Genomic DNA, 72,089 nt, shown 5'->3' with positions numbered 1-72,089 from the left:
ATTAACAAACGGAACAATTTTATTTATTTTTTGTATTCTTTTGGGTATTATGCATGAAATACTTTAACTGGCATTTATAATCAGATGTCCTGGGTTATTGTAACATGTAGGCTTTCAGAGACAATAAAGCTTTATTTCTACAATTTATTTGTTTAAGCTTCAGACTGTTTAGTGACCTTATTGAGCCACTGCTAGTTATATAGCTTTGGCCCTGTATTCATGAAGCAGTTTGATTCACTAACTAATATTTGACTTCATGTTTTCCTTTGTAAACATCAACATTTACTGTTATTGTTGTAATGTGGGGGCTGTGGGGGTTTCTGTTGGATGTTTCTTGAGAAGGGACTTTAATACAAGGTTGAGTTTACTGTTATTCTCCAACAGGACAGTATATAGATTGACTTATCCTTCTGATCATTTATTGTCCTTGGACTGAGGTTTTAACATATTTTTATTTACATCTAACATGGGAATGCAATCATAACAATGTCAGTCATCCGTGTCAAAACACGTACTTATAAACTTCAATAATCAATAGAAAGTAATCTCATACATTGTCCAAGCCAATCATAACACAGATAAAATGGCAACAACATTTCTATTTACTATTCATGTGCAGCTAACTGAGCATGTCTGTTTTGAAAATGAAAGCACTTTAGTTGGTAAGTTTTGAACAGGATGTATTGTTGACAGTAAAGTCTGTTCTCAATAGACTTTTAGAAGAACCCATTAGCAGCAGGTGTTGCACTGTGTGAACCTCCTCATTAAGAATTTGTACTCTCTCTCTCTCTCTCTCTCTCTCTCTCTCTCTTAAACAAATAGAATTGTTAAGATTTGAGTTAGACAACTAAAACAATAAAGACTGATAGGTAACTACAGATAGTTGTTTTTGCATTGAATAATCTACAATGTCAATGAGCATAATATGAACGTTGTTGCGTTTCGACTAACAGAATTCTCCCAAACATAGAAATGTTTTTAATTGGACTTTAATGTAATTTTCATCATTATTTAAAATGTATTTTCCATTGTTTAAGGCATATTATTGACGAGAAACACAGTTTTGGGGTGATTCAAACTTCCCTTTGTTGTAAATGTCTAAAACATTTGAAAGACTATGTTAAGTGGCATGCAGTGAGGTTGACAGAGGCCTCTCATTACGAATGTAAATCCCCTCTAGCGCACATTTTACATTCTATGACAAGGCCCACTTTGTAAGGCTGTGATACTCAACATAGTAAATCATTCATATCAGTGACATGTCACTGAAGCAGAAACATCTCGTTAGACAGGTCAGGGCCTGACTAATGGCTTTTTGTTTTCAGACTATGTCCTACCTGGGAAGCAGCTTTCAGGCTGCAGAAGCTGATGGCGTCAATTTCCCCGTGTGCTTCCCTGTGAGTGTCAGAAGATGGTTAGGGTATTTGATTTTATGGCAAGTAAAAAAGTGAGTCTGGATGTTTCTCAACAACCATACTGTGATAACAACACGCAATAAGGAAATTCAGCCACATTAAAAAAAATGTGTTTCTTCTCAAGATTAATACAACTGAGGATAATGTTTCACCTTACTTAGTAAACTGATTTAGACGGCCTTTAGTTCATTAGTTGAAACATTAGCTAATTGGCATGAAAGAAAAAGCAGCAAGTCCTTGTTGGATCAAATAATCTGTACGTCCAAGCCCTCTAGAAAGATGAAACATAGAAACAGTAGACATTTTTCCAGTGGTTGACATAGCTCCAGCTTCTTACAACAAAGTTACAAATTGCTATTGGTAATTTATTTTAGGATGTTGTATAGCTTGCATTGATTGTGATCAAATCTTTTATGTGGACTTGCTCTTGGAAACTCTGGGTTTACACACACACACACACGCACACACACACACACACACACACGCACACGCACACACAAACACAAATTAACATTAATTATCTGTCCTCCTCCTCACGCCTCACCTGGGGCCCTTTTCAGAAGGAAGTTTCAACAAACTCTCAAACCCTGAGCTCTGAGTTGATTTACCCTCAGGTGGGAAACTCTGAGTTTTGGGTTCCAGATCAGCAGATTTGAGTTTGTTAAATCAACTCTGAGTATAGGCTCACTCTATTGAGGGTGTGCACCACAACGATAAAAAGCCAACGTCAATGGAGCTCAGATACTACAATTCACCACGGCAACAGGTGACAAAAAACTGGGCCTCGAACTTTAACCCTATTGAAATATATCCACGTCTTCATGCGGACATAGCGTGGATATGAACAGGTTTTAAGAAGGAAGATAAGTAACACTGCTGCAACAGCGGAGGAGAGAGAAGTGGTGTGGGATAAGACGGCTGCTCACGTATAGTAGTCTATTCAATTAATAGGCTATTTAATCAGAATTATAAAGCTTAATACAAATGGGTGAAGTATCCCTTTAAGTATGGCATCTTTTGTTTTGTTGATGCACTTGTGAATGGCAAACAATAAGACAATTTAAAAAATAATCCAGATTGTGATTCATTTTCTGTGACACAGTGATCTTTTTATTATAGTATTTTTTTCTTGGTTAGTGTTTTTGATATTGTGTTTGTTGGGCCCCGGTGGTGGAACGAACTAACTCCATTTGATCTGCAGAGTCCCTTTGTACCTTTAGAGAAAGTTAAAAACCAAACTCTTTCATGAACATCTAAGCACTCAATGATGCTGATGATGATCATCATAATTTTTTTAGGATTGTTTTGATGTCGATAAGATCTCTCAAGAGCAGATGTGGATGTTGTGGTTGATGATGATATATTAACTTTGCTTTTTTAACCTCTGCTTGCCTCAGTGCACTGCCCATCAGCACCTGTCGATCGGACTTAAGGCTTTCCTTACTAATGTTGTTTTCTCCTAGATCCTTGCTTGTGCTGTAATTACTCTCTGATGCATGCTGCTTCGGGCAAAAGCGTTTGCTAAATTAATTGTAGAATTGTAGCCTTAAGAGGGTTTGGGGCAGTTTCATTGACTCTCAAACTTGCCTGAGAGAGAGAGAGTGTGTAAGAGCGAGAGAGCTGATATGCTGCACGGAAATAATTGATAATGTCTGACCAATGACCTCACAGAACTCATGGATTTGTAAACATCTCTGGATTTGCACCGCGCAGAGTTTAAGAAACCATGTCCACAGATTGGAAATCCATGCACAACATGACATGTTTATCATGGGATTTGCAAATGGCTGTTTATTTTTGCGTCAACTGAGCCTTCAGTTGCTATATGCAACACGACAGAACTCTCGTTTTAAAAGTTTAACTTCATCTCCATTATCACAACAAGTGAGCCTTGTGTGGGAAGACTTGTTATCAAAATGCAACAAAACCAAAGAGAGCAGAATCACATTGTCAGCAAGCAGCTGCACAAAAAGAAGAAAGAAAACCGCATTTGAAATTTAGAATAACGGACACGGAAATCTCTTTCTTTCCCTCTAGCCAACTGCAGACTTTTTTTTCACAACTAGGTTGAGGATGCATGTTATTTAGACAGCTGCCTTAACCATGAAGCCCAGCGAGAAACACGGCAATCAGAGGCAGCGTGACTGTGTAGCATTTCTGTATGAGTATTTTGAAATTAAAAGCCATCTAGCACTTGACACATTGATTGGTGACAATTTTCTCTGTCTGGTGTTTGAAAAACTGAGCGAGGACCAGACCTTGGTGACCTCATAGCTGGTTAGGGCCATGGTACTCAATCTCACCCACATCCTGCTCTCTATACATCTGACAAGGTAGGGTTATGATCTGGAGGTTTGGGTTTTCCTGTCTGAAAAGAGTAATCTCCTATCGTGTTGTATCACAAGGATTTGGTATCCCAAGTTCCACAATGCATGATATCATCAACAGGGTTGCTTTTAACCGACTCACTTGATCTGCACTATCCCCAGTTAAAGGCAGCAATAATGGCTGTCATAGAAGAATCAACCCCCCCAAGTGCAGATGCTCTGTGTTCTCCTGACTGCTCAAAGCGCTTTTACACCACAGGTCACAGCTAAATAAACTGATGGCAGAGGCTGTTACGTAAAGTGCCCATTGGAATTAATTATTCACACAGGCAGAATTAACGAAGCAGCGGGAGCAACTTGGGGTTAGAACTGAGGATGAGGTCAGTGTTAAAAAGGAAGAGGAGCTGGGAAAGAATGTGAAAATGACTGGGGATGAGTTGGATTTAATCCCTAAGGATGTACTGGAGCAAAGCCAGACGTTTGTCCGAGTTAAACAATGGAAATAATACGGAAAGGGATACTTTGCCCTGTTAAACTAATATAATCCAGAAGGTGGCAGTAATTCAACAACTGTGGATAACATGTACCATTAAGATCCAGAGAAGAAGAAAAAGGTAGGTTAGTCCGTCTAGGGTTTGCTGCTGTATAAGTGTCCGGGTGGAATAATAATAGATGAGTAATTAAATGCCCACATTCTATAGGCTTTGCCTATCTCCTGCCTCTGTCTTCTCATGCGGTCTATAGAGCGCCTAGGGTCAGACTTACAATGCAGCAACTGAAAAAAATGTATACGCTTTACATGTATTGATTTACTTAGAAGATAGTGGTTTCACCAAAATTACATTTAAAATCACCCCTTTGTCATTGCAGTATAAGTATCATTTCCATCATGACAGCAGGCTACCGTCTCTATCCATTCCTCCCACTTAAGAGAGCAGAGCTTTGAAAAGTGGAATGTGATGTATTATTATTACAACTACATTATCTACTACCCAAGTGGAATGCAAGGTTAAATGTCAGGAGAAAAAACACACAAGGAAGCCTCAGATGTGACTTTCATACTCTATGAGAACACAGCATGAGCAGAAAATGCTCTCCACGGAGCAAAGATCCTATTTCCTCATAATCTAAGCCTGTTAGTGGGGATCCTACAACTCTAGAGCTGACTTCCAGAGAGCTTTACTGACCCCTCCGTCAGTACTGTTTACATTCCATCTTTTAAACTCTGGAGAAACTCTGTTTCAAACTGCCCAACTCTTCTTTGAATTCCTTGTGATGATGGCACCCAACCCCCAACCCCAACCAAGCTCTTTGTTTATGTATTCCATAGTTGTTCCAGATGTTGGAAATCATTTGGAGTCAGTGTTCTGAGAAATAGCTTGCAGCTAAGTTTTGTGGGAAGCGTTCACCAATGACACAGATCATTTGCGTTTGCTTCTGTGTCTGATACAATGACCTGGAAGCTGATTTCTCTCTGCTGTCATCAAATTGTATCGTCTTAATGGTATTTATCACTGTGAGAAGCTGAATTTGACTTTGTTGGAAAGTTTTTGAAAGGGTTAGAGGTTCATATTGACCTAATCAGAACTGCCAAGAGATATGCTAAAAGGTGTTCAGGTTATGTCCATGTTCATGTGTCCTTTATAAACTTAATATAGAATAAAGAAATGCAAACATGGGGTAAACTCATGAGGGTGAACGTTATCTTTGATATGATAAGAACACAGTAATCAATCTTTTTTTCCCCATAGCTTTATCATTTTCTCTTTGAGTGTCAAAATAATTTCCTTTTTAGTGTTCCTGCTTTCAGCTCGTCATTTAAAGACAACAGACCCATATCTGTTTATGACACACATAGTCGATCTGACCATCAAGGATTTGAAAGGCTTTGAATGTTGCAATAGTTCATGCCAGGGAATCAGGATCAAAAGCCATTTTTAAATAAAAACAGACACACTCACAGGCATAGGGTTTTTTACCTTTTTCTCTAAAATCATCAGTAAATTTACAGAGAACTGAATTTACCAATATTGTAAGCTCGATGGATTTACTGTTATTTTTTTAGGGAACATATTAAGGTAACCAATATTTGTTCAAGCACTGTAAAGCATCCTATTTATTTAATTTGACTTTGTCTTTAATTAAAAGGTTAGCCACAGAGGGTGGCTGCGTGAATGGGTGAAGTGTCCCACTTTTTATGCCTCAAAGTCTAGCCTTTAACTAAGACATTCTGAGATAAATGGCCTTTCAAAGAAATCTCCCCTTTTTGTGGTACATGTAGCAGCTCATTTCCCCCCTCCTCTTTATGACAACTTTGATGGCCAGTTATATTTAATAAACAGTTAGGGCATAGAAATAAATCAATTTCATAAGGGTCTAATCCTCCTTCTCAGGCAGACTGAAAACCCACAAGTATTGAAGAATTGTTTGGAAAAAAAAAACCTGTAATGGAAGACATATGTAATGCAGCTGAGGTCCTGAAGAGCCTGTATCAAACTGCTCACTGCATGCTCTCTTCAGAAAGGAGCTTACACATGGCAGATGCAAAGCAAAAATGTTGTTCTACGTCTATTTGTTCTGTTTTTCTTGTGGATTTGTGGACAAATATTTTTGAACCAATGCCAGGTGCTCATCAAGGCCCTTTTAATTATGCGTTCACCGAGGGGATTAGATCACGACTTAATTTCAGATGCAGTTGCCTAGCTGCACACGTGTGGTTGAGCTAGTTTACAAACTCTTGGGCCATGAGGTTTTCAGCTTTCACCAGTCTGGTTAAGCTTGGGTACAACAGAGACAGAATAAACATCAGCTGGTGGAGCAACACTTACACAAATAAAATATATGCCATTTACAAATCAGTTTTAAAGCCTTTAATCGAATGTGTTGTGTGCCTGTCCTGTGCATTGCAGGGCATAATCATCAGCAGCTCTAAAGTTTTTGCCCTTAAGATTTTTTACAAGCTCCTTCACTAGCTTTCTTATAAGCCTTCTTTGTAACATAGCATTTTGGCAAAAGTAGACTTGGTCCGTGTTATACATGGTACATGGTAAGTTGATTTGTGTGTCTGTTTTGTGTGGTTGGTTGTCCATCACTAAGCAACACTGGACAGTAGAAGTGGAACTCAGTTGTTGCTGGTGCCGATCCAGAAGGTTAATGATGAGCTTTGAACTTAGGGACTCCACAAATTTACTGTATGTACTCTGTGGTTTAATGCAGCTGCCAAATCTCAAACACTAATTGCAGGGCAGCATCTATGTTGAAACCCAGAACAAACTCTCACTCTTCTTCTCTTTATTGCATGCTTCGAGAGTTGATGCTCAACTGAAGAACAGCAAAAAGTTGACTTTAAGTTATATTGAGATAAATGAACAACTATGAAATTTATTTTGATATTTTAACCATTTGGAAATGTTAAACCAACTTACTTAAAGGGAGACAACCACTTTCTTTTAAGCAAACCATTTTATGATCTATAAAACATATAGATTGTTTTCCATGTTGTATTCAAAGGCAGAGTCAACATACAGTAAATCAATGAGAAAAGAAGGATTTGGATCTAGCATACAAATTTGCACAGGCATCTCAAACTGCCTAACAATATCTAAAAACACATACTTATAGCCTTTAATAGATCTTGTGAACATTATCCTCATGAAAGTATTATGCTATAGCCGAACTTTCTAAAGCCTAAATTCTGAAATCATGTGAAATATTATCATCTTTAGTTCACACATGAATAACTCAGACAAAGAGGCAATAATGTTCATTGGAATATCAAGCATACCGGATAAGCTATAGTTTCAAATATTCTCATGTAATGTGACAGTGATGGTAAATATTGTACGTCATTGTACGAGTTTACAGGTATTGACTTTGTCAGATAATCTTCTGTGTTATGTAGAATTCTCAATTTCTCAATTTGTTAAGCCCATGCCAATTTTCAAAAACCAGTAACACAAAAAAGCATGGTCTACAAATATTTGACTTAGTTTTACAACATAAAAGAAGGTGTATTTGATATTTATTCAACTTTCCTTTGATAAAAAAAAGACTTGTTTTTAGGGATCACTTTGTAAGTAGTAATCTAGTTGTTCAATTTGGTACCTTCAAAAAGTTAAAGGCACTGGATGGTTTTAACAAGACTAAAGACATGTTCTAACTAACATGTTCAGAGGAGTAGTTACTCTTTGGTCTCTTCTTTAGCTAAAGCTTACTGGCTTTGTTGCATTATGTAATGTGCACTGACTGGACTGTTGTGTATGTTATCTTCGCTCCTGCTTATCACTGTGCATGCTTTTAGTCTTTGTTTGTAAGTGCCCACAGAAACATGCTTGAAGCAACAAATAACTGTCCTGCCATAAAATAGTACTTTTAAAGTTAATCTAGTAATAAATAACTTGCAACAGGTAGAATGGCCTCACTCCAGTGCTAACTGTTCATTCTTTTGAACCCTGTATGTGAAGAAACTTTGTCTCCCTGAGGCTTACTGTATTTGTGCAACGTTAACTTAAGTTTCTTGAAAATAGACATTGTATTTCAATTAAGATTCTACATCTTATTTTAGGAAAATTATCAAGTAAACTTTTCTAATATCTTCAGTAAAAAGGATGCTAATCTGGACTTGTCTGGCGTCTCTGTGGCTGACATGAAGTGTAACGAGATTCTTTTTAAAAGATGAAAGATAAAAGATAAAGATAAACTTTATTGATCCCCCATGGGGGAAATTTTTTCGTCACAACAACTCAAGAAACAGGAAACAGGAATATAATTATCAAAAATAACAAGAAAATCAAACATATGTACATCAGTTACACAAAGGGAGAAAAAATACAATAATAGAATAATACAAGGTATGTACACTTCAACTTTACTTTGAAAATAAGACACGTACTTTCTAATATTCTAAATTTTACAATGTGCCATCCAAAAAAATCTCATTTAATTGTTAAGATATTGCAGCAGCTAAAAGGTTTGCAAAAAGTGTTCAGACACACACTTCTAAAGCTGCCTCAAGCTAAACACTCTCGAATCCTTATACCAAATACACACGTTATAAAGCCTTATTCATTTTTGTTTTACAAGTAGGTCAGAAACTGGAATGCTGAAGAGGAAACTGTTTTTTTTTTATTCAGAATTAACATATTTTTGCATTTGATATTTTTAAATCAAAGCTACTGCATGTTATTTTGAGCAGAGCCCACCCATTGTTCCCGTTGTGAGATTTATCTCGAACTGTGATCACAGTTATACAACATGCACCATAGAAAGGCCAATAGTGTGTCATAGCGTAAGAAGAGAACACTTATTCAGATTTATGTAGGCCAGGTGGGCAGCAGTAGACTGACTTCAGCCAGAGAAAAAATAAAACCAGACAAGGAAAAACATAGCTACAAAAGTAAACATGAAATCCAACTTGAAAAGCACTTCTGTTATTCACATGAAAGGAAAAGGAACAACATCATAGAACAATTTTGCTCATGAGGCCATCTGTTTAGATAAAAGCCTGCATCTCAAATTCAGTGCTGAAAAGTACTTTATTTCTGCATAACGTTAAATTAAGTAAAACCAAAGCCAGATTTAGTTATAACCTTCCGCTGTGAGGGAAGGTAATAACTATGACCTCAGTCTGTTATTTTGGTAATGGCTAATTGGAAGGGGCTTGTTTCCAATCAGCTCCTAATTTGACTCACACAGAACATGGCCTTATTTCCTTGTATATTGAGTTATCTTTCAGTCAACTGTTCTCGCCATGTTGTGCTGGAATTACTGGTTTGTGTGCTCCAATCAGGCAGCTTTTTTGTATGCTTGTTTGTTCTCATTTTTAACCCATTCCTTTTCTCTAAGGATTCCAAAAAGATCTGCTGTGATGGAACAATCCACACAAAGCTGTGTGGGTTTTCTATGGGATTCCTATAACTGTATGTTGTTGGTTCACCTTTGTGGTTGCTGCTAAAATATAAAAACGAAAAGAGGGGTTAATTTGAGACTCCACAAGATGAATCGTGCTCCTCTGGCTCAACCAGGCAGGTGTGCTTTATATAGGATTGTTCAAGTGTGAACTACACAGCTATACGACCTGTCAAAATAAGAAACAGGAGTTTTCTAATAACTGAATAAACTTGTAATAATTAAATTGTTTTTTTTTGTTATGTCTAAAGGGCAGTGCATTAAAAAGGCATTCAAAGACACATGATTGCAAATTTTGTTTTGTTTTTCAGAAGTGACTTAGTGTTTTGCAGTTTTGTTTCGGGGTAAATCTGGCTTCCATTGACCCACATCCTGTTTCTTACCTCCCCAAGTGAAATCCTTCCCATGTTTAGTAAAAAACAACAGCAATAATTTTTTACAGGTGTTTTCCACATTGCCCTCATGCCTTTGACATATCTAAAGAAACATGGCGATAATGACGTCATGATGCTATGCTGAGGCCATGTAAATGGCTCATGAATTAAAGTAATAGGATGTAACAAGGACACCTCGGAACCAACCTTTTAATGTCACAAAAAGCGTGGATTACTTTGCAAACAATCTCCAACCAAGACATTTGTACATCATTTGTTCAAGAAAATAAGGAAAATAAGGCTTTGCTGATATTTTAAGATATAAAAATAGCTATTTTGGGATATGACTATGTGCTTTCTTGTTAAGAGTTTGAAACCACTCATATTGGTTCTCTAAACATAAAGTTATGAGCAGGCTTTTAGTTTATCTTAGCATAAATACTATAAAGGTTAAAAAGCTTGCCTTGTTCTGGCTGGAGTACACAGTAAAAGGATATCTACAGCTCAGTTATTAAGCCTTTACGTCTTGTTTGTTTCGCCACATTATTTGTGTGCCATTCAGCCAATGCAGCCCAGAATAATTGAAACTCAAGAAGGATCTTGCATGGACATTATCTTCAAATGGTTCTTTGGCCTGCAGGGCTGATGTGTCCTGGTCCTTCACTCACAGTTTAGGTTGGAGGACTAGGATTAACTCTTATCTCCACTGGAATGATGCCTGTATTTGGGGCTGGCCCAAAATGGACTGGTATAAGCCCTGTTGCCACTTCTCCCAACTTCATGGAAAACATTCCTTAACCGACCAGAACAGAAGATAGCATATCGTTGCTGTAAAATACAAAAACTTCGGTTTCTCAACTTTTTGCTTGCTATGACTCCAACACAGTCTGTAAAAACCATTGTTTTATATTCTAACTCCATTTTAAGAGTAAGCGTCTCTCATATGTGAGGCGGACCAAACTGACTGACATTTACGTATTTAAAAGTTGTGTAGAGGAATTGAGGTTGGAAACACTACTACACCACAACACTACAGCTACTGGGTCAATATGGAAACAAACATTTCCTCCTATAAGGCCATTTCATGTCTGACATTACTCTTAAAAGATTTTGAACCATGTATGCTGTAGGCCACTTAGAGGTTACAAGTAGATGATTAAAACCTTCTCATGGAACCACTTGTAATGTTTATAGAACTTTTATATTTAAACAGCAAAATTGCTTTTATTTGTCAGGCTCAATTTAAATGCGCAGCTCTCAGAGTAGTTACGGTAGGGATTAACTCCAAACTTTCGCCCCCAGAAATGATGCCTTCAGTGACCGACAGAGACTTTGTATAGTTGGGTTGTCACATCAACAGCGTGTCAGAGTTCAAATCAGGCCAATATTATTACGACAAAAACGAATTATTTCCATTAGGCCCTAATCATTGGAGAAGACACGTTTTTTGTGTCTTCATGGAGTGTATGCTACTCCATGATAAGCATTTAAAATCCAATCAACTTTATCCGGATTTTATCTTTATATTTTAAACGTCCTCAGAAAAAGAATAAAGTCGCCGCAAGTCGAAGCTAAAAGATTTCCGTTTGGTTAATAGAGTAGCTTAATTATAGGCTATTTGGGGTTAAGCATCACTGACCACCGAAAGTTAAGGCGAACGAGGTGCCTGTGAAGGCACCATGAGTCTTGGTCAATTAGTTCGACTTTGGAGAACAGCTCACAGTCGTTCTGAGAGCGCCCCACCAATGAGCTGCTGAAAAGCCCCCACGACTCCGATCTCAGATCTGCTGGGGTGGGGAGTCAGCAAGTTTTGGATTGTGGATTTGGAAACCATGGGATTCGAGTTGGACCGCTTCAAGGGGACCGTGGACCCGGATTTCAAATGCAATTTGTGTGACAAAGTCCTGGAGGACCCGCTGACGACGCCGTGCGGTCACGTCTTCTGCTCCGGCTGCGTGTTGCCCTGGGTCGTCCAGCAGAGCAGCTGCCCAGTCAGATGTCAGCGTATCTCCGCCAAGGAGCTCAATCACGTACTGCCTCTTAAAAACCTCATTCTGAAGCTGGAGATCAAATGTGACAACCACGCGAGGGGCTGCGACGCGGTGGTGAAGCTCCAGCATCTGGCCGAGCATGCCGAGATCTGCGACTACTCCCCGGCGAAGTGCAGGAATAAAGGATGTAGAGAGGTGCTCAACCTGAGGGATATGGATGATCATCTGCGGGAGACGTGTGACTACAGGCCGGTGGGGATCTGCGAGAGCGGCTGCGGTTTGACGCTCACCCATCGGGAGCAGAATCTAAACAGTCACTGCTGCGTAAGAGCTCTGAGGGCACACAACAGTGCGCTGCAGAGCAAAATTATCAGCCTGGATCGAGAGTTCAAGAAACAGACTATCAAAGCCAACAAGAGAGAGAAGACACTCCTGGCACAACTTTCAGCGGTGCACAGCGAACTTCAGGTGACAGCTCTGCAGTACCAGAAGAAATTCACAGAGTACAGTGAGAGGATCGAATCCCTCACTAAGACCGTGGCTTTTTCTTGCAAGGTAAACAACACTGTTTTCCATTTTCAGGGAACCTTTTTCTTTCAAATCTTTAATACATCTCCCCGTCTAACAGTGTTGAACGAATCATTACATCTAGGACTAACTATTTCAGATACCCACGTCGCTTGACAGTTTTTTTTGTTTTTTTCCACCTTAGATGGGAATTCATTAAAAGAAAAAGTCAGCAGGATTTATCTGAAGGTTTCTCCTTCATTCAGTCAAATGTTCAGGAGTCTATCAGCGCTAAGTAGTTTGTTTCTTCAGTCTACTTTGAGTCATTGAGGGCAGCTGTGCCTCTGGCCAGCTGGCAGTCAATGGGGGAGGGCCAAATATTTACTGCAGTTCTGTACACAAGAGAAGGTATGTTGCCTTCTAGCAGCATGCTTGTTTTAAGCGTCCTTTCATCAGATGTTTGTCCTCATTGTGATCCCAATAAGTTGGAATCAATGATGTCAAGAAATGTAAGGCCACCAGGACATCCGAAGTCTGAAAGGCTTGTAAGTTCCAATGTATTGTGGTGTAGTGGACAATGTGATGATAAGTCGGATTTTAGAGTTATTTCCTCAGCCTACAGTGACATCAGAGTAGGGGGATTGCTACTTGTTGAATGTATCAAAAAATATGTGGACAGATAGCCTATAGGTTCCTGTTGAGTTAAAGCCGAGGAAACCCTGCACAAGTGTTTTATTGTTGCCATTGTGCCTCTCCACATCAGCGAAAGTTCATAAGTCAGTTAATAAATTGAATTAGTGTAGAGTGTTGGCACTGCTGCTGGGATCAGCAGGGGAGTGGTCTTGTTGTGTGTTATCAGGCTTAGCTATAAAATATGTCCAAGAACAGAGGGAGGAGCTTTCCTTCACTACAATAACTTGAGATCGGGTCACACTGATGAAATTGTTTTATAAAGTTTTGTTATTTCTGAAATATTATATTTACTAATTTGCTCATGCTGGGGTACTAAAGCTTGATGGGCCTGTAGCACAGCTGGATATTCATTCCTTCATGAGGTATAGATTAATTGAATCCCATGATACCTCAGTGTTAACTAAAAGAGTCAATTATTCGGTTCACAGTAGTTACTTTGTAAGTTTGTTTTTAAGAGACGCTCTTACTCTGGGTACAGAGTCTTGTACTGAAGCAGGATTTGTTGTTACCAAGTTAACTTCATAGTTAATTAAGGGTTTTGGTGGTTCACTTCTTTCGGGGGTAAATCACCATAGTGACCTTTGCTGATAACCTTACCTGCTCTGGAGCAGGTAATGTCTGAGATAAGAGATCAGTTTGTAGAAAACACGCCCATTGTCCAATCAGACTCTTGATCAAGACGGTCTGTGAGCTAGATGAGGAGGGAGAGAGAGAGAGAGAGAGAGACCGGTAAAACACAGTGTTTCCCCAATATTTATTTTGCTTGATTATGTATTATGTGAAAGTGCTCAGTAACTGTGGGTTTGCTTATTAAGTTGACAACCATTTTTGTGTGACTTCTTCGTGCTAAAGCACCTTTTGTTAAGGTCAGTGTAGCCCGATAACCATAAGGTGTTAAACTCAATCTGCAGTATAGGCGACAAGGATGCAGTGAACAGAATTGTTTGGTCAGAGACACAATACATTCATGAATACAAACAGAACATTATAAGAGGGATTACTTGCTGAAAGTGGAAATGGTAGTGAGAGAGGCAGCATTCACAATACTGTGCACTAGGAACTAAGTGCATTGATCTTTAGATGTGTTTAACGTATCAACATTTATATGATAACAATAGGCAGACTTGTTTTGCCATTTTTGTTACCTTAATCACTACTTAGTCTGTTTATGTGTCTGCAACACTCCTCAGCATAGGATCCCTGAGCCAGATGGAGGATTTTATTATCTTCTTTAAATATCCAGTCATTGGCTGTTAGGGAAATATGTGTGACCTGGATATGTGGAATAACTGACATGGAGTTTCCAATAAAAGGCCTAACACTATTTGGACTTCTGCACTGAGACCAGCAGGCGCTATAAAACAAAGTCAAAACAAAAAGCCCAGTCCTTGCTCTGGTTTCCTTCAGAGCTGCAAGAATTGCTGTCACAATTTCCATTAGGTCTTAGATCTCCATTTTGAACCATGCAGCTCTTAAGCTAGTTTCAGATTAGTTTTTATTAGTTTGACTGTTGTTGTTTTTTGTGATTCTGGAATACTTGTCAGGGGCGAGATCCAAGAGGGCCAGACAAAGTAAACATACAGTAATACAAAATATATGAAAATACAAAGGATAAACTACCACAACCACTGTTCTACTGCGACGGCTGTGGCTCAGTTGGTAGAGTCGACACCTCTCAACCAGAAGGTCCCATGTGTAGACATACAGACACAGTCAGAAATGCACACATCGCTGCGCTCCCCCCACCGGCTCAGCTGGTCCTGTCTTGCCCCTGTCATGCCTCTGTCACTAGCTCTGAAGACAGTACAGAGGTAGGAATCACTTCATCCCCCTGTTACGCCTCCACGACATTCATATTGTATGTAAAACATCACAGGGATGTAAATATCACTCCTCAGGACGGAAATCTGAATAGGGCTAGTGTTTCTTTTGAGACAAGCTGATGAACAGACCAAAGTGTGTCAAGTTGTGAAAGCCAACCCAAGGTTCACCCTCCTTTTGGAACAAGCTTTATCTTCTTGGTGTTTCGCCTCACTATGATTAGCCTGTTCAATTGGCTGAATTTCTCATCTGCCTTTAGCACTGTGCAAGTAGAACTATTGGCTGTGAAGCTGTGCAGTGTGGGAGTTAACCACACCCTCATTAGGTTGATTCATAACTTCCTTTCTGAAAGGCAACAATTTGTTCCAATCCGTGAGAAAAACTCTTCGATAATTAGCACTCACACTGGAGTACCCCAAGGGTGTGTCCTCTCACCTTTGTTGTTCACTTTGTACACCAATGACTGCACAAGTCATCACGATAACTGTAAATTAATTACATTTGCAGATGATGCTGCTCTGATAGGTCTTTTAAATGACAATGAGACCAATTACAGAGCTGAGATAGACAACTTTTACAACTGGTGCTCTGATAACTCTTTGATTTTAAATACAAAGAAAACTAAAAGAATTATTGATTTTAGAAGACAGTCATCTCTCTCCCCTGTAAATATGAAGGACACAGAAATTGACTCAACAGCAAAGGGCTCAACAGCGCCTCTATTTTTTGAGGAGACTTAGAAATTTTAATGTTGACAGCACTATGCTGAAACTATTTTACAAGACTTTTATTGAAAGTTTGCTGACCTTTTGTATCCAAAGTCGGGGAGGGGCACTGTCCTTACGAAATAAGAACAAACTGGACAAAGTTGTTAAACTAGGCAGCAACATAACTGAGAAGCAAATGTACAGCATTTCTTTCCTGACAGACCGGTACACGCTGAATTTAGCCATCAAGATCTCAGCTGACCCTCTGCACCCCCAACAAGACAAAACTTTAAAATCCAGGCAGAGTACAGGATCTCTACAGTCACAACCACACTTGTATGGAAATCCCTCAAAAGATGATTGAGCAGCAATACTTTTGTGTAAGTCTATATTAGATTGTTTTAGGAAAAAGCTTCAGACTATCTCTAATACATTTACTTTTCTACGTTTTTTATAACCTTGGATTTGATACTTCATACAATAAGGTCTGTCTATCAGAATCCCCTTAATATTAAACAGGCCTTCAGTCAATTAAATATGAGTTATCGAAGTCCTAATCTTATGAGACTAATTTAGTTCAAAGCATGATTGTGTGTGTGATGATTTAATAGAATAATGTTGCATCTTGCATATCTCTATCACATAGAGTGCAGTGAAATATAGCAGACCCCAATAATGAAAACTATCAGGGGTAACAGCTATTACTAATTCTCATGTCAACGGACTGATAAAGCAGTTTATTATGCTGCTACCTATCTTGGGGACACACCTTAGTTTTGAGTAATTGGAGAGGGGTTAAAACACAGAAAGGTTTTAAGGCCGATGCAACACTGATGCTCCAGAGTCTGCGAAGCAGTTACATGGCACACAGACTCGGAAAGTGTGACTGTACCAAGTGACCAGTGAGCAGCAGACAAGTGTTTCACCATTCGCCATGTTTGCCCTCTTCCTGCTTTAAGAAATTGCTCTGATCATATTTTTCCAAGGACTTGCTAAGAACGAACTTACTCAACATAGCATACATGTGTTTCACTGAAAAATGATTTCATTGTCATCTTGTTTTGCAATTCCGGTGCTAACAACATTTAGCTTTTTATGAGGCGTACCTTTCAAATAACTAATGGAAACCTGAAGAGATTTACCACATTTCTTAGCGGTTAGACCTTTGCTTAAGTATTTGCAGATGTGGATGAATGCTCTGTCATTACTGGTGCATGTTTTAATAGCCCTTGCAGACATGGTGTAAAATACCTTTCGAAAATCAATTACATTTTCTTCCTGACCTTTGGATGATTAAGTATAAATTAAATTAATTGGGAAAATCTGTTATTATCTTCCCCTTTGTTAAATTCTTAGTCGAATTCAACTTGATTTTCACCTCATGTACAGCTGTCTTCTTGAGGACAGTCTCTATAATGCAGAAACATGTGTCATGAATGCTGCAGTGACATAGTGCAGGGGCACGCATTCCTGAATGGCCTGACATGCTAGATGGTCTTTTAGCCTATGGCAGTCAGGACACTGTACATGCCAATAATATCAGCTTTATATTTAGTTGCTCTGTGTCACAGTGCACTACAGTGGCAGCTGAAATTATGTTACCTAATAACCTCATAAGTCCTGCTTAAAGAAACAGATTAAGAGCTGACTCTCAAAGTTTCACAGAGGTTTTCATGTCTTGTTGCCTGAGAGTAAGAGGTCATCTGGTGAATGTATTTATATTGCTGTCGATGAGAGGAAAGAGTTGTTAATGCTTTGAAGTGGTCACTTTAGGTCTTTGGACTGGCAAAGAAACAGGATAACAGCAAAGGTTTGAGCTAAACCATTTTAGGAACATTCCTAATAAGCTTTTTTATCAGAAGAATTTTGGGGTTGCTGCTCCTCATCTTTGGTGAATTCAAGATAACGCTGATTCCTATTGTGTTTCGGTTTTTGACAAGACAATTTTTACCAAGCATAATTGAAAAGTTATTTCTTCATCAGTTAAATTTAAGGAAATAATAGTTTGTCGATGCCATGCCAGATATCACTGTTAAAAACCAGTGAGCTGGAGAATAATTTGGTTTTAAGGAAACATGGCTGAGATTTATTGATGGAGAAAAAAATCCTTTAAATCACCTCATCTTCCCCTAAATGTGAAGAGTATCATCTCTGTAATCTGCTAAAATGGTAGATAGTTTTGGATAGTTGGAAAGAATGATTTATAAAGAATGTTTTTCTGCCATCTATTTTTTTTATGTGTTTGTCTGTCTCTAGGAAGGAGACACTAAAAGCTTGACTGTTGTCCTTCTCCGTGAGGGCGGATCTCTTGGTTTTAACATCATTGGAGGAAGGCCAAGCACGGTAGGTTAAACGATGAGTGTCTCAAAGAGTTCCATATCCCCCAGTTATCAGCAAACTGTCGTATGGCCACCCAGGAATGAATAGCTCATGCTTGAAGCACCACAATCTGTCCCTGTACTTACTGACAGAGCTTAGACAGTCATGCATGTGTTTGCAAGTCTGTGGATAGATGGACCGCATCTATCAAGATTTATTGTGTTAGTATATTGGTCTGGTTGAGTGGATTTGGCATTACAGATAAAAAAAAAAATAAAAAAAAAGCTATACTTACTTTTATGAGAGTTAAATATGGGATTAAAGCTTCAAATGCAGTTGTTTCGTATTTAATTGAGGGGATTTTAGTGGTGAGGTAAACATGGAGGAGAGGAATGGTTCATTTATCCCTTACTTAACCGTGAAAGGTTTTCTGACCTAGGGCTTTGAATTGAAAGTAACTAATGAAGGCAGGTTAGAAATGGGCCACAACTCTGCCTTCCTTACATGGTGTTTTGCAGATTCATTTGAAATGGTGTCCGTATCTCCATATCTGTTTCATTGGGACTGTGCTAAAGTGTTTTTCCACAGTCAAAGTGCAGTACTTCTCTCGGGCAACATAGATTATCACAGTGGAACTTTTTATGACAGTAATCTATAAAAAGATCTACACATAAGAAGCTATGTTTTTACCCCAGTCCACAGTCTTGTAGATTTGCAACCTTTCCTAACCCTGTGACAGAACCATGTATCACACTCCACCATTGGAGAGCATAGATAATACTTTGCCGTTGCCTTCTCTGAAAGCCTTAAATCAGCACCCTCTGTAAAAAAATGAAAATAGCTAATGTCCCCGTTGCCTGCTTTGACACGTGTTCCATGTGGCAATCATTTTGGCATTGTTTATTTAGAGATATCAGCTGCCAAGTTTTGTGTTACCTAGAAGAACTACGTTGTCTGTAATTCTTAAGAAAGGGTTAATTGTAAGGCAGGATGGTTGTGGGTCAAATAAATAGCTTTTTGAATAACATTTACCTTTGCTCCCCAGTGTCCTGTGTAGCTGTGTTGCAGAGCTCAGCAGCCATTTAAATGTGTCCAAATGATTTGGGAGAAGTTTAAAGCTTTATTCAAGCCAGTCTATGTTCCGACTCTGGGTTCATGACCAACATGTTGAATGTAGAGTACCTCAGGTCCATCTCACATGTGAACATGTCAACAATAGGCGTTTTTGGGGCCACAGGAACTTTTTCATAGTTCTAAACTTTTGGAACCCTCCCCTCTTCTATTTATTCCGCACCACAGTAACTATGAACTATTTTAGTTCTGCTTCAGAGGGGGTTACTCTTTCAGGACAAGGGGGACCTTGATTGACATACATGCATGGTGATTGGTTCAATATTAGTGTATGTTGACTGGTCGACCACAAGAGACAACCCTCTACCACCAACGGCCACTTAACTCTCACTGTAAATGTTAGTTTCAAACTCTTTGCTTCTACTCTCTCAAATGCCTCATCTAGGCCTCTTTTCAAACTCAGTTATTTTCATTAACCCAATCACAGAAAAGAAACAAACTCCCAGCATGGCGTCCTCCATGTTTTCAGTTGTCATGTAAGTGACGTTGCTTTAAGGTTCATATCAGCCATCACCATGGTGGCCAGTTTTCAGGGAAATCCCTATGGATAGTTCCTCTTAAAAAGTCCCCATAATTGTTAGGTATTTAAATTGAAAGTTTATCCTTGAATCTAGGGTTTAAGGATAGGTTTGATAAAGTATAATAGACTTAGAGATTTCACCATTTCCCTTGATATGTATAGCTTTAAGAAGCACAAACTTAATTCAGTTGCTTGCCTTTTAATGGACACTTTGGGCCTTTCTTAAACCACTCCTACAGCCTCTCCATAACACTGTGCCCTTGCATTGAGGCTCCTGTAGACAATGTGGACATAGCCCCAGTGATGTCACCCATTGCTTTCTGGAGTGGTGTTTTGAAGCCCAACAATGGTGGTTGCCATATTGGAAATGCTATCTAAAACTAACTTTTGGTCAACCTACTAAATAGGTGGAGCTGAGACAAGTCTTTAGCCTCCTGGAACAAAGCTACATCACACCTGCATGTCAGTCAGATCAGTTACATCCCTTATTATGCATAACGCTTAGCCTTAATATGATCAAAACCATCATACCAATAAAGCCATGATCTATTTAGATTAAATGCATTTTTTTTATTCTTACCTTTATTTAACCAGGAAAAAATCTCATTGAGTTTACTCCATGATGGAGGTCCAGTGGGTAGGGTCCAGTTTGAGAAAGGACCTCTAATTTAGGAGACTGGAGACGTGAATGTATTTGTTTGGTATGGGCTAACTATGTGAATTTCTTCATTATGTTTCCTTTGACCTTTTAAAGTAGCTAACCAATTTAATTGAGATATGAATATAAATCTTCCTTACACTCATTTTGTTTATAGGTCAGTAAGAAATTCAATAAGGTCTCTATTATTTGACAGATCTTTAAAAGTACTATTCTGCCAAATAATCTGAACACGTCTTGTATAATGTGGCAAACAATAACTGCCATTTATTTCATAGGATGACAATGACAGCACTTCAAATGAAGGGATTTTCGTATCCAAGATCGTTGCAGAAGGTCCAGCAGACAAGGAAGGAGGTCTTCAGATACACGACAGAATCATTGAGGTATGTGGCAGACACTCTGTTTCATTTAAAAAAGAGGAAGAAAGAGTTCTTTTTTTACTATTTTGTACCGCTGGATTATCTAACAGACACTGTCTTCATTATGAAACTGAAAGTGAGGTTACACACAACCATCCCTGAAAATTAAATAAGTTTGACTTCGAAAATTCAACTACAGCTGAATGAAAGCAAACAATTGAGAATTTAGATTATTGCTTTTTATTTGAGTGATATTTACCAATCACTAATTTGACAAAAAATAAGTAGGGCATAATGAAATCGCACTGTGTTTGCTTACTCCCAACTCTTATATTATGATAGAGCTGTAGTACAGCATCCTCTCCTGGCATTTAAACTGAGTCATAGAAAGGCCATCTCACCTGAGGTCAACAAGAGGGATGTGTCACAAAGCTCAACATTCTGCAACAGGCATCGCTGTGATTAGAAATATGGTTTGTCTCAGGCTTTATTATCAAACCTCAGTAAAATTGCACTGTAGCTTTTGGATAAGTAGCTACATGTCTTACAGAGATGTTAACAGAATTTGCCTACATGACAGGAACTCACACATCTGGACTGTAGTCACTGTATCCTATCCTGAAGCCAGTACAAATGTGCAACAAGCAATCTACCACAAGCCTCCCATACGCCTCCCATTGTTTTTCAGAACGTTGTGGTTCTAAGTACTGCAACACCATAACTAAGATGTGACATGCTAGTCCTCAGTTAAATATATATCTTAAAGTAACGCACTTAACTTGTCCCCTTTTCAAAAGCAGAATGAATTAGTCAGGCCGTATGATGAGCAAGACGGATTTGCTCATATGTTGTGTGAATATGTATAGTACTGTATATGTGAGGCTGCAGTGTTTGCCATAGACTGTATAAATTATGGACATAGCCACACTGACATCACACATTGGTTTTCATGCTGCCTATTTGGCATACCAACTGCTACCATGTTGGTTTTCATGAGCCACAAGAGACCATATTTTGTTAAACAGTCTGTGCCCTTGACTCATTTGCTGGTGAATGTGTAAGGTTGTGATCATTTTTTTCAACAGTACGATTCCTTTTTGTGGTGATAGTTGACCGTAGTTCTGTTTATCTTTTAAACTAAATTAACTTCAAGAGCTTATTGAAAGATTCAAGAGTTTTTTGGTGAGCGACATGTTTTTATCTACACAGGGAAAAGTCAACAACAATCCTGACACCCATGCATGGGCAGCCACAAGTAAATAAATCTATGTATTTAAACATCTTAAACCTCAGGTATAGGAGCGATGTATACCTGCTAATTTTCTCTTGAAGTCATTAGAATAATACTAGAATTGAATTTAAGTGAATACTGGCGCAAAGTCTTCTTGTACGGCTGCTCATTTCAATAAACTGTACAATAAGCCATAGTATTTGTATGGTTTAAAAAAAAAAAAGTTCAGTGACTAAATTAGCTGTGTTAATGTCTCATGTATAAACTCAAAGTAGCAAGCATAAATGTAACTTAAAGGCATGATTTGTATGAACCCCTACAGTTAATTAGAGACATGAGCCATAGAGAACAAACCTGTTTTTTGTCGCTGTAATCTCTTGGTATTTCTGTTGTAAAGTTTGGCATTTTATTTGGAGCCTAATAGGGTGAGTATAGCTGTTGGAGGCAGCCTTAAGTGGCTACTCGAGGGACAGTCTTTGGCACTTCCATATATGCTTAATCCATGGGGGTTGTTGCTTGGTCTTTGCATGCCACTGCATTGCTCAGTTTTTTGTATATATATATATAATTGTGTGTATATGTTGATTTGGGCATGTATGAGGACTAGGAAATAATCTGGATTGGCTTTAACGGGCAAGTTTCTGTATTGTGTTACCAAAGAACATCTCTTGCATCGGATCTGGTTTTGAGGTAGCAAGGCACTATTTATTATCTAAGGCCTGGCACACACTAAAAGATTTTTAAAATGTGAGAGACCCAAATCATGATGACAAATCATGCCAGATGAACAATTCAGTTCTTGTGGTGTGCAACTCAGCAAACCACACACTAACCGATTCATTAACCAACAGTCTCGACTATCAAAACGCGTCATCTCACGCAGTCAAATGCGACTTAAGAGTAAACAAACATGATGGTCAAGCTAAATGTGTGTTGTTGTTTTTGTTGATGCACCAGCGTTACTCCTGTCCTGGTCAGTTGGATTGTAGTTTGTTTACGGACTTGTTGTAAAAAAACACTCATGTTGTTGCCGCAAATCAACAAGTCGGTCCTGAATTTATGACATCTATCTAACTTCATGCTTCCCGTTTGCTGTTGTTGCCATGGTAATGTTTGTTGAGCTTCGTGCTTCAGCCAGTTTGCTTACCTATTGGCTATTTTTCCGTCCCACAAGGCAAATCACAGAGTCCGTGCTCGGCCGTCCTCAGTGTTCTTCCCACACAACAGGATTTCTGATTGTAAATATATTGTAAAAATTGGCCCGATTATCTTGCAGTGTGTTCCCCGCTTTATTAGAGTTGAGTTCAGATTTGCTTTTGGACAGTGGCCTACTTGGGTTTGTCTTGTTTTTAGCTAGTGTGGCTAAAGTTATAATACATCTCCAATGAGGACAGCACATGAGCTGAAACACAAACGGCCTACGGATGTAGCAAAGCACCATATTAAGTGATGTTTTTTTTTTTCAAACGCTGAGAGTTTATTAGACAATAAATCATTCAGCCATTGAAATAAGAATATACATTAGCGCTTCAGATATGAAACCTGATAGAAGAGGAGGTAGTTCATATTTCCAAGTCCTTTTTTTTTTTTAGGGTGTTACAGCAAGAAGTTGATGTCAAGTTTGTCAGACCTAAAAAAGAAAGAATGGGATGGAATGACATCTCAGTTTTCAACTTTTGAAAACAACAGCTTGTTGCTCTGTCCTTTTTAGGAACCTTTGTGATAGGGCTGAACAATATGAGTTTACCATCCTAATGGTGATGTGCACTTGTGTAATAGTCACATTGCAGGACGTGCTATCTGAGGCGTTTTGTCATTACAGTTTTCTTGTTTTTCATGCCTAATCTTTGATAAAAAAAAAAAAAAAAAAAAAAAAGTGCTCTCACTGTTTGCCTATGAACACAGACATAGAGTCCGTTTGCTGCCAGGAATTTCCAAGATGCCAATTCCTTCTGGAAGAAATCTCGGAATCAGTTGCGGAAACGGCCGTATGTGTTGTAGTAAATGTCTGTAAGTAGAGCACCCTAGCTTCGGTGGGAGTGGCCTGCGGTGGTGTGCATTCTGGGAGTTGTTGTCTTTTATCCACACGAGCCAAAAATACATTTTCTGCCTTTTCTCGGTCAAGAAGGCACCAACTTCAAAATGTATTTCACATTTCTACATATATGACCCAATGTCAATACAGATTCATGTTTCAACGGGTGAAGTATCCCTTTAAAGATGTTAGCACCAGCATTTCTTAACATTTTAACAGGCATCTTCTAGTCAGACTTTTGTAATAGGTTGTTTTAAAGCTGTATTCACTTTACTGCACTAGACAACAGTATATCATTATATACTGTTCACTCTCCTGTGCTACTATGTTCACCAGTTTTTGGCTTCTTCTGGGCTAAGTTAATCACAGGGTGAGATTCTCTGAGGGGGGGTTCCCACTAAAGGCTACCACATTTAGCTGAGACCCCGTCATTTGATTCACTACTGACTTGTGCAAATTCAGAAACGTATTGTTCCATCACCACCATCATTTAGTTTCTTTTTGTCCAACACAGGAGACAAGTATACAGAGGTGGTCATTTTGACAGCCATTCTCAAAGTATATCATAGCCATGTTATTGTGGATGCACTGTAAAGGGACAATCATGTTACATTGTGCAATAAAAAGCTAGTTCATCTGTAGAGGCAGACTACTACAGGTGCTGAGCTGTTTTCCCTTCCTGTTATAGAGGTGCTAGTTCCAGTAAGTCTATATGGATGTAACATGAACATGATGATCTACGGCTTGTTCCTCTATAACAGGCTCTTAGAGGGGGGTGTGATAGCACATTGCTGTCCTCTGACTGAGCTACAGCCTGGTATGAAAGAGTACATGAATGATTCATTCTTCAGACATTGTCTCATAAAAACCTCAATCTGTTTTTGCTGATCTCTTGGCGAGCTGAAATAGTTTTTTTTTTTTCTTATGTGTGACTCCACATTGAGCAATGCTGGAACACTGGTATAAGTTAGTTGTTGTTTACCAAGAAGACTTCTCGCTTTCATCAATCGTTTTTTGCATTCCAACTAAACAGAATGAAGGGCCTCTGTGGGCCTCTTAGGGTGAAAATAGGAAGACAATAGAGATGCCTCAGCTGCTGTTGTTAATGTTGCCTTATAAATCCTCAAACATTCTTAGGTTACAGAGGGTGAACAGCAACAAGAACTTTGAAGTAAACAGATGTGGAAAGTTCAGTTGTATGTGTTTTTGGATGGAGAAGTGGCTAGCTGACATAAATGTGTCCCCACTAAGACAGTCTTGGCATAATATATCCATTTGATGTCATTGTAATAGAATAGATACAGACATGGGGATATAAATTATATGATTAAGCTAAATAACCTTTCATTTATCGCCACTTTCTATAAAACAAGGTACTTTGGAGTGGACCAAAATTTGCTGGCATGTCTGTGTTGGCACAGTTTTGTAAAAGACGCTGCAAGAAAGCAGGTACTCTTTGCATGTTGGCCATATTTTGCAGAAGGCCTCTATAGATGCATATTATATTTTTGCATGATGTGCTTTAGTAAAAGAAGGACAGATGTGGTAAGAGAAAGCCTGATGTCTGGAAAACAATTTAAGATTTTGTAACCTAACTACAGCAGCATAAGCTTTATTGTGTGGCAACCTGTTCCAGTGACCATGTTGCCACATTTTGTATTATAATAAATGAAAAAGTAAATGTGCTTTTGATCTTTGCTTAGAGTTTTACCTCTGTAGAATAATGCAACTTCATCCTAAATTGCAGCATGTTAAGGAGATTTAAAAAAAATATGGCACTCAGTTAAACAAAATATCTGCAGTGTCTCAACCATTAATTCCAACAGATGCTTGTTCTATCCATCTCTCTCCGTTACGCCAGCAGAGCTGATAGGTTTTGACTTTATTCAATGTGTGCTCCGTTGCGCTGTCTCAGCTCAGTCCCAGCAGTCTGCAGCTGAGATGTAAGGCTTCAGTTTTTTTACTTATGCTGGAGCATGGCTCATCAATTTACCACATAGCAGATCGAGCAGGACAAGAAGTCAGACATCGAAAACGACATGAACACATCCGGTTTATTTTTCAGAATAAAACATTTTGTTTTGACGGTTCAGAACAATGACCTTATGTGTTTTGTTGATGCGTTTATTATGGTTTTTATACGGTTTTATACCGCATACTTTGTATTATCTCATCTATAATTACCGCGGGAACTCCTTGGTCTTGGCACTCCAGCTGTCTGTTGAACGCAGCCTTTGGGTGTTGATGGACAAGGGTGCACAGAGCTGTAGCGGAGCAGAGCGGACACCCAATGCTCATGTATCTGGTGGAAGTCCTCTGTTAAGTGTAACTTGCTGAATTAGTTGCGAGGTGTTCCACAGTGAGTTACTAAACATCTCAAAACTCTCACAGTCTTCAATCCTGCTGGATTGTATTTGTCAGCTCCAACTGAACTGTCTTATTGGCTAGAAACTTTTGTTAATTAGTTTTGCCGCAAATGGATCCTCGTTAGGACACTTGCTCAATGTTTCTTAGTTGTTATTTCTGACCCAAAGGGCTCTTAAGAACAGGCATGGAGGCTAGTTTCCTAAGGGATATCACGTGTTGTTTAGCATTCTGAGGCAAGAAATAGGCCTTTGTGAGGACCTTCTATTTAATTTTGTCCCGTGTGCAGGCAGTGTTTTCATTCCCCAGATAGGCAAGCTAATTTTGGCCCCACTGTATTTCCCCGTCTGGCCCTTGACAGTATGAATCCACCCTAGGCTAAGCAAACCAATCCTAGCAGCAAGCCACATTCCTGTGCCGCGTGTTCTTGCTGAGGCAGAAGCAGGACATTAAATCAAATCTAACTTTAAAGAGTCCATAATCAGCTTCTGGTGGTAGCCACTGCCCTATACAAAGCGGGTTTTAGGGAGTGAGGACAAGCACACCTTTGTTTTCCACTGCTCCATATGGGGGCTGGGGGATTTTCAAGAAGTAGATTCTTTAAAGTCTTGAAATCGGGCTTGTGCCTTGCTCAAGCCAGAAAAGCTCTTTTCTACTTCTTCAACATACATCAAATATTGTCTTCTCCCTAAAGTTTAAACAGTGGAGACATAGAGCCTGGGTCTACTGTAAATGTGTTTGCTCTGCTCCAACAAAGTCTCCAGCAACTACTTGTTCATTAGAGCTAATGGGCTAATTTATGGCTCATGAAAGGTTAAAAAAAGGGGCAGAAATAGACCGTCGGAATTCAGTCTAATTTTCCTGCCTATCAGTCCTTGGCCTTTTGTTAATGGAACAGCATAAGTTGCAGTGCCAGCTGATTTTCTTGTCAGCCCCAGACCCCCAAAAACAGAATGTCCACCAACTCCTACATAACTACCCTCAATTGAATCCTAATAGGCTCATTAACAGTTCCTTATTTGACCTATAATGGCCCGCCATTTCCTTTTAGTGGCACCCTGAAATGCATCCAAACTACAGCATGTAAATCACTAATCCCCTATTTGAGGCACATCTTCACACACTTGAGACAACTATCACAATTCTGCTGTCATAACACCAGCAAGACTTCACATACATAGTTAGGCACACTTACATGCACACTTGCTGTTTTACAAAACAGGGCTATGAGAGGAACGTGTTCAGTAGCTTTTCCTATCCTTAAAATGGTACATCTCCCCGGGGTTGAAAAGGTTGTGTGCACCGAATTACTGTGGATTTTGACATATTCTGCCTAGGCAAAGAAAGTAAATAAATGGCATGCATGCTCAGGATAAGTTCAGGACCACCCGCATAGAGCACAGCCTCTGCCAACGTCAACATCAAGTTGTCACGAAAGATACCTCTTCTTCCTACAAACTGAGCAGTATTTTGCTTAAAACCTTTGCAATAATATTTAGCATTTAATAAGAGAGTTATGCTCGTGAATGCACAGTGGCAGCCACTGTGTCTGCACCTTGGAGTAAGATCCAGGTATGTTTCTCCCTTCTTTTCTTTGCATTTTTGTAAAGCCCAAGGCCATAATGGTGGTATAGGATATCCTCTTGAATAAGATGTTTTAGTACCCATTGAAAAGAGAAAAGAGAAGGGGTTGTAATTTAACTTCTGATGTCTTTAACTTTATGTCTATCCTGTCTTGACATAACAATATTTTAAAAAATATATTTGAAAGTTTGTTTAACACCAGAAGATCAACTGCCTTCGGCTTTCTTTCAAATTCAAGGAAATTAAGCCTTTTGTTTCCACACAGTCTGTTATCTGGTGAATAATAATAATAAATGAAAAGGAGGCCATGACTTTGAAAAATGAAGGTTGAAAATAATTAGGATGCTCATAGTTTATTTGTACATCCAAAGTCTGTGGAGAGTCTTCCTAGGCTAAAAGATTAGGTCCAAAAGGACACTGATTTGTTCGTGTTTTTGCTCAGAATAACTGAAATACTTCGTCCTGCCTTCTCTTTTTGCATCTGCTTCATGACTATGCTCAGCACACTGTCAAAACTGTCTCTCAGCTATGACCTAGATTAACCTTTGATATCATTTTTCTTTTGTTTTCATATCTTATGGCATCTTTTTGCCTCATTCTGCCAGGACATGTACCCTTAGTGATAGCAGAACAAAAACAAGACATGGAAAATATGAGAACTCAGGAATCCAGCCAGCTGAAGCAGGTCTGATGTAGAAAAAGCTGAATTTGACCAGAGTCAGGGATTTGCGTAGTTCTGTTTTTATTTGAAACACTTTAAAGCTAAATTTGTATTTCTGTCACCAAATCTTTCTTATTTTCACATCAATTGTCAGGAGGATTGTAGGATTTACCTGATTTTCCAGTTCAAAATGAAGAAAAGCCTACCTGTGGTCTTTGCTGGCCTACTTTTCTGTCTGTACTCTGAATTACATAGATTTTAATTGGGGCCCTTCTGCTCTATAGCCATGCTATATTAGGCCAACAGCTGCTGCATGTCTCTCAGCAAAGCATACTGACTGCTTAGCTTTTACACAAAGCGGATCTTACACCAAGACGTTTTTTAGGATCTTAAGCAACCCATGCTCTAATTAAAATAGTTTTAGAAGAAATAAAAACGTATGTTTTCTCTAGTGTTTGCTGTGCTGAATGACTGTTACCCTACAACATGTATCACAGGGAAAGGGTGTGAGTCAAGGACTCAAATTCCTTGAATCAGAGCCAAAACAATGTAAGACCTCTCCTAGTTGTCCCTTGGAACTTGGAGACAAGGCCTTTATCTGATTTTGGAAAGTCTGAGTTGGTGTTCTTTGAACAGTCCTGCTGCTACTCAGAGTGTTCAAAGACAATATTGCACCAACATGGGGCAAATAATACTAACTTTATAATAATAACTTTATTTATATAGCACCTTTTTTAAAAACACAGGTTTACAAAATGCTACCATCCAAAATGAAAATGAACTCTCATTTACTTGTAGCACATTTGCAACCAGAGTAACTTTTTTTCTGTTCCTTTTGTGCAGAAAAAAACTCACCTTCACTTTTTTAGCTACAAGAAACTTGCTGCAAAAATAAGTTTCACGTCCGGCCCTTACTGTACATAAGGCTCAGTTTGAACCCTGTGTGGGTCACAACCTGTTAGTTGAATTACTTTTCATGCAGCTTAACTGAATATGTCAGTTCTTGCTTTTTCTGCCATGGTTGTTGACCAACTTTCAACCCAAGAAGAACATTCAAACTGGATTATTGGGGATGCTCTCAGGCTCAGCTTTATCTTCGTCTCAATATGTTTACACAGCGTCATTTTCCAGTCCACAGAGGTTTTAAGATGGACCTTAAAAATCCTCAATCAAGAAAAGTTTTTACAGGCTGCTTGACAACAACAAACAAATCTTCACCTTTTTGACTTCAAAAGCATTTAAAAATACTGAGATGTCAAGTGATATAAAATGGCCACCACTGGTATCGAAAGAAATAAGATACCAAGGAAAGCTTGCCTCTTATCTCCAAATTTACGGACTACGGGGGATCAAATTTGCTCTAAAAATAACTGGAAATGTTTTTTTAGGCTGTTTCACTCATTTTTCCAGCAGTAAAAACACAGCTCCTCCCTCGTTCAAAAAATGGCTGCTGTTGTTATGTGTCTTCATCCTGTTTGACTCCCCCTGGCTGTGTTCTGCAGCCCATGAATTAAACTACATGATGCAGAAACTCTAGGGGGGCAGACTGGAGACTCCACTCACTCAGCGGTGATGTGCAGTGAATTAACTCTTCCAGTTAGCTCTTTCTAAATGCATTCTTTCCAATGCCATCCTGCTGAATGAGAAGCTCTTGACTTTGCATTTTTCAGTCTGCAAAAAAATATGTTTTTTTTGTTTTTTTACAGTGTTTTTTCAGAAGGTTCTCCTCATCTCCCCTCGTCCAACAATTGTGTATATTTACCCTCAGATGTACATCATTTTGGAGTGAAGTGTAACACTGTATCATCTTGAGTACTCATTATTCTCTCTTCTTCAAATCCCTGTTGAATAAAGTATAAATCCCCAATAAAACATTCAACTGTAAGAGACTCAATAGCCTATTTGGGGATAAACATTACTTGTTTTCCACATGTTCAGAGTGTTAAAGTGTTAAGAGTGTTCAATAAATGCATGTTATGCAGATGTTGTTTAATTGATGAGTAAACAGGATTAATAATCATGATCTCATCAATAAAAAAAAATAGGGATTAGGATTTTTACCATGATCTAGCAGCCCTAGAACTATGTGAATGAAATCGTTTATAGCGTTGGTTCCAAATCTAAGCATGTGGATGTTATTTGGACTGGATAGCTTGACGATAGACAGGAAACATGGGGGGGGGGGGGGGGGGGGACATCAGAATTGAGTTACAGTATATAATTTTCATGTCGGGGTTCTCTTGTGATATAAGAATCTGTCTTATTTTTTGAAAGATCCATGTTTGCATAAAGTGGAAAAAAAACTCCAAGCTGCATTTTTTTTAAGGTTTTGCATTTGAAGCAATGCCTAAAAACTGATTTTGTTGCATATGGCCATGCTTTTGAAAAAACGTATTTAGTTCATGATCAGTGGTAAGAAGTGTAACTATTAAATGTTATATAAAATCTTATCTCCTTTCCTTTTTAACAAACAGTTATTAAAACAGAAAATTGTTGTAATTTGCTGCTGACTGTTTGTGTCACTCTCAGTGGTCTCCGAAATCAAGCTCTCAGTCCCAGACAAGTTGTTACCATTGATGACACAGGCCTATATGACACCGGCCTCTGATGTGCTTTTTTTGTTCAGTGAACAAGAGAATGTTATTCCACAAATTCCTGAGCCGAGCCTCTGTTCTCTCAGGATGACCTTCAACTTATCTCTCCATCAGAGCATGTCTGGGAGGGAGAGGAGAGGTGGGACAAGAGAGGGGGTTGGGTTGAAGGAAACACTCTGAAACACACAAGCACACTAAAAGTTTAGCTTGTTGGATAACCGAGAAAACTCAAAGGACTGGCATTGTAAAAAAAAAAATATCTGAAGTATTTCGAAGTACTTTACAGTTTGGAACAAGTACATCTTCAGGATCCATACAGTTCCATTTGTACTGTAAGGGTCACATGTACTATTAATGCCAGCTTCACTTTATTATGTTATTTTAGAACCATACAACCCAAAGGCAGCGCTCAATTTGGATGGTTCATCAAAAAAGCAATCATGACAAACATAATAACAAATAAACATCAACATGATAGCAATGTCAATACAGCGCGCTGACATAAGCATTAGCTCACAGCATCGTAGCACACGGCAAGTGTTGTGGCTGTATACTGTACTAGTCTTGCTGATGACACACAGGTTTCTTGAACTTTTATTAGCAAAAGGAAAAGGATGAAAAACGTGCATCACAGTCTTAACACACTAAGGATAAAGAGGTTTGGCCGGCAACAAGGATTGTAATTTTTAAATGAATCTGAAAAGTTCTTATCTAAATTAAAGATAATTTGTATTCACAACTTTTTCTAGAAAAGTTCTAACAAAATGTTTCTTTTTAATCCATAGAAAACATCCTTACAGTATACGAGTTACGATACATGGGAGGCATATGCAGTGCTTTTGCCAACAGTACACAAAAAGCCTTGTGATAGAAAACGATTGGTATTTGGTTGAGCTTAGCCTCTTGTTCTTGTTGTTTCATAACTGTACTCCAATTGACGGATTGAATTAATTAAAACTTCCACTAAGGGTATGCAAAAACAATTTTGCTGTTATGACTCCAGTATATGTAGGAGTGGACATCAGTTTAGCATGGACAATGAAGTGATTCTACAAAAGCTACTGTTTGCCATTGCTGTTCGTACCAGAATAGATATTAATAGACCTATTACTTCTTTTTATGAAGACACACTTTTAGTACATTTGTTTATATATGTAGACTTGTTTGTCACTGTAGTTCTTACTAGAGCCATGTAGGCTGTTCGCATACTGTAATCCACTCTAATGGCCCTCCCTGTAAAACCTGATAGCTAAACACAACAGGGCTAATTGGAGAAAGTGTGTCCATGTACTTTGAGAAAGCCGAGGTCACTGTGTCACAACACGGCTCGTCAACATCAATTGCCTGCAAATTATCAAGTGTAGCGTGTAAGCCTCTGGGCGAGTGGTTGGGACTGACTTGATGATTAATGTTCATAAAGGCTGAACAAGTGAAATTAATTTCATTTGTTATGTCATGCTTCAATGCTAATTTCAAAGATTGTGCACTCGATCGATAGATGTCTGACCTGAGAAAGTAAATGCACTTTTTAGAACTTTGTTTCCAATGGCAATCTGTTGTGCTGCAGGAAAAAGGTAAAGCTAAGCTAGGAGGAGGCCATTTGACATTTGACATTTGACATTATGCATGGATGAGTTTACATTTTGTCTGAAGCCTATAATTGGACTCTGTAGGTGCTCTGCATATTGAATGCTGTAGAGATGGCTGCTTCTCTACAACAAGAGAATCATACTTGGAAGTGACAAGGTATTCATGTAAAAAAAAAAAAAAAACGTATTTAGGATTAAACTGAACTTTCCACTGCTGTTGGCTACCATGGGACGACTGTGGCTCAGTTGTACAGTTGGTCACCTCTCAACCAGAATGTTGGGCTTTGATCCCCACCTTACCGCTGCTATGTCAGTGGCATGTGAATGTGTAATACTGATGGCCATTTAACATCGTAGCTTAGTCATACCCTCTGCCGTCTTTGTTAATGTGGTACAGATGGTGTTTAAAGGCACTTTGAGTTGTCTGAAGACTGGTCCATTTACATTTTCCCATGTTAGGTGGGGAGATATTTTTTGTAGCACAATCCCTTGTGGTAACACGCATACAGAAAATCACACTGTCCTCTGACTGCTGCTCAACTCCTCTAGTAATAAGCCCTTAATAGGAATGACTGAGCCTAGTCAAAAATTCCCCCTTTTTGGCCAACTGCAGCCTATAAATCATCCTAAAGCTCTCCAAGTGAGAGCAGGGGCAGCTTGCTGTGAATTATCTTTATGTCATGTGTTTATGCCATGATTATTTCATTTGAAGAAGAGTACTACTTCTGCCTTCCCTTCCCACAGTCGGTCTGAAAATGAAGCCCCACTTCTCAGGCGTGTTGCTGATTTAAATCAGTTCTGATTTAGGTACTGTGCAGGGCAGCCATTTTGTGACTTGGCAGTGCAGACCTATGAGCTGAACTAGGCTGGGGAAATGATTAAATAAGAAAGAGCTTGCCTCAGCATTCAGCTGGAGCTGTCTGACTCAGACCAGAGCGAATAAGCAGACTATGTTTGTGTGGGGTTGGCCTAATTTGCAGGCATCTTTACCATTTCCCTGCGTAACTTTATTGTTGGAGTTTGACTTCATCAGTCGGATGAAGGAAAGCAATGTTTATTGCCTCCAACAATCATGATCTTAATTATTTTCAATGTTGCAACGATGCGCTGAACCACATTCAGCTACTTGTTAAATCTACATCAAACATTTGTGGTTTGTCTGTAATAGTTGGGCTTAATTGGAAATGGCCGATGTCCCCTGCCAAGCCTCGTTTATTTTTGAAGATTTTTTTTTTTTTTTAGGATTTGCGTTTATTAGATGGGACAGCTGGGGAGAGACAGTAAATGTCGGGTAGAGAGAGTGTAAGACATGAACCAAAGAGTCACAGGTTCTGGACCAGCGACTAGTGACTCTGTTTACGGGTCACCTGTTCTACCTCATGAGCTACGCCAGTGCCCCGACCAAGTTTAATTTAAAACTAAAGAGAATGAATATCTAATGATCTATAGGAGATGGTTACTTGTGTTGAGGGAGGCCACATGAATAAAATAAAATCAAACTACGTGCATACCAGTAGACACTACTCTCTGTAAAAACTGTTCAATCATGATCAGTCTTGTATGAAATAAACACTATCTCTGTCCCTTGATGTGTTCTTGAAGTTATGGTTCTTGTTTCCTAACATCAAAAGTTCTGAATCTGATTTATATCCTCGTAGGCAGGATGGATAACTCGACTCCAAAGAGAAGCTATATATTAGCCTTTAACTTGGCATGAGGGAAACTGATCTCTTTTATTGCACGCTTGGATGACATGAAGTGTCAAAGCAAACAACTGTGGTGAAAACTAATAGCATTGATGATTAAGGAATCAATACATCGCCATGAAACCTCATCTTGAGCCTCTGCATGTCATCATCTGGTTGAATGCTGATAACCTCCTGCTTAAACTAGTGCTGAGGGCATAAAAAAACACATGTCTATCCAACAGGCTATGTGACAGCCTAGAAACAATCTATATTAATAGCAGGCACATTCCCATTTCCACTGAAAGCAACCTGGAGGTATTCTGGGGACTTTGCCTAAGACACTGGTATGCTGTTCTCTCCATAGTGCAGACATATAAACCTTCTTCTCTACCACCCACCTATGTTTATCCTGGAATAGGTCATTTTTATCCTTACACCTTGGAGGCCTGCTTTTAGCAGTAGGGCTGAAGGGGAGTAAGAGCTGTGTCCAACCTTTGAAGTGCTTTCTGGTATATGACCATACAGTGAAAGACACAGTGTGGGGTTGGTCCCCTAAGTTGCAGATGGCAAGCAACTAATACCCAGACATTCTTAATGTGACACAAGGTTTGAATTCTGAAAAGTTAGTCGCTGTTTTTGCAGTTAATTCTGGTAGCCACTGTTTTTACTTTATTACCTGCATGTGTGTGTGCGTGCATGCATTTGTGTATGTGTGTGTGTGTGTGTGTGTGTGTGGGGGGGCCTCTGTGTGTATGTATGGTTTTCTCTTAAAGCTACACATTCATCCATGAGGCCCTTTGGTGGCTGTGGCTAGCCAAAGCTTACAACAGAGCGCCTGTTGTGCGCTTTGATTGGTCTGAAGCTTCATCAGCTCTTTTGGGAAAGAAAAAAAAAAGTATTTCAAAAATGTTTCGTTTAAGAATCTAATTTCTGAATGCAACATTTAGTTCACCCAACATTTGGACTCTGATGGTACTGAGTGAGTCAGCAGTAAGCAAATACACGTTACTCGTGAAGACTGGTACAAAGCCTTCAACTAGTTTTTTGGGACACTTTATTTTTTTTTCCAAGATTTATTTTTGGGCTTCTTGTGTGTAATGTAGAGACAGGACAGTGGATAGAGTTGGAAATCAGGGAGAGAGAGAGAGAGTGGGGAATGACATGCGGGAAAGGAGCCACAGGTGGGATTCGAACCCGGGCCGCCCCCTTGGAGGACTAGGTACTAGTTTTTAACGGATTAAATCATTACCATGATTTTTTAAATAATCAATCAAAGGGAAAATAGTGGAGACTGGTCGTGAAGGCAAGAGAAACCACAGATGATGTTAGCATACTGCATTGGGGACATGCATAGTTTTTCAACTTTACATTTTTATGTTTCAAAATGAAGTGAGCACTCCGCACGAACATTTCCGAACAAAATGATGTGGCACTGAATTGGACTGAAGACCCTTCTGGCACTACTTTTGTAAATTTTTTGCACAATGAAAGTATATTTCATTGAGCAGAGAATTATGAAAACTCAAACATTATTGCATTTTATATCACATTTATGTTTTTTTGCAAATGAGTTGAGGTACCTAAGAGGTCCAATTCTTGAAGTTTTCTGTTGGAACTGTTTTTGCAAGAGCATTTTTTTTTTTATCTTCCCATAGGTATTTCTAGGTTTGATTGATATAACATCTCCAAAATCTGCAGCTAGATGGCATAAGTCTTCATAATGGTTTGATTTAGACTAAAGCTGCTGTCAGAACAGGATATCTTGTTAATGTGTTGAGCAGGCTCTGTTCCTGCAGGAATGGAGGCATGGAAAAACAGTGAAGAGCGCGGGGGGGGGGGGGGATAGACAGACAGGAGAACATTGTTTTTTTCTTTTAAAGAAGGAATTTTTTTGGAATACAATGACTAAATTGTTGTTGGGTTTAAAGTGGCAGGAAGATGAATCTAGAGGAGATGTAAATGCTTTGATCTCAGCGGACAGTACCATTTTTTTTCACCAGCTATCTGTCTTTTCTTCTCTCTTACTTTTTTTTCTCTCTGAGCTAGCGAACTGGCTTGACAATTGTGCACAGCTGCACTCACAGCTGTGCAATGGTCCATAGCAGACCCTGCTCTTTATCAGCTTGATTGGTCACATCTGGCATCATTACTTCCATGTTGGGCTTTTTGAGAGTTAAGAAGAGATGGGGGAGGGGGAGGGGGAGGGGGGGAGGGGGGTCAGGGTATTGGTGGAGAGGGTTAAGGAGTGGACTGAGGGCAGTGGTTTTGGATGTGAGGCTTTAGTTTAAAACAACAAGGCCTTTGCTGTGTTTGCTGGCTGGGTCCCCAGTGTTTGTGTTTGATCTCTGTTCCCTTTTTCTCTTTTGGCATGATGGGCTGGAAAATTGTTAGATGACAAGGCATTTCATTTTTTAAGGTGTCTTGTCTTTAGTCCCGATTTAGAGCGTTTGAGGAACCTGCCATGTTGTCAAAAATTGAAACAATCAACATACTAAAGCTAAATTACTCTTTGTCTTACTTCTAATATTAGATGGCGTAGTGTTTAAAACACAATAATATGGCTCTTAATAAGATAATTGTTTTGACAATATCTACCAATTGGAAAAGTTCTTTTTTTTTTTTAACAGAGAAATGTCTCAATTCAAATGTCTTACAAATATTAAAAAAACAAGATCACCATAACCTATGTTGTCCTTTCAATGGTTTACTCCAGTGATTGATGTTTGCACATGTCGACTTACCACCTGCAGATACCTCAATTGCACTATTGCATCAAAATGTTTACACCACTTGCCCTGACTTTGACTCTTGACGCCTATTCTATGATCACATAGTCTTGACTTTATACATTTTTAAGAGTATTAGTTGTTTTTTTTTTAAATACTAATACTGATATTTAAAAATGTAAAAGCCTGACGATAAACACCTTATAGGTTTGGACCAAGTTCAAATTCATCTGCTTGTCTTTAGACAACATTTCTGCTTCATCCTGTATTTACATCTTTTTTGATTAAAGAATAGAAGGATGTAAGAATTAGATTTCTAGACTAGTAACAAAACCACACCTTAATGGCCTATACTTTAAAAGGCATCTTTAACTGTGAGATTTAGAATGTATGGCAACTTTTGAAGCTGGGGCATATACTCTATGAACTGTATTACCCTTCCTCACACAAGTGTTTCTTCAGTTTATAGCAGGCCTCCCCATACCTCACAGTCTTTGAGACAGGACTCTCTTGTATCTCTTGTAGCTGAACCCGGTCCCTGTGGTTATGTAGCTTCCTGCTATAATTAAACTTCGTTGACGGTTATTGCCAATGAAAATCTGCCTCGAAGTTATACACACAAAGCGAGTGACAAATAAGATAAAGCCTTCTGTACATGCACAGAGTTGTGTGTCACATCGAGTCTAAGTCGCAAATAATTCTTTAGCCTCCTGTTGCTGCAGAACCAGGACTACTTCTTTGCACATGTGCTAAGTGTATTCCTCAGGCTCTCCAGCAGCGAAGTTGTGATCTGGATGCAGATTCAAAGCTCTTCACTGCATCTGACCCTTTTATTTCTGCCAAAATGTTCCTAGCAAGGAGAGTTATAAACTTAAAAATAAGCCACTCAGAAGTAGTGACTGTACATCCACCATCATCACAATAAGCCTGGTGATTATAGAAGACAGTTGTTCTGTCTTTAGGTCTTTCTTTTACATGTGAAAGGACATAAAGTATAAAGTGTAGCCCAACTACCAACCCCCAGAGGAACTGGTTTCCTGCCATGCCTCCATGCTGAAATAAGATCCGAGATCGCTGAGGCCTTGTTTATCTTGGCAAGGGCTGCACACAGACACTCAGAGAGCTGAGGCTCCTAAGATTTTCCACCCACCATCAATACCTTTTTCCCCCCATGCTCCTTTTGTCCACATCTGCTCCAATCTTCATACATCTACATGGAAATAATTGATCTGCTTTCTCCCTATACCATTTTCACAATACCACAGTGTTATAGTTTGTTTTTTTGCTCACAATAGGAATGTGATTAAGTATTGAATTAGTTATGACGAGGAAAGTTGCTAGACCTACACGCTTCTACAGCCATATGAGGGCTGTAATGTGAGCCCAACCCATTCAGCCCAGCCAGCACATATTTAAATGACACTTAAACAACTCCAGATGTAATTTGAAAGGATCCCAGAAATTACTCAAGGCTTTGAGGTAATTTTTCTCTTTCTGTAACAGATAGATGCAAAAAGTTTCTGAGATAAGTTTTTCTGTAAAACGCTTTCCTTTCTGACACTACGACACAGTGGCTGTAACGACGTACATTTAGAGAAACACTCAGCATTTTCAGAAATGCTGCACATTCGAAAGCAAAATAAACATCCAATACAAATGCAACAGCAGAAGTGCGCTGCAGATGAAACAAACCCGCTGCAAAAAGAGCCGGAACAACTACATCAACATAAAACGCCCTGCAAATACATAAATGAAACAAGTCAAAAACACACACACACACACACACACACACACACACACACACATTTCGAAACAATTGCAATGAGAGAAATGCTGCAAGTTCTGCCTTTTTCAACAGAAGTGCATACCTGTAGGGGCGCTCTGTGGGACCGTTTATTTGACTGGTCTTATCTAGAGAGTAAGAGCAGGCGCAAAAAAGTTTTGTTTAGATGGGAAAATTGCATCGTTGACTTACACAGAATAACGTTATTGTCACAGAAACGGGGAGATTTAAAGCAAGTGCGCTCTGGGTTTGACTCCGAGGGCCAAGACAGTCGACTGGTACTTTCTGTGGCCCACAATGTCTTCGTCATCCCGGCTGTCAGAGTACAGGTTGAACCCGCTGTTAATCTCTTGGCTACAGATTAGCGTTACTCCCTGTCCTGAGCTTCCCCTGCCTGACAACTTCAGGCTCCCAAGTGGTCTTGTCCTGTGCTCAAGCTGGGCAACAGTTCAGTTCAGTTCAATTCAAAAGGGCTCTATTAGCATAGGTGTACGTTGCAAAAGCTAAAATGAAAATAAAACACAACTTGAAAAGGCTAAACATGCAGCGTTTGTCTATTTGCAGTTTTTTCTGAACATGTGTGTGGTTTTGATTTGTTTATGTACTTGCAGAGCGTTTGATATAAATGTAGTTGATTCGTCTTTTGCAGCGTGTTTGTTTCATTTGCAGTGCATTTCAGCTGTTGCTGGGTTTTGCAGCTGTTTTGGGTGGAGCCTATGCACCTACCTGCCACTATACCACAAGCCCAGAGTCCTTGTCATGTGAAGCAGGGGCAGCATTACCATGAGTTCATGCACAGTTTTAAACTCTACAACCACCTTAGCTTGACAGAATGTGAAGTTATGCAAAGTAAACATCAGCTCTGTGACTTATGGGAGCAGAGTTGTAAAAGAGGGTTTGAATGACAGAAGGTCTGGTCAGTCTGCTTATTGTCGTCTGCTGTTTACATGCCTTTGGCTCTCAAACCACTGCCGTGGCCTGGGGCTGGCTGTCTGTTGAAAAGGTGCTCTGTCTCAGGGCCAAGCAGTGTGGTGGGGAGCTGAGTATGTGCACTTTCCATGGATGGGTAAACAAGGCTTACATTCTCCCAGCTTGTCTGCGAGTGTTTGTTTGGTTATGTGTGCACAAACATATGCGGGGGGGGGGGGGAGTGCTACAACAATAAACTGGACTCATCAGTGACATTAAAAAGTATTTCTTTTTTTAGGAAAGCAAACAGAACAGGCTGTTCCTCTGCATTCCAACATATTACAAGTTTATGCAAGTCATCCAGGCACTTTTAGGACCCTTTGCACAAGAAATTGATGGAAATGATCTTGGTATTAATTCTCCAGCTCCCCATGTTTGTCCTACCCTTTTACCTACAGCAGAAATTCAACATATTCGCCAATTGCCATGGCATTGTTGTTTTCTTGATCCAAAAATGACTTGGTGATGGTTTTCTATTTAATTCTCATGCAGTGTTTTCCATTGACATGCAAGCACACCTTAAAGAGTAGAATGGGGAAATGGACAGAAAAGTTAAGGTCCTCCCCCGTTGCTCTGAGTCACTGCTTGATGAAGGAGCTACAAAACAATTACATCCATTTTAAATATTGAAGTCATGGCCTGTAACGTATAGGATAAGCTTTGACAATTGGGCAGCCGGTTCAAGTCACAGTACAGTCCAGTATGGAATTTGGTCGGGTGGCTGGGAAGGTGCCAGGTAACTTCCCGAGTACTGCGGAGGTGCCCTTGAGCAAGGCACCAAACCCTCAATAGCTCTGTCGTGCACCACTCTGACATATCCCCATTACTGCATGTTCATAGCTCCTGTTAGTGCGTGTATGTATTTTGGGTCCATGAGTCAAAATAATCCATGCTTTGTGACAGCCCCCTAAAATACCTTTTTATTTGAGTAGTATGTCTCTCAATAACCGAGTGTAAAACCAGAATTTACCCTCTCAAATAAATATAGTATACAAAATAAAGAGAATAACCCTTTGCTCGCCCGACCATCTGTGTCTAACTCTCTGCTCATTACGCAAGCACACAGCTGAATCTCTCCTCTCTCCGCATTTTTCCACGTTCCCTTATTTGATTTCGAGCGCAACAGATGTCAAAGGCTTGATCTTTTCACAATTTCTTCTCTTTGCTGTGCGTTGTAAAACGTTGTTTTCCTAGCTTTTGTCGTTGCTTGGAGGCGTTTGATGTTTGTCCTGGAAAAAAGGTGAGGTAACCCATGATGCTTTGTTGTCGATGAGGCAGGGGCTGTCTTTCCTTCAATCTCTCAAAGCTAAACACCAAAACGGAGCCCAACAGCCTGTGTGTCTCTCTGAGCCAAATTAAAAGCCTTTGCAACTTGCATTCACATTCAATTAGATGCTGCCCTCTGCAAAAACAGCTGCAATGACTCCACGCTGTCTGTTCTCCTTTTGTGACAGAGAGGTTTCAGCTCACGCACACACACACTTGCACACTCGCACACTCGCACACTAAGACACTGAGAGCTAAGAAGTCGCTAGCATAATTAAAATCAGATTGCTTTTAAGTGAGATGCTGTCCCTGTTTCATCATTCTCTTATCAACCTAGCATAAATATGCACATTTGGATGCAGCTACAGACCTATCACAGATCAGTGGGTGGGACGTCACTCGCAGAATCTAAACTCAATGTCCGCCATCTTTCTCGGAAGCTATGCTAACAGGCTCTGTGGAGAAAGTTGAGAAGAACGACAGTGCGATAAAAGTATGTTTGAACTTCAAACTGATATGGATGAAGGGGATTTTGAAGTTCTTGTGCTCGAATCGGATGGTCGTGGGATGATCTCTACGAGCCGCAATATACCGACGAGGCGGCTGCTGCTGACAGGCATGTCTTGTGCCGTGGGTGCTGCAGCCGAGGCACAAGCCCTGGCTGTCGGCTAGGTTAAGCTAATTTCACATACTCCTGAAATGATCTAGATAATTTCAGGAGGACGGGGAGGGGGGGGGATCTCCATGATGTAAAAAGAACGACAGAAGTGTAGGCGAAGCAACAGAAGCCGTTTTCACCGTTTTCCTATACTGTTGATCTGACTGTAAAAACATCCCATAATAAAATAATGATGTTGTGGCACACAATACATTTGGCACCAGTCAAATTAAATATGTCATGTTTCTGTTGTTTTGAGATGATGAGAAATTATTATGTGGCCAGCGATAGCTCTGTGGTGTCACTTGCTGCTGGCTGGCCGGCTGGCTGGCAGGCTGTAAGGACGAGGACTGAGGCATTGTGTCTGACCCAGCCTAAATTTAAACTTGTGGACAGACAAGTCTAGCCAGTGGCCAGCTTCATTCCGGCGGTTGATCATCTATGGCATGGAGAGAGAGAAAGAGACGACGCTTCGGGCCTTTTAAGTCTGTCCTCTTACTCCCTCCACTCCTCTCTTCCACTCCACTCATCTGTTTTCTCCCTTGTTCCTTCTCTAACCTCCTGCTTTGAAACTACATTTGATTAGTCTCTCCAGCCTCCAGTCTCTGCAGAAGTGGGTGAAAATAAGTATGTTTAAGGGGAGAGCTGAATACAAATTACCAGCAAGATTTACTGACCATTCAATGCTTTTAAAACTGTCTTTTGGCTATGAAGTGTTTCCATTTCAAACAAACTATCAACAAGTTTAAACAAATACATTTGGCTTATTATTCCAGATGCTAATTGATCCAACTCTTTCCGAAAGAAGAGACAGGGAGAAATATTAAAACAATTTGAAATATAACTACTTGTGTGTCTGAGGGCCCATCGTCCCATACTGTGCTTACGATTGTTAGAAACAGTATTGCCTATTGTGAGTTCACCCTCACCCTATTCAACAGCATCTAAGCAAGTCAAACAAATATTAAATAAACATTAAAAACCCTAGAAAGTGACCTCTTCAAGCCTCTCTTCTGCTGCAGGAGAGGCAGGAACATTCAGCTGTATGTATAAGGAACCTACACAGACCAATTGGCTTTCTGAACAAGTGCATGGTTACTACAGATGTGCACACTGTTCCACCACTCTCCATACTTGGATATTTCTCTGTATATTATGTTATAAATATAACACAAAGTAATGTATTAACTGCCTCTGTACACCTTAAAATGACCACATGGCCTGACGTGCTGTATGTAGGCCAAACGAAACAAGAGGCTACCAATTAAGGCTACCATTAATATGGATTCTACCATTGCTAGGCATCTCCTATGTGTTCCTGCAACTGACTGATAGCTGAACAATAGGTTGGCTGTGCACGGTTCCCTGTTGGTCATTTGTCCAACAGTCCTTCTATATCAATAAAAAACAGTTTTCCTCTGCATTTATAGTGGCGGGATGTTTTCTCATCTCATGCCACACTTAATCTGAGGCCTTTTAAGTTTCACAGAAATAAAATAACAAAGAACAATAGTGATGGACCGTTCTCTGAAAAAATAAATGTTGGACACCAAGATGATACCTGATAAGATGATACATGATAAGATGTACCAAAGCAGCACAGGGCAGCTGGTAGTCGGCCGTCTTTCAACTAGAAGGTCGGGAGTTTGATCACTTAAGCCCAAGTTGCCCCTGCTGCTTCATCAGTGGTGTATGGATGTGCATGAATGGGATTAGTTACTTCCGATGGTCACTTTACATGGCAACCTCTGTGCTTAGTGTGTGAATGGGTAGGTGTGACATGCGGTGTAAAAGCGCTTTGAGTAGTCTGAAGACTAGAAAAGCGCTATATAAGTTCAACCACAGACATCAACATTTAACAATTATTCAGTCACATTTCATCTGACCTCAACCAACCATGGTAGACACAGGACCTTTGTTTGTTTTGTTAAGTATCTCCTCTGTAGTGTTTGCTCCCTAAGTCATGTAATAGATTGGAGAGTTTAGACGGCTGCATTGGAAAATTGGAAGAAGCGTAAAAACAAAGGCAGCTCTTCTTACGAGAGCACTTTCATCATGCTACATCAGTCTGCTGTGAATGTGACAATGGAAAAAGGGCTTTGAGTGCATGTGCTGAAAAGCCCACTAAAAATCCTCACAAGGCAGATAGTTCAGAGACAGACAAGATATGTTTCCATTCTGGCTCAATCCACTCTTCTGTGCTCCATCCTTCTCTTTCATCCCTCTATCTTTCATTTCTTTCCTCTTCCTGTCTGTTGCTTCATTGTCCTTTCCCCTGTAATTAGGGCACTTTTGATGTGGGCTAAGGAGATTAGATTGGGACCTGCAGGGTCTGACCTGGAGCGGGTCGGGGACGGGTAATTAGACAGAGAACTAAGAGAACGCCCATCCCCTTTCTATGTGTCTTCTGCAAATTTTGTGCCTGGTATACTGGAACCAGACAGTTCCCATGTTTAGAGATTTTATTTTAGTTTGTTTATTAAATTGTTTCCATCATTAACAGAAGCAGTATTCAATTTTTTTTGATATCTCAATTAACATTAAAATTCACAAATAAGCAGGTATTTCAAGATGATTCTGATATGTTTCAGCAACATAATTAAGTGTATCATATTGTTTGTTTTGTTAATATTAGCATTTAAAGTAAATAGATATCAAATAGGGTTGGGAAATATGACCTCAAATCAATATCACGATTTATTGAACATTTTTCCTCGATTACGATTAATGATCAATTATTTGTTTTCTGTTTTTTGCCCTCATAGTTCACTGACACGGTCTCTACTGTAAACTATTAAATCTGGGATCTTTTTCCCAGAGTGCATATCTGATGAACTATTGTGTGGTTATTTATTTAATATGTCGAACTGAAATCAAAGCATCGCTTGAAATGAAAATGACACATTTTGATGAACAGTTTTTTTCCGCAGTGTTTACATTTGACTTTTTGTTTGGTGTTGTCTTCCCTAAAGATAAAATGTGTCCAAACAACAGACACTGCTTCCCTGTCGTGGATTGGACGTGTCACCTGAAAATATTCGAAATAATCGACATGGGCAAGATTACGTCGGTTAGAGGTTCTGAATGTCTGTTTCGATTCATTTTCGATTCATTTCCCAGCCCTAGTGTGTAATTTATTTATTTGCAATTGGGGGCGGTGCAAAGATACAAACTCAACATTGACAGGTTATCTTCTTAGCCTATAATGTTCGCAAAACTAAACTTTCAGCATACAGTGGCCTGTTTACACATCCAGAATATACACACAGTATCAGCATTCATTTAAAGACATATTTCTCACAATGTTTCTCTTCTTTTGGCTTTGTATCCAGCATCCAAGAAATCCTGAGGGAAGTAACTGGATCTTTAGGGGATAATTGCTAGATGCACTAGATTCATCTGCCGGTTTGGTGCAGGGTATGTAGTGAACTGTTGGTTTAGAGCTTTTGTGCTGCTACTAGAGAGATGCAGGCAGGCAGGCCTGGGATAGTGTAACAATTCACAAAAGTAACAGGCCAAAAAAGAAAGAAATCAGCTCTAAAATACAGAAACACCCATTGGAGTTGCTGTCGACATGAAAGGACCTTCTCTTTTGGGTATAAAAAGAGCATTTCCCTTCACAGACCTTCATTAGAAATCAGCTAGGGCTTAGGAACGCTTGCAAAAACCATTGTTGTCATTGCTGCATTCCCAAATGCTAGATTAAACTCTACTTTTTTTTTTCAACCACGAACTGCCTTGTTGAGATCAAGAATATCTTTTACAAGAGTGTTCTGGCCAAGACAGGGACACAAAACGACCACATATCAACCAATCCTGGGTCACAGAACATGAAGTCATCAGTCAACCTGATGCATCTTTCCCCAGTGCCCTCAATCTACAAAAAAAATGACTGAGCCAAAGTGGAAGACGGTCCTAAGGTCCCATGGGTAACCTGCACATTTGTGAAGGTCCCAAGGCCTTGCTTATTGTGGTTTGGCAAGACAATACCCAACCACATTCTGGATGTATTACAACTACGGCTCTGGAGAAGTCTGCAATGGGTTAATGGACAGGCCTTTCACAATCCTGTCCCTTAACCCATAGAAAAATGTTTGGAGCATTAAGAAGACCATGAAGACCATGGGTTGTTGGACAGCTGAATGCAAACATAAAGCAAGAATGTTAAAACATTTGACTTTCAAAAATACATAAATTGGTCTCCTCAGTTTGAAAACCCTAACAAAGTGTTGTTATAAGAAAAAGTGATGCAACACAGACGTAAACATGACCCTCTCCCAACTATTTTGAAAATGGACACATCATTTTCCAAAAACATTAGTTTCAACATTGTGTTTTTTTTCAAAATATTTTTTATTAGTTATGGAATTTCAGTGTTTTGCCAATAATAAATTTCTGTTTTTATTTACATTATATACAGCGTCCAAACTTCATATATGTGAATTGGGGTTGTACATTACATACATGCACTGTTAATTGTATTGGTAGTAAATTATTATCTTTTAACAAGATCTTTTTAAAAAGATCGCAGTGTAATAATTAATAAAAAATCAGCAATAAAAGACAAAGGACCCGAATACTGAAGTATCAGTAAATTGTAAATAATCTGCAGCAGCATCGACAGTGTTCAACACCATCTTTTCTCAAATGGGGCTGTTGGTGGAACAGATCACAGTTTAATCATGATTATGTGAACCTCAAATTAATGCAAACATTTCTAAACATGGTGTAGTTGTTTTTAAAGTTACAGCACACTCCTATCGATATTAAAATAATAAACAAAGCTCTGTCCATTTGCATCAAAAAGAAAATCCTTCTCATAATACACCCTGATCAAACTGGTTTCATTAAAGGTTGGCATTCCTCCAACTACATGCGCAGACTTTCTAATCTAATAAATATCTAAAAATTAAACAATTCTAAGAACATAATTTCCTCCCTTGATGCTGAAAAAGCCTTTGACAGAGTAAACCGCACATTCCTATTCGCAACACTCAAAAAATGTGGCTTTGGAGAACCGTTTATACACTGGATCAAGACATTATACACTTCAGCCATGGCTACAGTCATAACCAATGACATAACCTCAACACCATTTGCTTTGCATAGGGGAAAAAGACATTGAACCTCTTGACGCTGCTATCCGCCAGATTTATAATATCCAAGGTGTCCACATCTCCAACACCAATCACAAAATAAGTCTTTATGCAGATGATTATTTACTATATCTCCAATCCACATCCAACTCACTACAAGAATCCACTAAGCTCTTCAACCCGTTTGCAAAGATATCAGACTACTCATTAATTTGGACAAAATCCACAATTCTCCCATTATGTGGACGGGGCTGGACTGCTTCATCCCAAAATGTACCAGCTCCCTTATCTTAAAGTTAAATTTAAACCCACTGCTTTAAAACTTAGAGAGAGACCTAACCCGTTGGATGTTATAGGTAGAATAGCAGCAGTCAAAATGATCATATTACCAAAAATAAATTATCTCTTCTCAATGATCCCAACCCAATCCACCACCAACTGGTTTCAATTGCTGGACTTCAAAATAAATAAGCTCTATTGGAAAAAAAAACAACTGAGGATTAAACTCACCGCACTGCAAAAAAGTAAAACCACAGGAGGACCAGAGGCACCTAATTTTCAGTTTTACTTCTTCGCAAACCAATAATAGTATACCACCAAACGGATTAACCATAAAACACAAACTATTCATGGACAGAAATAGAGCAATCACAATGTAAAGATATCTCACTATCTATACTACTACACTGACTATTCTGGATCACCAGCCTAAAATGTCACAATTGCTTTAAAATTAATGCTATTTCTACAACTTTGACAGTTGTGATGGAGAATCAACAAAATCACCAAATCTACACTGACTCCCTGTAAATACACCCATATCTGGCAGAAAACCAACCTCACACTAAACAATTCACCAGGTTAGTTAAATGTGTAATGCTACTCAATAACTCCAACTTAATTATATTGAGTAAATCCAGTAATTCTTTTTAATTAAAGGCAACACAATTTTCAATATTTGTTTTAATTATTTTTTACGCTGTAATGAAAACAAACATGATACAGAAATACTTTTAAAACACTTATTTCAAGACAAGTCATATAGTCAAATAGCAGACAACATGTCCATTCATCAAAAGAACATAGTTTTTACTTTTTTCTTCTGATCAACTATGACACTATGAAATAACAATTCCATAAAGGTAGAGAAGTTGAGTTTTCAACACCAAGGATTAAAGAAAGATTTAAATTCATATAAACTCTGAATTCAAGCATGCCTCTATAGAGCATTTATGTTGCTATATATATTTCATTCATTCATTTAGTACACATGGATCTCTGTGTAGTAGTCCATCTGGAAGAGCTTAAAGAGCTCTGTTTTTACGCAGTATTGAAGATTTCCTACGTAGGATAGGCCAAGGAGAAGGCAAACCCTCGCCTCATACTCACACCTGTCAGCACTGGAAGCCCTTCTAGGATGATCCCAATGGCGTCAGAAATAAATCTTCATCGGGGAGACTCCAAGATCCTCCAGGATGTCAGCTTTTGCAGCCCCCTAGGAAGTCACGAAAACAGACCGACCATTAAAGGCAAAAAATATTACGGCTCCGATCCAGTTTCTTGCCCCTGATCAAAGTCATTTAAAGAGTAACTGCACTTGAACATGTTATTTGAGCTAAAACCTAAATAACATTACTCTACTGCTGGTGTTAATATATCATTTTCTTTACAAAATGTCCAAAAAAATGTATTTCACGGGTTAAAAATGGCTCAATATCGCCATCTACTGCTTTAAATCAGCCCGGGACCTTGCATTAAGATAACACTTACATGGCAGTCCTTAAGAAGTTCCCATTGTAATCGATCAAGCACCGCAGGACCCTCTCTCTCTTCATGTCTACTGGGCAAAATGGATCCTTTAGTTAAAAGAGGTAGTAGAGATGACGAGTTAATCTTATCAGCATCAGTGAGCCAATAAGCATGCAGCATGCCTGTTCCAAGATCTAATTCTGCTGTTGATTGGCAGTTTAGTTTCACAAGTCAAAAAGGCATCAATGAAAAACAGTAAGTTTAGCCCAGAAAGTTACGTCTACTACTAGTACATGTATTTAAATGTGACTTTTACCGGACATGTGGATCTTGATCCTCTAACCAACAGCTCCTCTCGTTCATTTTAAAAATCCTATAATGAAAGAAGAGAGTTTAGGTTGATCTTACTGCTACTATTTCTTATTGTTATCGTGTGCAAAATGTGCAGTATAACAAATTAGAATTCAATACTTTATAAAGATGCATGAAAATGCATTGCAAATCAGTGTTTTGTTAAAATTTTCATAGCTTTCTTTTGTTTGAAAAATCATTGCAAGAAATATACTTTTTTTTGTTTCAGCAGATCCATGACTCAGAATTGAAATGATCAGGATTGTGAGTTTTGTGATCTGATGGGACATCACTCTTAACTATATGAGACCAGTCTCTGTGTTATCAAGCAGGGGATTTTGTGATCTTTAGATATCAGTCATTTGTGGTTACTAGAAATGTTCGTCTGTGTGCCGTGTATTATGTTTGCCCATGTGTACGTGGTTCAGTATATTTGTGCTTTAAACTACATGGGCTGCTTGTTAGTACAATGTTGGATATCATTATCACCCCTTGATGTTCATTAGATAAGTCCTAAGCCAATCTGCGATCCAAATTTCACCTTTCATACCGTTTACCTCCTTATTCCCACTTCTTCGACTTTAAAGTTAGCTTTCCTTTATCCCACTTCCCCCTCGAAAATGTGGGGGCTGTGGTCCTCCGAGCTGGCAGCCTGGGTTCGAATCCCACCTGTGCCTCCTTTCCCACATGTCATTCCCCACTCTGATTTCTGCCTCTCTCCACTGTCCTATCTCTACAGTAAAGGCACAAAACGCCCAAAAAGAAATCTTAAAAAAAAGAAATGTCCCTTCATCAAATGCCCTCTGCTTACAAGCCAGCTGAACTTACTGTTTATCAGTATCCTGATTAATTGAATGAGCTTGTATTGGGATTTTGTTCCTGACCTTTCTTCCTGTTTACTGAATAAAAAATGCATATACATTCTAAGAAAGTTTGAAACCCTCTCAAAAAACCTAGCACACTATCAAATTCCACCCTAGGGATGAATAATAATTTGTTTTAATTCTGATTCTATAAAAGCAGTGCTACCAAAGTTCATCAGAAGACGCTTACTATGTGTAACTTGAAACTAAATGAAGAACAAAAATGTTAAGAACAAAGTTTCACTCTTCACCTTTGGCAGTTGTCAATGGTTTTGTGTCAATGTGAGAAATTCAATTAGATTTTTGTGTTAAAGAGCATGAAGACTTTTCCTCCTGGTCGAACTTCAAAGGTAATGCGAGGATCAGTGGTCATCCATTCTTTCATTACCAGGAGTTATTGCTAATCTGTGAGAGCACACCTGATGCCCCTCCCCCCTCTGAACGTCTCAAGGCATTCCCTTCCACACCCTCTATTACAGTGAGCTGTGTAATCTGGATACAGTATAAAAGAGCCTTAGTCCATAGACTGGATTTCTGCTCCAGCACTGCTACCCAAGCCTGGATAATTTAGAAAGAATGGCAATTTGTCAACAAGCAAGGTTAGAGGAAAGGCAGGGATCATTTGTGGGGGATTTTTTCCAACTTTTGGCCCCCTGTGGGAATTATTAAAAGAAGGCAGGAAATGTTTAACAGAATATCTCTTTTATCGTTCACATACATTTGTAACCAGTTACTCAAAGTTAACGAGTAACTCAAAATATGGTTAGTTGAAGCTCTTTTTTTTTTCTTCTCAATAAAAATTTTATTGAAATTTTCAAACAATATAACAGTTAGAAGACATGTACAAAGACAACCAAAATGACTTGAATCAACAGCTACAAAAAAACAAACCAAAATTAAAACCAGAAAAGGCAAATAAAGTAGGACCATAAAATACCCCATTTCCTCATCGTGCTCACTTCAAGGTTTAATTAAAATCCAGCCTCAGCCTGAATGGGAATGTCCAGTGCCCATATTCAGTCCAGAGGGTTTCCACTTCAGGTAAGAGAATCCTTTTGACAAATAAATCAAGACTCTCCGCGGGGAGGTAGTCCATGAGTGGTTGCCAAGGGATCAAGAATAACTGTCCATTGCCCTTCAGCACTGCACTAATCAGTTGAAGCTCTTTTAAAGAATGAGATACCCAAGTAGTTTGCACTTGTCAAGGCAAAACACAGGCACCAATTGGCTGTGGCCCATATCAGATAAAGGGAAGGGTAAGAAGAAACTCATCAGAATAATCAACAGAATCAAAAAACAATTTTTCGGTTTGGCTAGAACGGAGAAGGAAACATTTACATTTCCCTCAATCCTCAGTTTATAGCCTGGGTTCGGAATAATAGTATCCCACTTGAATTATGTCTTTAAACAAATAAGTTCAGAGGCATAGGTGCATGACACAGAACTACAAGATTTATGTCTTTTTTTTTTTTATTCAACACCATTGTAATGCTTACTACTTCTTTTTTTTTATCCCTCTGGCTCTTCGTCCGTATCTAAGATTTGCCAATGACCTGTGGAACAGGGAATATATCAAGAAGCGGCTTCAGAGTGCATAACTGGTTTGAACTACACTCCTTGCCCAGGGCCTGTTCTATGTATTATTCTTTCACTGGGAATCTGTAATAGATATAGATCAATGTGAAAGTTTTGAATCGTTCACTCTATTCCAGTGCCTTCCCCTCGTCATTTAACCCTTTAAACCATTTCTGTAAATCTCTGTTCGTCCTCTGGTGATGATTAGCAATTCAAGCAGTTTGTCAGCCTCACTACAAGAATTTACTGTTTTCTTTGTACAACTTGCCCCCGTCAACTGTCTCATACCCTCCGGCCACACAGTCACCAAAATGCAACCTGCAGAGCAACCCAGTGCTTACTAGTACTAGTTCAACCCAGGTCACACTCTCCCATGCTCCGCCCATAACCTCAGAGTTATCAGTTGCATCCATCCCGCAATTTTATTTCTCTCATTTCTATTTGCACAAATAGATTACATTTCAACATGATCTCAGCGTAAAAATGTAGTTTGAAAAACGTTTTAATGAAAATATACACGTCTCAGAGCCAACAGTTTAACAAAATTAAGTATTTTCTTTGTTTTTTCTCTTCCTGAGGGTTGAAGTAAAAAGAAAGCATGTGACTCTACTGCAGACAAAGGATGGATGCTTGTTTACACACAGGCAGATGGAGTTCTCTTTTGAGCTTTAAAACTTGCACAGGATCCATCATCTAGATGATGATGTGTTGCATTGGTTGGGGCTTGGAACCCCCATACTTCTTCTTCACCAAAGGTGCTTTCCTGTCTGCCTCCATGAAAAGTTTAAGTGTGCTCATGACGCGCAAAGTCAGGACGCTCGCACTGATGCAAGGTTTCCTCAGATTACAACTGTTTTTTTTTTCTCACTCTTGATATTCTTTTACCCTTTTTGACATTTTTGGCTGTACTTGTGTTTTCTGCAGAGATTCATTTGAGATGTAGAGTACTCTATATTTGTCATATCATTTTGTGTGACCTTTTTATTATATGTGGCCCGTTACAATGACTTTTCATACTTTTCATCTAATTTTGCATGTCTCTCAGTCTTTGTGGTTTTTTTTAAGGTTTATTTTTGCGCGTTTCTAGCGAGAGAGTGGGGAATGACATGCGTTAAAGGAGCCACAGGTTGGATTTGAACCTGGGCTACACGCTCGGAGGACTACTGCCTCCATACATGAGGCGCGCACTAACCACTGCGCCAACAGCGCCCCGGTCTTCGCTGTTTTTAAAGGGTTCTCCATATATATAAATATATCATATAGAAAACATAAAAGACTGAAAAAATAAATAGTTTTGGCAGATTTTTACAAAAGAGATTAGATACAAGTTTGTAAATGTGCCCTAAAATAATTTATTTTAGTTTTTATGTTATTTCATGAGCTCTGTTGTGGAGTTTGGCTAATTAGACTGCAGATTGACCTACATACAGGTTTGGTTTTGGATCTGGATAGAAGCACTTTTGTATGAAGATCATTCTTTACTCTGGTGCAGTTGGTCTTTTCACTAGTATTTTAAACACACATCTCGAGGCGTTGAGTGACCCCTGGTGGTCATAGTGTGTGCTTACCGCTTCAGAGCCATTTTACTCATTCAAGTATCTCAAAATGATAAGTTCAGGTGAAGGGAGCATGTCACTGGTGGTTGATTGGAATATTTTAATTGCTATCCACTTTCACATACACGCCCTTATGAAAGTGTTTTATAGTTGTCAAATCATGCAGGGAGCATGCTGTGATCATTTGCTCCCCCTCTGATTCCCATAGCTTTAGGTTAAACTGTGGTTGAAGTGAAGAGTTGACAGAGAGAGATGTTTTTATATATTCTCTCTATCAATTCAATTCAGTTGAATTAAAAAAGCTTTATTGGCATAAATGTGAAGATACTGACAAAGCTTATTATAACAAAAGTACAATAATGATTAGTGTAATTCATGATTCAATTGTAACAATATTTATTATCAATAATGATGTAATAATCATGTATATATTAAACGATCTTTCTCAGAACATGTTAGAGATTCTTACAGAATACGCTGTGAAATGATTCAATTATTGTTTTGTCCCATTTGACAAAGTCCTGATTTAATTTTTGTCCCCAGATTTGACTGCCGTGCAGAATAATTGGTTCTAAAACAAATTGAAAAGTTTAAGCCAGATTTTCATTGGAATGTCAAATTTAATATTTCTTCTGATTGCATAATAAGCTCTTCTTGCTTTGTCTCTCACATCCTTCCTGTGAAGCCGATGTTAAGGCTGAGATATGTGTCATTTTTTGTGAGTTGTAATTTAGAGGTGCTGAATGATAAATGTTTTCTTGGCTGCTGGACTGCTTCCAGAAAGTCATAATTTTCATTTTCCTTGGGTTTACAGTCATGGCCTCGGTCTGAATTAACTGATTTAGGAGAGTAGACCCTTTTTGACACCGAGTCATCGTCATAGAGGAGACCTTTGATTTCTGTCTTGTTCAGGGTGAGGCCAGGTGAAGTGGATTGGTCTAATCGGTTTGCGAATTCATTGATATATTAATTGAAAAGAATTGGACTGATGTTACATCCTTGCCTCCCCCCTCTACCCTGAGATAACAAGACTTTGTGTTTGTCACAGATTTTAACAGCACATTCACTATTTGTAGTCGTAGATTTAACCACATCATGTGTTTTTCCTCAGATGACACAGACTCTGAAAGAGAGTGTAAAAAAAAAAGGCCCTCATGCCTTTCTTATCAAAGGCTTTCTTAAATCAATGTAGCCTGCCTTCCCTTTCTTCTCATCTAACTCCTGTTCTATCAGAGTGTGGAGGGTGAAGATGTGATCTGTGGTCCGAAATTTGCAAATGAATGTAAAATATGGTGTTTTGTGATAAAACTGAGAATCCTCTTATGGATGTCACAGAGAGTTTTCCCCAGGCTACTATTTACACAGATACCACAATAATTATTAGGGACACATTTAGCTCCATTTTTATGGACTGGTGTTATCAGACACTATTAGACCAGGTCAGGAAAAACACCAACAGATAATAATGATAATAATAATAAACAATTTTAGTAAAGTCAATTTGAGTGTATCATCTGAAGCATAAAACAGAGGGCCTTCTTTGTGACGTCTGAAGAAAGGATTGAAAAGGCATACATTTTTGACAGTGACACATTATGCATATTTTTTATGCATTATAAGGTCAGAATGGTCGTTATCGACTTGACCCCTTTCGGTCATGCTACGCCTTGGGGTAAGCAGTGACAAGTCAAGGTCAGTGACAGTTCATCAATTCCCTGTCTTCCACTCAATTCAGGATTTCACCTCTGCTGGACCACAGATATTCAGCTTTTCAACAAAGGTCATGTACCGCATAGGACCTTTGTCTTTTGTGTTCCAGAGTTGGTGAATGAAAATGGTGTCATTGGGGCGACTGCTTTAAGTTGTCTTGCACCATAATGTATATCGTCATGTGACTGTGTACTTGTAAAATGAAAGACTCTAATTGGTATTGGTATTGGGTTCTGTGTTGGATGAAGATTGGTTAATAGGCAGGAAAGAGACCTGGAGCCAGCTGTGGAAACAGAAGATAGTGATTGAGCCAGAGAGGAAGTGAAAGGGATTTGAGGATGTGCACTGCTCTGCCTGCAGAGATGGAAGTTTTCATTTCCTCAGGATAGCGCAGGCTGTTTGAACAGGTGGGCTTCCCCCTCCAGGACTGTCAACACTCTGGCCTTTCTTATGTCCTCCAGTCTGTGCTCTCTCCTGGGCGTCGCATTCTTGCTTGGAAGCAGTCTAGCAGAGATATTTAATCTAAACTTTGTCTTCACAGGAAAGCCTAAACAGACACTGCACTAATGCCCTTCCAGTTGCCCACCTTTCATTGCTGTTCTTACCTCTCTGAGCAGCTTGGCTGAAATACACGGAAATGCTTGTTAGAAGGGGGAAAGTGAGCAGCTGAACACTCAAATAAATGTGTTTTGGTACATATCTGTTTTCCCCAGGGGCATGGATGCATGAAGACTAAGTCACGCTAAACTGGAGCAATGGCTCAGGCTCCCCTAGCTCCCTTGCCTCTTATTCCTCCTCACTTTTCTCTCTCTGCCAAAATGACCACCTGGGCTCCAATGGAGGAGAAATTAAAAATGTAACTGTTGAAATACAAAATAATCTAATTTAATAGTTCTTTGAATTTTTTCCAGTTGACCAGGCACAGATGGCCTTGTGGTAGTATACCTGCATGATAAATCGTAAAAAATAATGTAAAAAAAATCTACGATAAAGTACCCCACCAGCCTTTTTAATTTACATAACATTAAATCTGTGGGAAACATGATATAACTTCAGAACTAACATATCCATATGTATACACAGCATATTCTCCTAACATTTGTCTGCTACCCTCTATGTCCTTGATCAAGGCACTTGCATGTCCTCCCAGATGGTCGATGAAACACTGAATGATGACATTGCGTGTTTGCTGAATGAGTATTCCACTCTGCAGAACAGAAGGTTTTTCAGTAAATATACAAAAAATTCAATTTGATTGCCTCTTGCCGTAGTTAAGTGTTTCCCAAAAAATATGAAAAGACACATTAAGTTGGACGAGAAGGGAACTTCATACGAAAAAAAATACATGCAACGCACAATGAGAAATCAACTTTAATCAATTTATGGCTGCCAGACTTAAAACAGTGCTGTGACTCCCACATTTACCACTTTCTGATATGTTTCCCAACCAAATATAAATACTGTTTCTAGATCAGCAACAGAAAAGACTACAGCTGTCAATTCACTATAAAATGTCACTCAATATCTTACCCTAGAAAAGATTTAAAATGAATGCTTAATAAGCCCATTGTGATAAAAAGTGGCATGTTGGTGTCATGACTAAGTTCACCTTTATGTTTTTCACTCTGTTAACTTCTAGCAGAGAAGTTTTTGTTAAATTAACATGAGTTAATATGCTTGATTATTCCACAGTGATGGGTTCCCCTCGTTTTGCAAATCTATTTTTCATAAATACAGTTTTAGAGTCCTCCGTAGAATGACAGATCCTCCACAAATTAAATAACTGGCTATGGGAAGGCTTTTATTAAAGGGAAATAGGAAAACTTGAAGAGATCTTTAAGTTGTTGTCTGTATCCTTTGGGGCCATTATTCTTTCATAACTCATGTCTAGGACACGACATGGGTTCACTCTATCATCGCTGTACTTGGATGTAAACTCTAGTTACTATTAAATCTTCAACAGAGGACATCTGAGTGTTTCAGAATTTCCACTATGAATACAGAAGTTGTCATATATGAATCTGTATCATTTGACTTTCTGATGAAGGCATGATGCTGAACCACGCAGTGTGTTTTTTAATATCCACATGACCATGCTGGGAAAATAAAGGCATTTTAATTGTTAAAAAGAGAGTGCCTTGGAGTTTGTCTTATAATTTTTTTTTCCAAGTGTGTGTTATTGGCTGGATTAAAGAAAAAATGTTATTTAAAAAAACAAACACATTTTTGGGTGCACAAACAGTGCCCATACTCGTGCGTAAAACCAGCAAATAGATATCCTTTTCACAGCTGGACTATTTTTTATTTCATAACAAATTAAGCCAGATCAAAGATCTTTTGGTAAGGAGGATTGAATTTGCTTTTGCACTCTTATCTAATCTAAACCCTTTAACCCACCGTCATGGAGTATGCTCGTGTAGTGTAGAGGCATGTGATGTCAAGAGTTACAAGAAACTGCAAGCTAATTCCCATCTACCCCACCAGGAGACAGCATGCAGTGGTTAGAGGTACTGGGTAGTACTTCCAACCTTTTTAAATAGAGGTCAGGAGAAGGCCTTCCTCTTTGTGTTCCCAAACATTAACATGATGGACTCCATGTTTGCAGGTTGTTTGCCATTTCTCTTTTAAAAGTTAATTAATAATTAATATAAGTTGTTTATTTTTATTTTAGGATTATGTGTTTAAAAATGTGGCTTTAAGGTTAATTCATAATATGATGTATTTTCATATGGCCAAATATTATATATCTATTTATAGAACTTTAACCATTAAAGTGCATATACCTAATGTGGACATAGTGCTTAATTTAAAAAGAAAATCCACAAATGTATACAATGGAGACCAAAGGGAGTTTGTCTGTGCCAATGAAGTACATCCTATAGAGGGTTGGTGAGAGATTTGTGTACCTTGAGCAAACTGTATGTCACAGGGCTATAATACTTGCAGTATAAACATTGTGATTCAGATTCAGAAATCCAGCCTATCCCATGGCATCTAGTGAAAAAAAGCTACTTGAAGTAAAGCCTGTAAAGATATATTTCACTGGGATATGTAAACCAACATATCCCAGTGAAATATATCTTGGATGAAGTTGGGCGTAAATTAAGATGATTTGACAATATTCAAGAGTCTGTGTGAGTGGCATACCTATATTATTAATTATTTCTCAAATGTTCTGTCTTTTTTCCCCATCTGTGAAATGTCTGACCATGTAACTTCATCCTAAGTTTGACATCTCCTCCTCTAGCTTTCATATAGCATGACCTCTCTTAACTAGAGATGGTCATAGGATCACAGCTTGCAAAGGGTTGTTTTGTCTGTCTTATTGAAAAACAGTATGACTGCTAAACTGTAGCTGTACTCTTAATGGTCCTGCGTCTACCTCTGCATGGTTTACTTATCATATTTGTTTTTCAAGGGTGAGCGAGGACGCTGGCGTGCATGTCTCCGCTTCGCAACCTGTGACAAAAATTGTGTTTCTTGTGCTATTTTTGCCTCTCCCTTCTACTTAATCCACTACCACTAGTCTGCAAACAGATACATGTTGTTGCTGTTTTCACTCTGTGTAGTCAGACAGCTACTCACCATCTCTGAAAATCAGTTAGCTGCTAGTCGCCGATCAGCTGTTTGGCTCTCGCACAACTTTCAGTCTGTGATCACTGAACCCTCGTCTGCCTCATTCCTGGACCGTCCCTCCTCGTCGGACACGTCGGATCCTCACCCGTCCTCACTGAGGCCTAGCTAATACCCATCCCCCTCCCCACTGAGTGTGTGCGTGTGTGTTTTTTGCCGTCTCCTTTTTACCATTGTAAAGCGGCCTTGGGTTCCTTCAAAGGCGCTATATAAATCCAAGTTATTATTATTGTTATTATTATTAAGGGAAAGAAGATTGTTGTTTCCGCATCAGTGTTAGAATGTCTTTAAATGTGCTTTCTAACACGTGTGTGAATTTGTGTGTATGCCATGAGCCAGGATTCTACAATCCAAATCTCTGGTGCACGTATTGGCAGAGGACAGAGGCTCAGGACAGATTTGTGATGTAATTGGGGGCCCGCACATAAACAAGGACATACCCTCAACCTGATTCTATCTAAAGGCCACAGTATAACAGTAATTACAGCTACTGATATTATGTATGTTGCAATTTCAGATCACTTCTGCATCTTTTTTAATGTGATCTGCACACCCAAGACATGACAGTAGTCAGAACTAATGACAATACCACTGATATGTTTAGTAAGGAATACATGAACCATGATTTACCCATCTTGTCATAACACTTTAAAATCATGTAACAGTAATCCGACTCTTTGCATCAGTCCACGTGTCTAAGTTAGTATGTGTAATATTTCACCTGTTAGCATTACTGATCTTGGGGAGGAGCTTTGATTTCGGAGTCAACAATTCTGTAATAAATCTTTTATTATTATTATATATTATATTAAAATAAAAAAAGGAAAATAGTTATTATTCTCAGCCCATCTTGTAACTGCAGTTTAGCTTGTAGATGTCATAATTTGTACGAGGGAGCATGAAGACTTTACAGGGAAGGAAGGAGATATGTTAAAACGAATGTAAATCTCAAGTGTTTTTAACGCAACAGAAATCACCACCTGATTCCATTGTGGCTTGAGTTAAAGCCATGACTTTACAATGGTCCCATTAGAATGCAGAAACAACATGAAGTTGGCTCTATGAATGTGAATGATATGGCCCAGGATAGATCAAATCCACAGCATCCAAGTACCACAATGAATTGGGGATAGAAGGCGGTAACATTTCTTGTCTTTACAAACGAATCCTAACCCTTTATTGCAATTGTTTATATAAGAGTGCTTTCTTCCTTGTATTTTGTGAAAGGGATTATCGAAGAGTTAAAGAAAGATTAGCTTGGCAAAAACGCAGGCTAAAACTCTCCACTGATCCCAGCCCCAGTCAGAGCAGTACAGTTAATGTGAGTTTAAAAAATGTCCTAATGCTGAAGGATGAAAGTTTGAGCCCAGCTCATGTAAGGCCAGGGGGGTTTATGAATGATTGTGAGTTCACAGAAACCTTCAAAAATTGCCTCTTCTTCTTCCACCTTCAGGGACTTCATTTGAATTCTCACTTCTTTTTTTGAAGAAAACAGCTATGTAATAAAAAATGTATAGGACTGAAAACAAATACAGAGATTAAATAAAAAAAGAGAAATCTCATTAGCTTCATTCCCCTCCAAGTGATTCAATGATTTTAAGAGATGGGAAGCCTAATAGAAAGAACAATTCTAGGAAAATTACAAAAACTTTGCCTAAAGCATCAGTGTTTTTTTGCCCAAACATACATTTCCCCTGGAAAAACAACAAATCTATGCATTAATGAGAATATTGTTACATGCTGTCAAACAAGCATTCAATGTAAGCTTGACCTTTTTAATATGGGACCTCAGGCTTCACATTTTGTTGCTGTGGCATTAGAGAAAAATAAAAATAGCTTGATAGAAGCTTTTGAACCACACTACTAATCCAGCACTCTCCGATAAATACTGAACAAGAAAAGTGTGGAGAACTTGTATTTTAAGCTAGATATACGAGGAAAGAATGTCCAGTGTGTCTTCCTGCTGGAGCCATGAGTTAATTTCATTGGAAGTATACAAAAGGATATGCTTTAACAAAGTAGTGCACAGCTTTGGAAGCATTAGTCCCGAATACTTACGGTTTGATCTGTTGTCACAGATTAATCTCTTGTCGTCACACTGACAAGAAGGCTGTAAACATGCATAATCAATGAGTAGCTCTTTACGAACCCGATAGCCAAACCCTGGCACTGGCCTCAGTAAGCTCAGCAAACGGCTGAAAGAGCGTCAGAGAAGGAGGGAGAATGTGAGTCGAGAAGGGGTGTGGGTGTCTGGGAGAGAGAGAAGGCTGAGTGCAGAGATACGGCCAAACCCTTGGCAGAAGTCAATCTTTTCAGTCAAAATGTTTGTTTGACAGACGTAGAGATGACAGGGACTCCATTCAGAGAGGTAAAGGAAAAACAATATATGCTGCTTCTCTCTAAGTTGCTGTTCGGAGAGTCTTGATGGTGTAATCTGTCCACAATGGGATGCAGCCTCTGTACCTTGCAGAAGCCTGAGGAGCATTATAAACTACTCTACCAAGTATGTCAGGTACTGTGAACAAACTAGTAAAGCTCTCTCAGTCGATCTTTTACATAGTCCGTTAAGGGCAGGAATGTTGTGCGATTATTCAGGTGTGTTGTGTTGTATAAAAGGTATGAGCGTGGAATCCAGGAGCAATGTTGTGAAGTCGTTTATCCGGCAATCCTGTAGCAGTTGAGTAGCGTTCTGTGTATAGGGGGTTTGATTGCAGGAAGGGATTTGAGGACTTGTTATTGCTGGGCTCCAACTAGAAGAAGAAGTTGCCGTGTGCATCTTACCTAAAACAATTCATATTTCTCAAAAGTGGAAGTAAACTTGGTCGAGTATCCTTCAAGTAGATGAACCACCATTACAAGGGAATGTGAGATTAGTACTACTGTTTTTACAGCATCAATGCTGTTGTGGTTTGGCACCACCCTCAGATTAATTGATTTTCGAACCATGTATGCTTTTTGAAAACTCACATTAGGGCGCCAATATGTCAGTACTGTTTGGTTTATTTTATTTTTTTTAAAAGCCCAAAAATAGCATTTTTAGGGTGATTTAAATGGTTGGTGGGTAACAAGGGCTAATACTTTTTCTGCTAATGTCTGTAAATCGCTGCCCACTTACTCATTATCACCTGAATGCTGACACTGAGGTTTCCGTCAAAGGAAACCCTTGACTTTCAGTAGAATTAATGTTTAACAGTCCTGTGCTTGTTTTGCGCATTTCTGCTTCAGAAGAAAATAGAGCAAGTGTGTTAAAAATGCATCATTAACACGAAGACTGTGCTTACTAGAGTAACAACAGCTGAGCTTTTATCTTTCTACGTATCTTTGAAACATTACCTGCGTATTATCTCTTTCAGTGCTGATTGAATTCATTTATATGCTCATTTATTTGCTAACATTGACTTTTATCAAGCAGATTATAGATTTAGTTTCTAGCTATTGTATAATAAAATAAAAAAGATATCTTGTTAACAAAAAGAAAACATTTAGGGCTGTATATCATTAGTTTCAATTTAATTGGATATGTAATTATATATATTTTAAATTAAATACATTTAATTAGACCATATATAGTCTAATATAAAGGTATTTCAAATACATGTTCATTACTTTTCCTAATCTTTCTGGCTTCAATCAAAAAAAATTTTATTCACTAAAACAAGCTGTAGTATCCCCCAAGGCAAGAAGAACCCCTGCAGCCCGTCTATGCAGATGGTTGGATGGAGCTGAGAGTAAATGAAAAAGGAAGATTTTTATTTTTGTACACAAAATTTAATCAAAAATCCAAAAATGATGAAATCTAAGTGTGTAATAAACCCAAATAATTTCAGGGAGTTGACATAATTCTCTATGAATATTTAACGATATAAGTTGCATGTCACATAAACTTATTTAAACTAACACCTCCGTGTACCCCAGCTCTTAAATTACCCTATTTTTACTATAGTAATGGATGGTTGTTAATAAAATAAACATTGTTTGAATAAAATAAACGTTGTTTGCTTTAAAAGAAAGCTGATCAACTCTGGTTGTGATATAAACATGTGTTACTATCGTATGAGTGACTTATAGGCTTATAAGGCTGATAAGAAATACTGAATGTTTAAGGAAAATACTGTTACCTGTGTCTGTACTCAAGCCGAGACTTTGCCTTCAACTTCCGGGCTTTTTGGGCGGCCAAAATCATTGTTCTTTCTCTGAGACGGGTACATGTCTCATCTGATGCTTCAGTAGAACAGGTCGTGGGGTTACTCTTTCTGAAGTTGAATCACTGTTGTTATTGTTGATCAGGGACATGTTGTGCCTGTAATAAATAATGAATAACGGAGGACTTCAGGCAGAGTGTTTTGATCTATGCCTTTTATTAGAAATAAATTTTAGTTTAGCACGGTTTTAGAAAAATAAAGTCAGCAAAAAAAAAAGAGTATGACTACTGTGTTGGATTTCTGCTCAAAAGGACGAGTCAAGTAAAGTCTCAATGGCCTGTGCAATCAGTTCGTTAACACATTCTACTAAGAACAGGCATCAGTTGGCTCAACCAAACAAAATAAGCCTCTTTTCTGCTGTGGCCCTTTGCTTAAAATAATTTTTGGAGGTCAGCATGAGACACTTACTCCATCCTCGATGACAACAGGTCAAACATGTCCTCTGCTGAGGGGCCCCTTTTATAAGCTCAGCTATTGACCTTAATATTTAAAGAGAGTCTCTTCCTAATTAAGGTCTTAGTCTACCTTGCTTGACTGTAACCCTAAAAAAACAAGATGTGACTGATGTGTTATTTCTCGACAAGAATACCGCTGCACCTAATGGGAAATAATTGTATCTGTCATGCATCCTTTTGATTTTTTCCTGGTTCTTCTCCTCAATCAGGCTTTTTCTGTCTCTTTGTCTATTCTCAAAGGTTAATGGCAAGGATCTCTCCAAGTCCACCCATGATCAGGCAGTTGAGACCTTCTGCACCGCAAAGGAGCCCGTTGTGGTCCAGGTTCTGCGCCGGACCCCAAGCGGCAAACTGGTCAGCCAGGCTGATGATTCCCAGATCATGGACGTCAGCACTCAGACCGACATCACCCTTCAGCACATAGTGGCCCTTACAAACCTACCTTCGTCACTCCCGATGACAGAGCTGGATGAATTCCTTCTTCCAGAGGAGTAAGCCTGCTCGGTTTGAGAACTATTTCAATTGACCCAGATTTTTTCCAGTTTAGAAGAACAGTCAAGGCCTTACAGTTAAATATATCTCCAGCCGAAAAAAATGAAAATATACTGGTTGCTGGATTTCTTTTTTTTCAAAATACATATGATTGGTTATAATCAGATGGACAGTATGCCTTTATGAATAAATATTTTACGTTAATTGAAATATTTCTGAATGAACATTTTGATTTCTTTTATGTCGGGGGGTTACTTTACTTAGATCTGATAGCATGATTTCTACATTTAATTCTAATTATTGCCAATTATTTCTTGTAATAAGAAAATCAAACTCCTCAAAAATGTAATGAGTACAGCCTTTGTTCATAATTCAGACATTATTTTTTATTAGAAATGTGAAATTACAGTCAGAATTCTCGTTTTTTTGAGGATTTGAGACTAAAATCAGAATTCTGAGTTTAAAGTCAGAGTTCTTATTTAAATATCAAAGTTAATAAATAGATCAACTTTTTTCAGTAACCGTATCTGCTTTCATATGTTAATACATGTTTTCTCTCCTTTTGAATTTATGGTTGTTATATTTATATTCCACATTTTTAGTTTGTCTTACATCTTTTCTCAGGCATCCTCCAGGACACGAGTACTTTGATTCAAATGACTTCCTCGAGGTCATGCAGCAGGACATAGAGCGAGAGGAGCTGGAATATGAGGTTAGCACAAGTTTTTTTCATTAATTAATCCTACATATTGACAGCAGTGTTCTTTTGTGAGTCCAACCACTCTGTTTCTCTGGTCAAATACCCTTACTACTACAAGTCTTGATAATAAAACAGATATTTAGAGTTAGGTGTTGTGTAGGTTTCTGTTGTGCTCCTGCACTGATCTCTAGGGACACCCCCCGAATTAGAGGGTTTTGTTATTAGTGCCCCCCCACCCCCCTTATCATTAAATCCAAGCCACCATTGTATAACACTCCCTATAAGCCAAGTTCAATTCACAAGTCCAGATGAACATCTTATTTAAATATAAAAATAATAAGTTACAAGTAAAAAAATATCGGGGGATGCAGAAAGCACTTGTTTAGAGTCTTGAAATTAGATTTACTAACTAATTTAGAAAAAAAATCTAATTTCAAGAGACTAAATAATTGTTTGTAGTGTTTCTTCCAATGGAAAGAAAATTAAGTGGTGAAAAAGAATACTGAAATAGAACAACTCTCATTTATTCCTCAAATTGAGATAAAAAATAATAATAAAAAAATAAAGAACTGTACCATAATATTCTGTCCTTCCTTTCAAATCAGCTTTTTAAAAAAAAAAAACTTTTGTGAAACATTTTGAAAAATTACAGCGAAAGGTATAGCTGTTTGTTACCTAGTTATCGAGTTACTTCTGAGTCTAATAAAATTGCAAGTGTGCTTAGTGAAGACCCATGCATTATTTAAGTTGAATAGGTTTGTGGTCATAAATGTCATACATTTTTTTACATCCAATTACTGCAAAGGTTAACTGCAGCTTACTGAGCCTTACTGATGTATCTGTTTGCATCAAGAGTGAGAGTAAGGCAAAGGTCAGTTCGCTAACTAACACTGGGTCTAATTACTGTTGAATAATGATGTAAAAGTTTTAAATTACAAAAGGTTGTTTTTTAGTATGGTCAGAAATTTTGCTCACAATTTAAACTCTATAAATCATATTAACTGTGTGTTACGAGCTAGCACCGGCTACACATATAAATGAAACAAAACGTGAAAGTGTGACATAGAGGTCAAGAGATGACTGTGACAGAAAGTACTGGTTCTCACAACGGGGAAAACATAGGGCAGGGTCAGCTCACCTACACGCCGGTCTGCCAGGCCACCGGCGTGCCTTGATCGCACTGGATGGCATTGTGATGAATGACGGGCCCAGGCTTTTTCTATGAGATAGAATTTTTGTTGTATTTGGATCCCATAAGAAGATACATCGCTGGTTTTACAACAAGTTCATGGGTTAGGGTCAGCTATCGAGTCTAGTAGCTTCCAAGTCAGCGTCCACGGGTCCTCTCTTAGCTGCAGCTGAATACATGATTTAAAGGCGACACAGCACCGCTATGTGCGCTCCTCAAGAATGGTGCATTTAAGACTAACGGACAACCCAGAATAAAACACAGCTTAAACCCATTCATCGTAACCCCATGAAAACCAGTCCAGTAGTAGTAAGTAATTTACAAAACAAAAATATAAGGACGAAAAAAGTAGAACCCTTCTTTTCCATATCATCCCGAACATTGTGAAACATTTATTTCATTTTATTTGCCTAATAGCCTTGTCATAAAGTTATCTTTCTTAATATCTTTGAGATAAAAGGTGTTGACGAGGCAGGTCCATTTGCAGTCCACAGCATTATCTCACATTCTATCAGTTGACCTCTGAGAAAGAATATGGCTGCCCTGCATCCAGCTGAAAGACTCAGTACATGGATTAATGGAGCATCATTGCTATTTGACCCCATTTACGTACCTATTTTAATTAGGATGTCCACAAACAAACAAGCGAAAGGCAATACATTTATTTTTTAAATACTGCAGAGATATATAATGTGGATATATAATTTCACATGAAATATTTATTTGTGCATGTGTCTTTACAGGAAGTTCATCTGTACAGAGCAAATATCCAGGACAAGCTTGGTCTGACTATCTGTTACAGGACTGATGATGAGGACGAGACTGGAATCTACATTAGTGAGGTATACAGCTCTGGTAGGATTGCAAACCTCCCTCTATAGTAAATTAATGCCAGCTTTTAATCTGTTACTCTTTTCCTTTGGTCTTTAGATTGATCCAAACAGCATTGCGGCAAAGGATGGTAGAATTAGAGAAGGGGACAAAATCATTCAGGTTCGCTCACTGTAATCACAGCACTCTAACTCATCTCCTTGCTATTCATTTAATGTAGTTTTCTACTATTAATTGTTTTTAAATCAATTACTAGTTTTGGAAATGTATATGACTTGGTGGCTGTCAAGTAGTTATTAACAGAAATGCAAAGATTTTAAGTGTTTAAATCAGATCATGTATCTCAATATTTCCTTCTGTCCATCAAGATCAATGGTGTTGAAATCCAAAACCGGGAGGGTGCTGTAGCACTGCTGACCAGTGAGGGGAGCCAGAATATCTCTTTGCTGGTGGCCAGGCCAGAGACCCAGGTAATTCAGAAGTCTTTTTTTGGTACAAACCAAGAGCTTAGGTTTTAATTTAACAGACATATTTGTTTCCTGAAGTGACCAAGTAAGGTTTTAACACAAAATGTCTTGTTGTCCTATTTGCATGCCCTCAAACCAAAGTAAATCTTTCTATAGCAGTCTTGGTTATTTTCATTTTTTTTTTTTAAGTAAAACTTGAAAAATCAATATTTGCATCTCTTCTCCCCACCGGATCTCAGCTGGATGAGGGCTGGATGGATGACGACAGGAATGACTTCCTGGATGACCTCCATATGGATATGCTAGAGCAGCAGCACCATCAGGCCATGCAGTTTACGGCAAGCATTTTGCAGCAGGTACACACGTGCTCGCCACGCCTTGTTGTAGTTCCATTTTAAATCAAAAAGCTGCAAGAATCATTTTTTGATTTTTTTCCTTTTCATTCGTTTTGATGTGCGTGCAAATATTGAGTTGGGATTATTGTACCTAACTTGTTTTATGTCGTAAAATGTTGGTTAAGTTTTATTACATTTTTATCAACAACTGTATTTCACACAATTTAACAAGATCAGCAGCGTTCCATTAGCTGAAAAGGCAAGAAAAATAAAATATACTCTCCAATGTTTTATTTTTACAACACTATAAAAAAGATAACGTTGATCGTGTTGTTTATAATTAAAATCAATGCACTTTCTGAGTTGCTGGATTCAGAGTTTGTTATTCTGTTGTCTATTTTTTTACAGAAAAAGCAAGAAGAGGAAGAAGGCAGCACAGACACAGCCACTCTGCTGTCCAACCACCATGAGAAGGACAGTGGTCTTGGTCGCACAGATGAGAGTACGCGGAATGATGAGAGCTCAGAGCAGGAAAACCTGGGTGATGACCAGACCACGGCGTCCAACACACTTGGTAGCTCAGGAAAGCTAACATACAGCCAGGACACTCTAGGCAGCACTGACCTACCCTTAAGCTGTGAATCATTCATCTCTCCAGACTACACTGACACCGACCTCCTTGGAATAACAGCTGATGAGTGTGAGCGTTTCAGAGAACTCCTGGAGCTGAAATGCCAGATGAGGAACACTAGAGCTCCATACAGCCAGACTGATGGCGTTGCAGTTGCCAAGGAACAAGAAAGTGTGGACAAAGAACTAGAGCTGCTTAATGAGGAGCTGCGCATCATCGAACTGGAGTGCCTGAATATTGTCCGTGCTCACAAAATGCAACTGCTAAGAGAGCAATGCCATGAGTCCTGGATGCTTCACAACAGTGGTTTCCGCAACTACAATACTAGCATTGACGCACGTCGACACGAGCTCTCAGACATTACAGAGCTGCCAGAGAAATCAGACAAAGACAGTTCCAGTGCTTACAACACGGGCGAGAGCTGCCGCAGTACACCGCTTACATTGGAGCTGTCACCAGACAACTCGCTACATCGAGGAGCAGGGACTCAGGGTCCAGCTGGGGCATCAGGCTCCACCAGCTCCAACAGCAGAGTGCTCAAGCCTCTCCTGTCCCCTCTTCAGGAAGCCTCTGGCCCTAGTAGGAGCAGAGATTCCTCCAAGGATTCAGATGGAGGACTACAGGCAGAGAGTGGGGAGAGGAAACATGCAGAGTCCAGTAAGCCAAGGCAAAACTTCTCTCAGCCACATTCACTTTACAAGCACGCCCACATCCCCGCCCATGCCCAGCACTATCAGAGCTACATGCAGTTGATCCAGCAGAAATCAGCTGTGGAGTATGCCCAGAGCCAGTTGAGTCTGGTCAGCATATGCCGCGACTCCATCATCCCAAGTGACTTGGACCCTAAGATGGAATGGAAGGTGAAAGTCCGCAGCGATGGCACACGCTACATCACCAAACGACCTGTCCGGGACAAGTTGCTCCGAGAGCGTGCGCTGCGCATTCATGAAGAGCGCAGTGGTTTGACCACAGATGATGATGCTATAAGTGAGCTTAAGATGGGCCGCTACTGGAGCAAGGAGGAAAGGAAGCAACATGCAGTTCGCTCCAAACAGCAGAGACAACGCCGCGAGTTCATGAAACAGAGCCGGGCAGATTGTCTAAAGGAGACACAAGGTCTGGAGGAAAAAAAGGAGCCCAACATCATTGAACTCAGCCACAAAAAGTTGATGAAAAAGAGGAATAAGAAAATATTTGACAACTGGATGACCATCCAGGAACTGCTGACCCATGGTACGAAGTCACCCGATGGTACAAGGTCTTACAACTCGCTCCTGTCTGTGACCACCGTGTAAGTCCTGGTGTGAGTTTAGAAGGAAGACCAGTCAGAGGAGGAAATACTGGAGTGTGATTTACCAGAGGCACTTCAATTTCAGGTAGCCTATACTGCCTTGTTCAATGTGGCAACGTTTTTCTGGACAATCATTTTCCACCACTTTGGTGAAAAGAAGGTCCTTTAGATGATCGTTGAACGTGAAATGACTTGGTCACTGGTCTGGGAATATGTTCCAAAACCTGTTTTCAATTTTGTTCAATAACTTTTTCTACATTTGTACTTATCTGTCAAATAATTTCTGAAACAAAAACACAATATTCCCCCTAAAAATTAAGCATTTCCATTACTTTACATGTTTTTTTGTACTATATAACTTTTCTCAGTTATGCTGCTTTCATGGAAACAGTACTATTTTCCTACAAGGTATAACACATAATGCTTTTGAAAAGGACATTTGTAAGTTACAAAACACTTTTTACAGTTGTCTTACAGTTATATTTTCAGTCATTTACCATCTTTTGCGAATTTCAGTAAAGATGTATGGTTATGTTATTGTTTATGTACATAACATTAGAGAAGGATGTTTATCACTTTGAAATATTAGAATATGTGCTTATTGAAGCAAATCTTGTAGCCTTTTCCCTTTCTTATGGTGTATTGTATTGAACAGAATAAAAGCTTTACAAATCCCTAGTTAGCCAAACGATTTGAGGTATTGTAAAATGCAAGAAATAATAAATTATTGTTTAATATATTTATGTTATTTGTAGAATTGTTGGCTCAGCACAGAATCCAAAACTAATCCTGCAAATGTATAAAGTCTATGTTACATACAAAGAAGTTCAACATGGCCGGTTTTACTAGATGAAAGGTATAATCGTATACCTGTGTGGGTTTAAAATAGATCAGCCTATGAGAGCACAGCTTTTACAAGCAATTCAATTCTCAAAGTAAATGAAGTTTGGGAATAAAATTGAATAACCAGCAAACAGGTATTAAACTAGACAAAGAAGATTTCTGGTGGTCAGTTGCTTGCAAGGATAGCTGAGCATGGAAAGATGTCTAAAGTTTGGCTACAATTTACCTAAGCGAAAGATACGGAGAAAGCAAAAACAATTTATATTGCAAGACAATTTAATTCAAGGGGAGGAACACAAGGGCCGAGAAAATCAGCAGCAAACTTAACCAAAACGCTGTTCCATCAACTTTCTTTGTCTCAAGTTGACAAGAGTTTTTTCAACACAGTCTCCTCCTCTAATCAAAGAAGCTGTGGTAAACACACTCTTACTTTTGGAGAAAGTTAGTAAGATAAAGTTATCCAATGTTGAAATCTGTGTTTCAACCAACAGGATAAAGCTAGTTAGTTAACGAGATAACGTAAGGTTACATTATGATGTTTTCAAAGTCGAGTTATTTGGAAAAGGTGACTAAAACGCCATCATGCAAGGTTCAAATGTAACATAAAGAAATTGGCTTTGCATTTCCTTACAGGGATTATTATGGACCAGTCCAGGATGCAAGCTCAGCAGTGGTTACAGGGGGCTATCAATTCAGACATGCCCCCTGTAACCACAACAGCATGCTAGATTAGTAACCCACATACTTGTCTTTCCTACCCGCTTGTTAACTTTCTAAACATTTGTGTTTAGTCTGCATCCATTAACCAATAAGAAGGCAGCTCCTGTGCTGTCTGTGAGCGCTGCTTATTTTGATGCTGCTTCACTGTCAAAGACTCAAATATGCTTTAGGAGAATGTACATTATTCTTTTTGTTGCCAGAGTTGTACAAGCGGTAACAGCCTTTTTTTCCCCCGCCTTATGACAGTTGAACTAAATCCAGGGATTCACTTTTATTTGTCTTGGTCAAAAATCTTATTTTACTGCATGAACTAAACTAAATGATCCCCTTTTTTTTTTCTTTTTTTTTTACCAATGTGATAAATCATGGAGGCATCCCATCAGCTCAGCAAGGTCAACAGGTGCTGAGACTGTGTTGGCATACCTCATGTAAAAGAGAACAAGCTACTGAATCGTCAATGTAATGTTGACCTCAAATTCATATTTTCCCACCTTATCTGAATGCAAGTCTTTTTTTAACTTTGATGTGGAGTCATGTCCTCAGGGCCTTTTCGATCCCCAATTATTGGGTCCAAAAAATGCAACAATTGCTATAGAACTTGAAGCTGCCCCATAATGTTATGCTGGTTTTAAACCTGATCGCCGCATGAAAATGCCAAAAACAAATTACTTATTTTCTACTATAAAGCCTATACATCATCAGCTTTCATTCTAAGTTGAATGTATGTATACATCTTCAATAGTAAGTGTGTATTTGTACCTACATTTCATTTGTTGATTTGTTTCGAGCAATTCTTCAAACTTTGTCTTGCATGAATGATCAGGAGTCCAGTGGCGACTCAGAAATATGGTAAGCAAGGACTACTGTGGTGGATAGGATCAGGCAGCTGGCCTGGCACATGGCTAACCTGGGAAGGGAGACTGAAAAACCCACAACTGGGCAATGGAGGGAGAAAGCCTGGAGTTGTTTAGGTCATGTTTTGACTGCACCAAGAGAATGCACATTTTTTTCCCAGATCCACAGAGGATTACCTCCTTTTATGTCTCTGAAAGACTAGGGACATTATATCAACCCAAACAAAATCCCCTCCTTGACACTTACGGGTCAAACACTGTAACCACCTTACTATTTGGGCTTTTTTTCATTTTAAGAAATCATTTCATTACGTATAGTATGATTGTCTTTAAGCTTTAAAACAGAGGGATGAATAACTAGTTGGATACAAAATATATGCTGCCAAATAATGCATCATTTTCAGATCCTTTTCAACACAAGGAACTTCCACATCTAAAATCACTTCTGAATAGGGGGGAGATATTATGTTCAGCAGGTAAAATATACCAACACATCAGCCAGAAATACATCCACACTGCAATATTATTTACACCTGAACCAAGTGATTTTGTCAGCATGTGTTTGTTTTAGGGCTGTCATACGATTCAAATTATTAATCCTGATTAATCGCTCAATTTCAATTATTAATAGTGATTAACCACAGTGTAACAAACTTGAAAAGATTC

General features: G+C 38.9%; 1 protein-coding gene across 2 annotated transcripts; it reads left to right on the top strand.

Annotated features, from left to right (window-relative positions):
* The first annotated feature begins 11,729 nt into the window (after positions 1 to 11,729).
* Positions 11,730 to 69,749, top strand: pdzrn3b (PDZ domain containing RING finger 3b). 2 transcript variants are annotated; one of them, XM_020632690.3, is made up of 10 exons: positions 11,730 to 12,569; positions 17,999 to 18,085; positions 20,649 to 20,756; positions 63,311 to 63,561; positions 64,187 to 64,274; positions 66,195 to 66,293; positions 66,382 to 66,444; positions 66,651 to 66,752; positions 66,989 to 67,105; positions 67,493 to 69,749. In XM_020632690.3, exons 1-10 carry the CDS (start codon positions 11,856 to 11,858, stop codon positions 69,008 to 69,010), a joined length of 3,147 nt encoding a protein of 1,048 aa, XP_020488346.2. In that variant the 5' UTR covers positions 11,730 to 11,855; the 3' UTR covers positions 69,011 to 69,749. The 2 variants fall into 2 exon arrangements, with proteins under 2 accessions (XP_020488346.2, XP_020488347.2); XM_020632691.3 differs by lacking the exon at positions 17,999 to 18,085.
* Positions 69,750 to 72,089: the final 2,340 nt, after the last annotated feature.

The sequence above is a fragment of the Labrus bergylta genome, chromosome 5 (genome assembly GCF_963930695.1).
Source record: "Labrus bergylta chromosome 5, fLabBer1.1, whole genome shotgun sequence".
In the NCBI taxonomy this organism is placed as follows: domain Eukaryota; kingdom Metazoa; phylum Chordata; class Actinopteri; order Labriformes; family Labridae; genus Labrus; species Labrus bergylta.
The sequence above is the reverse complement of the archived record's forward strand: the minus strand, read 5'-3'. Positions and strand labels throughout refer to the sequence as shown.

What these genes read in the sequence shown, in the direction of transcription:
- pdzrn3b (XM_020632690.3), top strand. Translation starts at nt 11,856, where the DNA reads ATGGGATTCGAGTTGGACCGCTTCAAGGGGACCGTGGACCCGGATTTC. An exon ending in TACACGACAGAATCATTGAG is followed by an intron (nt 20,757 to 63,310) that starts GTATGTGGCAGA and finishes CTATTCTCAAAG; the next exon opens with GTTAATGGCAAGGATCTCTC. An exon ending in TGGCCAGGCCAGAGACCCAG is followed by an intron (nt 66,753 to 66,988) that starts GTAATTCAGAAG and finishes ACCGGATCTCAG; the next exon opens with CTGGATGAGGGCTGGATGGA.